This window comes from Quercus lobata, chromosome 9 (assembly GCF_001633185.2).
Source record: "Quercus lobata isolate SW786 chromosome 9, ValleyOak3.0 Primary Assembly, whole genome shotgun sequence".
NCBI classification, from domain to species: domain Eukaryota; kingdom Viridiplantae; phylum Streptophyta; class Magnoliopsida; order Fagales; family Fagaceae; genus Quercus; species Quercus lobata.
In genome coordinates this window covers 15,440,904-15,497,580 of record NC_044912.1, presented here as the reverse complement: position 1 = coordinate 15,497,580, position 56,677 = coordinate 15,440,904, and the positions used below count along the sequence as shown (strand labels likewise).

At 35.2% G+C, this 56,677-nt stretch overlaps 5 protein-coding genes across 8 annotated transcripts; 1 reads left to right on the top strand and 4 right to left on the bottom strand.

The window, feature by feature from the left end:
• Positions 1–7,712: 7,712 nt before the first annotated feature.
• On the bottom strand, positions 7,713–8,632 carry LOC115962111 (protein DMP4-like). Its single transcript, XM_031080984.1, has one exon. The coding sequence runs from the start codon at positions 8,578–8,580 to the stop codon at positions 7,954–7,956; it is 627 nt and encodes a 208-aa protein (XP_030936844.1). The 5' UTR covers positions 8,581–8,632; the 3' UTR covers positions 7,713–7,953.
• A 1,351-nt stretch (positions 8,633–9,983) lies between these two features.
• LOC115960242 (post-GPI attachment to proteins factor 3-like) lies at positions 9,984–15,213 on the bottom strand. The gene is made up of 5 exons (XM_031079037.1): positions 14,805–15,213; positions 13,440–13,701; positions 13,140–13,336; positions 12,058–12,245; positions 9,984–10,615 (listed from the first exon to the last, which is right to left on the bottom strand). Exons 1-5 carry the CDS (start codon positions 14,909–14,911, stop codon positions 10,329–10,331), a joined length of 1,041 nt encoding a protein of 346 aa, XP_030934897.1. The 5' UTR covers positions 14,912–15,213; the 3' UTR covers positions 9,984–10,328.
• Positions 15,214–26,128: 10,915 nt separating this feature from the next.
• On the top strand, positions 26,129–35,617 carry LOC115959184 (ABC transporter B family member 28). 4 transcript variants are annotated; one of them, XM_031077497.1, is made up of 17 exons: positions 26,129–26,616; positions 27,566–27,753; positions 28,127–28,150; positions 30,106–30,207; positions 30,490–30,580; positions 31,143–31,243; positions 31,359–31,409; positions 31,499–31,627; positions 32,393–32,455; positions 32,533–32,812; positions 33,228–33,376; positions 33,481–33,570; positions 34,320–34,454; positions 34,533–34,589; positions 34,660–34,716; positions 34,915–35,211; positions 35,312–35,617. In XM_031077497.1, the coding sequence occupies exons 1-16, from the start codon at positions 26,211–26,213 to the stop codon at positions 35,149–35,151; spliced, it is 2,160 nt and encodes a 719-aa protein (XP_030933357.1). In that variant the 5' UTR covers positions 26,129–26,210; the 3' UTR covers positions 35,152–35,211; positions 35,312–35,617. The 4 variants fall into 4 exon arrangements, with proteins under 4 accessions (XP_030933357.1, XP_030933358.1, XP_030933356.1 ...); XM_031077498.1 differs by having other exon boundaries at positions 34,915–35,226; positions 35,317–35,617; XM_031077496.1 differs by having other exon boundaries at positions 34,915–35,226.
• Positions 35,618–35,802: 185 nt separating this feature from the next.
• LOC115959185 lies at positions 35,803–36,903 on the bottom strand. The gene is made up of 2 exons (XM_031077500.1): positions 36,316–36,903; positions 35,803–36,184 (listed from the first exon to the last, which is right to left on the bottom strand). The coding sequence occupies exons 1-2, from the start codon at positions 36,769–36,771 to the stop codon at positions 35,909–35,911; spliced, it is 732 nt and encodes a 243-aa protein (XP_030933360.1). The 5' UTR covers positions 36,772–36,903; the 3' UTR covers positions 35,803–35,908.
• A 6,612-nt stretch (positions 36,904–43,515) lies between these two features.
• On the bottom strand, positions 43,516–47,628 carry LOC115960135 (calcium-dependent protein kinase 26). The gene is made up of 5 exons (XM_031078865.1): positions 47,133–47,628; positions 45,634–46,574; positions 45,217–45,513; positions 44,187–44,591; positions 43,516–44,103 (listed from the first exon to the last, which is right to left on the bottom strand). Exons 2-5 carry the CDS (start codon positions 46,220–46,222, stop codon positions 43,838–43,840), a joined length of 1,557 nt encoding a protein of 518 aa, XP_030934725.1. The 5' UTR covers positions 46,223–46,574; positions 47,133–47,628; the 3' UTR covers positions 43,516–43,837.
• Positions 47,629–56,677: the final 9,049 nt, after the last annotated feature.

Genomic DNA, 56,677 nt, shown 5'->3' with positions numbered 1-56,677 from the left:
TAGGTATTGCCTTCGACATGTTGCTAGCAAGTTCAACACACTACCCCAACTATACCAGACAACCACTACCCAAACTATACTGTGACGGATCACGAAGGTTCCACAGGAACTCTAAGAACATCAGATGCACCCTATCTCCTAACTTGTCCATGAAAATCTTATCCCCTAGTAGCGCTAAAATATAGCACCGGGCATACTGATGTATTTGAATCTCCGTTGTGTCATGAGGTAGTGGCTCTACAATGTGATCAACGAGGTGGTTGATGAGAATTCTTTGCCCCACCAAAATTTTGTTGTCATTCGCTGGAACTCCAAAACCAAGCAACTCCTCGCACAGTTGCCTCCAATTCCCATCCACCACAGCAGTCGACCCAACCAAGAACTCACCGTCTATAGGAAGTCCGAAAATGACCTCCACATTTTCTAGGCTGATTGACATCTCACCATGTGGAAAATGGAACGTATGAGTCTCCGGCCGCCATCGCTCAACTAGGGCCGATATTAGGCAATGATCTATCTCTCTAGAAAGGGCCCTAAACAATCCTTCTAGCCCCCAACTTGATAATGTCAATCACTCGATTATTTTGCATCATTATGTTTGCCATCTCCTTAGCGCGACCATGGCATGTAAGTTGGCCCGGGTCCTGTAAAATCGATAAAAATTATAGCGGTTGTTATAACTAAATATTTCACCTCGTCATTCCAAATGTCCTCTGATCGATGATTTCGTTGTTATGTCAACAATGAAGGATCTTCTGGACCAGGGCGCACGATCTCTGGCTCCTCATCGATCCGAGACTCCATACTACAATGTGTGCTACTGTGAGATTATACATAGTGGTAGACATACATTATTTGGTGTGTAAGTCATCACAAATCAGGCATTACCACAACACACAATGATTTCACATGAAGATATAAAAAATAATTCACTGCATAAAAGATTTGAAATATTACAGCTGAACCACCTTTGATGATCTAAATGAAAGGATTTTATATTTGCATAAAAATTGGGATAGCCATTTGAATAAGCACGAAGCACACTATACATACATACAAACTTCTATATGTGCTGCATGTTTTTCCACAAAATTAAGTCTTCATAAATAACTCTAATGCCCACAAACAATTATATTAAGCCTAATTACACAACCTCAACATACAAGATATGAAGAACATATATCCCAAGTCAAAATTTTGACAAATAACATAGTTCAACACACCTCATTAAAAAGACCTCCTGCCTAAACTCTCTCTACATATCTGAATTTACACGCTCAGACTCAAGGACTTTAACAGCTACTTCTACACCAAAAAATTATATTAAAACAATACCAAATAACTCAGCGGCTTGGTAAAATATTAATAAGTTGTGCAACTGAGTTAAATAGATGGAAGCATATCAGAAGAATGAAAAATCCAGCAAACTACCAAGACTCTGTAAACAATACTAATTACAAAGACTCAATTGAAAGTTTAGAAAAAGATCCCCTAGTAGAGAAGCCTAAGAGTTAAGACATTGTAATCATTATTGATTAGCATTCTCCAATTTCCTCATCATATAGTCTGACATAGATTGTCAACACCAAACTGGCAACACATGTGATATACAAATGCAGTCACGCAAAGTAAATAGAACAGCTAGAATCCCAAAGATACATGGGTTCATTCGATTAAGAGAGAGATTTACAATAATTACTAAAAAAAAATAGTAAGATCAACAGTTATTTAGAGAAAAATAGGAAGATCAATCCAATGCAATTGCAGAAAACATGGACTAGACATCCAAACATAGTGTATAATCAGAACTCTTCTAGCAGGAAATATAAAAAATACAATGAAATAAAAAGAAGAAGAAGGCATAATAAGAAACAGCAGCCACACCAAACATCCAACCAAAATTTTATTCTAGTACCATCAGCTACCTCAAATTAATCATGATGCATCAAATAAGATAACAAAATTCAATCATAAGTCAACAATAATCTACCTATCTTGACAAATGCCAGTCATATAAAGGCTTGTTTCCCGCTATTTAGCTGATTTTCATTTTAATAATTTACCTATCTTGCAAATCGCTCTATGCTACATGACATTTTAATTTCTTACTATAACATCTAAATTCTCTTACTCTACCCCAACAGCTATTCTTGAGGTCAGATTCCTTCTAAACAACAACAACAATTTCCACCATTAATCAAACCAATCCATCTAAGGCCTTAACATGAATCTTGTCCCTCCTGCTCATATAGTGTCACGACCCAAATCCATGGAACATGAATTTAGATACATGACTAACTTGCTGAACTTATATCACTCAATAAACATGATTAATTTAAACATAATTCAAAACTCCAAATACACAATGCTATTGATAAATCTCTTACAATAACTAAAATCCACAAATTTAGAATAATCTCCAAAATACTATGAAATCTAAAGCGGAATAAAAAAATACTAATAATCTTTAAGACTTCAAGTATTATTGACTTCGCCTAAACTCCCACGCTCTGCCTTGCACCTTACGAAGCAATCCAAAGGTTCTGTTCCCCAACTAAACTTTAATCTGAAAATTGTAATTGATGGGGTGAGCCACACATCCAGTAAGTAATTATACAGAATACACAACGGAATAGAGTCAAGTAAAGCACGAGTATTTTGATTTTTCACAAACTCATTCAATGATATCAAAATAATTATTTCAAAACATATAATGAATCACTTAATACATATGTAATCGCATCTTAAAGTCATTTGAAATCACATACATATAATTGATCAGAGCACAGTGTCACATATACACATCACATATTCTCACATACAATCCTGTGAGCGAATACCAACATCTGACCCCTGCTGGTGAGGGATCAACACATATTCTCACATACAATCCTGTGAGCGGATTTACACATATATCTGATATATCTGATCAATTCTAAAAACAACTATTTTGAGTCACATATCACAAAGCAAAGTTTATACAAAATATAATAATTTACTTGATATTAACAATTTCTTTTCAAATACAGAGGTATATCAAAGATCACAATATCGAATAGAACATAAATCAAAGGATGCTTGACTTTCTTAGAAAGTGAATAAGAACTGAAGAGTTTATATAAATATTATATAATTCTTGAGTAAGTCTAAAAGCTCAATTTTCTAAAAGAAAAGTTTCAAACACCATTTGGAGAATAGGAATATGACTTTGAAATCACCTGGTTTTACACAATTTAAAGAACAATAACCTTTTTCGAAAACTTTCTTTGAAACTCAATTATTTTTAGAAAATAGTTTAGTTTAGAAATCATCTTTTAAATGAGATTGGGACATTCAAAACGTGATTTAAAATTCGAAGTTTCTCTTTAAAACATTGTCTAAAAGTCGAAGTTTCTCTTTCAATGATATAAAAATAATGCTTTCCATAAACTTTAGAAAACGTAAGCTTTAGAAACATAACTTTTGAAAACCTTTGACTTCTAAGAACCTAAAGAATAAAACTTGTGCATATTATACATAATTATTTACCTCTCTTGCTAATATATCTGAACAAAGCGGAGCACTTTTAGTCTTCCGTAAGCTTTAAACAGAAAATTACTTTAATCAATAAGCATGAAAATTCATTATCATAAACTACTTCCTAAAAACACTATAATCCTCCATAACCTCCTCTTTTTCCTAGAGTCATAATATAGGCAGAATTATTTCCCATACGTAGAAACATCTAATCCGAATATACCTATTAGTTATTCTATAACAATCGACCAATATATCAAATATCATATTAAACCAACTACAAGACTTCATGTTATTATTGAACACCACCTTCTCTTTAGGGTCAATCCTAAACTAGTAATATAATCGAAGTATTCAAAGTCTAGTCTAGTCCTTCATACCAAATCTTTCACACACTAAAGTATAATAACTGAATTAATCATGGCAGCAATACACTTGAACGGATATTCTATTCATCTTTAATCACAGGCCAAAATACTATATGACAATAGTTCTAATAAAAACTATAGATCTGCCCCTGCCAAGACTAGGGAATGATTACCTGATGAGAGATCAATCTTTGAGCGCTAACTATAGTCTATAGATGATGCCTCCAACTGTCCATGCTCTTTTCTTTTTTTTTCTTTTTTTGGTTAATGCGTATAATGAAGAAACCCTAGAGCCTTCCAAGATTTTATAGCTTCTAATAAACCTCAATTTAAGGTATTATTAACAACTAACCTATTTAGGTTAGCTAGAACTCCAAGGGATTCCAATAACTCTTAGACTTGTTATCCAAAAAGGTTTTTATTCTCTCAACCTTTTCCTTAACTGATAAGGAGAATAATGCTTTAATTCCTTAATCTTTCTATAACTGAAACAAAATAATTGAGGACTACACGTTACCTAATTGTGCAGTCTATTGTTTCATCTCTTACTTTGGGTAATAATCTTTGTTGGCCACAAAATTACACCTCACATTTAGCATATCCAAAAACTAACTATGTAAATAATCCTATCATGACACTACATGTTTATCCACATCACTTGTCAAAGCTAAAATAATAATATTAATAATGATGATAAAATCGGGGTATTACATATAGTAACTATTTATACTTGCATTTTGACAATTACTGTCAGTTTTTACTAGACACGTGTATTTGAGTAACCTTAATCCTTAGGACAACTTTCATTATGCAATGTCAAGCTCTCCCTGATTTTTGGAGTGACTGCCTAATTGTACAGAAATCCCTACAGTTCTCGATTTTTAAATTATTATAATTGCTTTCTCAATTAATAGCTTATTACCAAGTAGTGAGCATTTGTTTTAGATTTCCCAAGCTTCTCAACTACTTTATGACTAATGATTCACTCACTATTAAACTTGCTGACTTTTGCCATCAAAAGAATCAAAACTAAAACACCAGTGGACATTTTGGAGTGGACATGGACATTACATGAACTTGGTAATGTTAACAAAAAGTTAAAATTTTATATAGTGAGTGAATGAACTTGGTAATGTTATGAATCAAAACTAAAAGAATCAATATGTACCTATTTATTTATTCATGTACATGTTCATTTAAAATTTTGACTCTTTGTTAATAAGTTATGCAGAGTTTTCCTAGCATGATGGAGCTTTTATTTCTATGGCCTTAGTTACAATTATAGTTCCTAATTCAGGACCGGTTGGTATTATCAACATTACTCAAATTCTTTGTCTTGCTAAGGAATTCTAGACATGATAGGAACTGCAAATTTGTTATAGCCTAGAGTGAATCAAAACTAATCTTTTTGGAGTGGTAATATAATTTTAGGATAAACAAATTCCCTACAAACTCAAAAAAAAAAAAGCATATATATTTTTCAAGTTTTGAGCATATTGCCCACCTAGTTAGTTCGTGGGCAGCTCTATTCATCTCTCTAGGAACCCAATTGAAGGAGGGTGCTCTGCACTTGGTCACCGTGTTCCTAATACCATCAATAATTGCCTTAATCACCAACTAGGATATGGATTTGGTATCATACTTACCTCCACATAGGTTTTTACATCTCCTTGAATCAACATAAGCCATGCTTTATTGGGAAATTTCACATACTAACTATGGTGAATATCCTCTTATTTCACCTTTTTCTTATTCCTATATGGCCATCCAACAACACACATAGTAAGGAATACCCATTAAGCTTTTTATCACTAAAGAAAATTAAAATTTGAATTTTTATTAAAAGCCCATAAACACAATCTTGATTCTTGAATGACAAACAAAATAAAGAAAACTCCTTTATCCATTTATTCTCAATTCCACCAAAAAAAAAAAAAAAAAAAACAACAACAACAACAACAAAATTCTAATTTCAATGACATCTATGTCTACAAATATAAAGCAATTTTAAACAAAACCCAAATGGGCACATATCAAAAGCAACTGAAAACCCAAGTAAATCCACAACCCAAAAACAAAAACATCAGCAGCAACAAGTCCTTCAGTCAAAATAAGTTCTAACATTTAGATTTCTAACAATGTGTAACCCACCATGCAAAAAGCCCAAATCTATAACATAAATTCAACAAAAGAGAAACGGAGAATTGTTACCTAGCAAGTGAGATGAAGAACGAAGACCATAAACAAAGCAAAAGAGAGCCCGTGGAGACTGAGAGAACAGGGTAGCTGATTTGGGTGTGAGAGTGAGTGAGTGAGCAAGTTTGAGAGGGTGGAGTGTCTGAGAGTGAGAATGTGGAGTGTCTGAGAGGGCAAAATTTGCTATTTAGACTGAATTTAGAAATTTTTTTGAAGAACAGCATGCGCGTCAAACTAATTAGTTAGTTGGACTGTTTTTGGAACTCGAGTTTGCCAAACTCGATTTTGGGCTGGAAAGCAAACCCTATAGTGGCGTTTTTTTAGTTCCTATAGCAGCGTTTATAGAAAACGCCACTATAGGGTACACATAGTGGCGTTTGTCAACGCCACTATAGTTTGAATTTTGGGCCGGAACTCGAGTTTGCCAAACTCGAGTTCCAAAATCAGTCCAACTAACTGAATAGTTTGACGCGCATGCTGTTCACAAATTTTTTTTCTAGAAACAGTCTAAATACCAAATTTTGCCGTCTGAGAGTGCAGATTTTAGGTTTTAAGTGGTCAAAAACTTATTTTTGAAACTCGGTTTTAGAAGGGAGTTTAATAAAAAAACGTTAAAGAGAAATCGAATTTTTAAAACTCGATTTTGTAAAGCGAGTTTTATAAACTCGAAATCCTCGTGGAAAACTCTGTCCATGTCATTATATGAAAAAACCCCAAAAACGAGTATTAAAAAGTCGAGTTTTAGATTGATTTCGAGTTTGTTAAACTCGAGATGCTAGTTTCTCATTATCTTTTAAAACCAGGCAACTAACGAAATTGTTAGCATAGTAAGGTTATTTGGAAAGGGTGTTCGTACATATATATATATATATATATATATATATAAATTGATCCACTTCACACAAATACTGAAATACATATTGTGCAAATTTTATTATATAAAAACATAAAATTATGACATATAATGAAAATAATTTAAATTTATTTTAAATTACTTGAAAATTGAAGTTGATTTTTAATTTTTTGGAATATCGTAATAAAATTTTATATAGAGTAATATATTAGTGAATGATTTAATCTATAGTAAATTATCTTAATAATCAACAATGAGACTTGAAATTTTTGGAGACATATATGCATGCAGTGAAATGAGTTTCATACTCTCATATGCCATATGGCATATAATTCTCTCTGTCAAAAAAATGGTTATTTATTTTTATTTTTAGAACTAATGTTAAAAAAGTGTATGCAGCAATAAATCGTTCCAGTGGACTTTAGCAAATTGCTACTTCAAGCAATCTTTTGCATTTATCTCGTTCAAGTCATTGACAGAAATTAGCTAATCACAATCTCCGTTGAGTAATAGGCTCTAGTGCACATAGGATATATAGAACAGTCCAACTGAGAGTATGTTTGCAATTGCATTTAAATTTTGATTTACACAATCTTATTATATAGATTAAAATTTTGTATCTTCTTCGGTGTATGGTTCAATGATTTACTCAAGATTTTGATAAATTGCAATAATAGTTCAGTTAAAGATGATTGATGTTCAAACTCACTAAGTAACCACACGTATAAATACCCATTATTTGCATTGGAACAGTGATTCTAATATTGTAAAACCCTACACCAACACTTTTGTCACAAATTGTAAGTATATCAATTCCTGTAATTTGAGTCATTTGACAAGCATGAGCAGGCAATTTCTAACTAAGATAATGGTCAAATTGCAGAGAATCATCATGTGAATTTAAACTTTAAAGAGAGAATAATGTAATAGTGCCTGCAACCAGATGATCCCACTGATTTTGTAAACATGTAAAAGGCATGGAGGTTGGTATATTGCACGCAAACATAAAAAGAGACTTTTTTAATTTGCAGAGAGAGGGAAGCCAATTCCATGGCGCTTGGTCGGAAAAACAACAAAGAACATACTGCAAATGACACCAATTCCGACAGGCAATCTTGTAAGAATCTCTTGGATCTCATCTGATGGCATTGGGAAGAAGCAACTTAACACATTCTTATCAAAGAGTGCAACTGCTATGAATACAAGTACTGACATGAAAGCGTGCATGAAATCTATGAATCTTAGCCGATAATTTGCAGCGAGTTCGGGTGAAAGGGTGGCTGAACCATCAATGACCCACAAGCCCTTGATGGTGGCAAACCCATAACAGATTTCTCCCTTTTTGTTCCTGAAGCTGTCAGTGAAGCTTAGCAGGAAACATGAGACGCCACAAAGGGTCACAAGTGCAGAAGTCATGAACTTGCTGATCGAGTCACAGCTACCTTGATTTGTGAAAATGGGTGATAGAAGTTGGAAAGTAAGGACTGATCCAGTTGGTAAAAGACTGGCCAAATGAGCTGTGCTCTGAAATGTTTGGCTAATGGCTTTTTGTATCAGTGTTTTCTCTTCTGTTTCATCCTTGTCTTGCAAGAGGGGATGTTTTGATATATCTGGGTGTTTGGAATTAGATTGAACCTTAATCTCCATGGCACAGAACCGTTTCGCTTCTCTTTCCCTTTGTTTTGATCTCCTGGTAATTTGTGTTAACATGTTTCGGTGAGAAGTAGTGTTTTATTAGTAGTAGAAAGACACAGAAATTGAGTGGAGGTAAAGGTCGGTTAGGCATGCCTTGCACGTAAACAATGAGGTAATGATAAAGGCTACTTTCTCCAGATTTCGGGGAGGAGAATTTTGGGTTCATGTCAATGTAGAAAAATTGTTGGACCCAAAAAAGAAAAAGAAAAAAGAGTTTCCAAAGGTTGCTTAATGTTTACAAAGCTTTCACAACCGTTAAGAAACTTGTAGACTTTCATAACCGTTATGAAACTTGTAAGCTTTTTCAAAGTCGCTGGAGAGAGAAAGATAAGCATAGCGGTTTTGTTGCTTGAGACATGTCATTTGTTTTGCTGAGACGCAATTGGCTACAACCTGGGCTTATACGATAGATCTCACGACCAAGTGAACCTTTTTTATTCCTCCAATTATTGAAGCCAGGGGGTACCTCTTGAAAACTTGGATGCTGAATGGCACTTCAACTTGGTTTTTTCTCTTTTGTTTATTCCACACACACAAAATATGTTAGTCCAGTTTGCGGTATCTTCTTGAAGCTTGCAAGATAAATGAAGATCATCTATGAGTCTATGAGGCAAACAAACAAGAAATTGTAGTACCTAATCCAAAACCCAATGCCTAAAAATGAAAAATTCGCCTGTTTGGTAAGTTAGTTTGAGTAATGTTGTTTGAGTATTTTTGATATACGTGTGAGTAAAAAAGTGTGTTGAAAAGTATGTAAGATTATTTAAAATGTGATCGCTGATTTGAATATGCCAACCTTCAATGATTGTGTAAGTTTTGTTCTATAGAGATCGCCATGTAATCAATGTCATATGTTGTGCTTGCATGTATGTTGTAAGATTGAAAATATTCAATTACAAAGGAGTCACAACCCACACAAGTAAAAACCCTTATTAAAAGATTTCAATAGACATATGTCGTGTACATGACCAATGTGGTCTACGTTTATGTGCCTTTTTAACACATTCACCATACTCCATCTACGTGAAGCGATCATGCATAATGGATTTTTTTACCACAAAAAAAACAAATAATGAGATTCAGAAATTGAAAGCACTTTTAAGTAGTAATCAATTATTCAATTCAACGACAAATCAAACGTGGTCTAATCCAAGCCATGGGACTTTGGACTGGATCATGTTCAAATTGTACTTCCCTTACGGACTACCAAGGTCTGCTGACTCTGCCCTACTATATAAGGACAGAAGTAATAGCAAGGGCTCTCCTTACAGATTCTCTTATTGTTTCAGCAGCACGAATTGCTGAACCATCATTCCAGCGTAAACTTAATCAGTGATACTAGGTAAACATAAAACTAACAAACTAATGAGCTGGCTACTACACAAAATTTTTACAGTAAAATATAGTTGAATGGTTTGTTTGATTCTTACATCTAAGAGCTATTTATTTTCTAAGAGGAGAAAAAACGAAGAGGAAATTTGGATTCCAATACAGAAAAGTATCCCACTTAATATATGGAAACAATTTGAATGTTACAAAACAAAATGCAAGACAAGGAGACCTATCATGGTAAGCAATTTCAAAGAAATGCATACCCGGTAGGAAAAAGTGAACATGTTTCGATGTAATTACAGGAGTGAGCATGTCATGTATTGATGCAATCGACCATCTGAAACACTCAAGCATTAGATTTAGATTCGCTATTTTATCTTCTTGAGGAGAATCAATGTCCTGAACTCCGCATCATCCCTGATAAAACTCCACCACAAATATGATAGAGGGATAGTGGTTGCATGCCAAAGAGCATGAGCATCAACAAATCCTTGGTAGGGTGGGAAGTCATATATCTCCAACAGCATAGCAAGGCCTACCCCTAACACCACAAACCATAACTTCCAGCGGGACGGATGGCGAGTGATACCAGCCCAGATTGCCCATACAAGGAGCTTAACCACACCCATGGCCACACACACTTTCATATTCAAACCTGCAAAATGATGTTGTGTAAGATCACTAAATAAATAGCGCATTTGACTATGTCATATGAAGTAGGTATTCAAACTAAAACAAATTAATTTCCAGCATAACTCCTCTCCTGTTTTAGGTAAGTAATTAGGCATGTTGCATTGATCTCTTAAGATATTTTTATTTCTACACTTTGTTGATAGGTGAATACTAGTTCTTCAAAAGAGGCAGATACAGTAAATTTTTGTAGAATTTCGATAGAAATTAGTTCATTGCGGAACTCAAAGCAGTCAGTTACATATAATTACTCATCTCAAAAACCTATTCCTAACTCTATTTCAACTATTACTGATAGACACTCGGAATTTGCTTCTATATCATTTAACACTAGTGGTATGTGCCACCGGCGACATGAATTTGAATATGTGAGAACTGTCAGTTTTCAATTCCTGATAATCAAATAAGACAATTTCTGGGAAGTTTGACTCATTCAATTCCTTGGTGAGCTACCAAGCAATATGTTTGTATTGGTCAAATGTTATTAGTGTCTATTACAGAGTTAATGTCTATTACACAGTCAATTGTCCAAAGATTGAATTTTCGGTGAATTTTGCATGGATATAGTCATATAAGTAAAGAATGAGATAATTTTTGTGAGTAGAAGGATTAAATAACACGAGCAAAAGATATTTTGACAATTCACAGTTATAATATCCTAGCATAAGAGTATTACAGATCCAATTCACAGGGAACTCCAAGATATAGAAACATATTTTAAACATTTCAAAAATAAAAAGTCATACTAAGAAATCTGTTTTGACTATTCAATTTCCAGAATCATTTATCTTGAGATTACGAATATAATTACGTAGGTAGCCTCATGAAGAAAATTATTGATTGTGTTCTGTAGGGTGTCTCTATTGAAGAAAGTTAAACAACACATTTCCTCACATAGGTAGCTTGCAATATCAGAATTAGTTTAAGCTAGGCAATTGATATGGATGATGAGAGACATGACAATATAAATCCACTCATGAGTAGTTAGGGGTATCTCAGTAATTCAGGAAAAGTTGAGACAGCCAAACAAAGTAGTGTGAATTGTGTAATAAAAGAGCAACAACAGCACCAGAAAGGACAAAAACAATGCCTACAATAGAAGAAATTATTTTGCAGGAAAAATAGACCGAGATAGAGGAGCAGTAACAAAAGTAAGCAGCACCAATCCCAAATGGTTGAAATAAGGCTTCGTTAGATCAAACTGTGCGTTAAAATATCCAGTATAGCAATTTCCAAAGATGCAATCTCCACTGAATAGAAACTCTAAAACTGTGGGTAGAGTAACCAAGCCATATGCAATGAATATTTAAAAAACATATTTTACATAACTGTACCAATAGTTTTCCATATTAATAATGTCACCGGAACATCATTCAATAGAGGGAGACTATTTGGAAAATACTTTACCGTAATCAAGTTTATAGAAGTTCAGATACAAGATATGTGTTGTCACAAATGCAATCAGTGGAGCAGCAACCATGACTCTTGCAGCCTCATCTCTCACATTAAAAGCTCGGAGTATTGATAGAATGAGGCTGAACCCAAGTAGGGCCACAGCAGATGAATAATCCAGCTTCTCTGTCAACTCCACATCTCTATAAATAATAAAATTAACAAACAGTTAACAGCGTAGTGCAATAAAAATAATTTCTTTCTTACCATAAATAGCTTTGTAAGCTTAAAACAAAAGCAGTGACAAAGAAAAGGACCATATATGCTTTTCCCTCTAACATGAAAGGTTCCGGGCCTTTCATGTATGAAAACAAATTGTGGACAAGACCATCTCCATTTTAGAACTCTTGTACCGTGAAACATAACCAACTTCATTTCATAGAGCATCAAGAAAGCTGTACAGTGAATAATAAACTGAGTTCAACTATAATCTTTTTTTTTTTATAGGTAAAATATGGTAAGTAACTGAGTTCAACTATAATCTAACCATTGTGCAAAGCAACTAGATTTATCCTTATTTCCTGAATGATTTTAGGCACAAACATACATCATCATGTAAAAATAGCAGTTTTTTTTTTTTTTTTTTTGGATAGGCAAATTAGAATGTAAATCTAGCAGTGACATTAAGAAGAAACCTAGAGCCCACTTCAAGAGCTTTTCTCTGAAAATTATAATGCAAGTCATATGCTTCAGATGATAACAACAACAACAATAACAAAGCCTTAGTCCCAAAATTTTGCAATCAGCTATGATTCCTTGATAGAGTTACCGTAGTTGGCTACATGTATCTTCTCCAATATTCTATCATATTCAAAGTCAAGCTCATGTTATTTGTTATTTCCCAACATTCAAGAACAAAGAGCATTTTTTTTTTTTTTGGGATAAATATTCAGTACCCTAGAGCATAGTTGGTCTTATATGAGTTTTATAAAAAAAACTTAATTTTAACTTAATAGGGATCTATGATCACACTTCAAATAATAAATGGACTTCTTTTTAATAAGTACATGTAAGGATATTTGGTAGGGGCTGCTTACCGACTGTGAAAAACAGCACTCCAGAACCAGGAATTCATTGATAAAATCCCATAGATATGCCACAAGCCAGTATACTCATAATATGTCCTCTTATCAGACCTCAAAGGCAACTTGTAGTATAAGAGGATGAAAAAGGATAGCCAACCATGAAATTGCATAGAAAGATTGAGGGCAGACAGGGCAACAGCAACAGGTTCCTGAAAAATAGAATGGCTTTAATTTTACAGAAAACATAAGTAACTATAGTCAAGGTAACCATTTCACAACTAAACTGTGCTCCTCAAACACAATTGTAAAAACCTGGATCCCATAAACACGCCGAAATGGCCATTTCCCATGATATTTGATAGGCTTATGACCGAGTTGTTCTCTCTCTTCCTCCCTAGCTAGCATGCAGTTGTATCTACAGTCGCTGCGGCAGTCCCATTGTTTCCACCTCAGATAAAGTGGTTCTTGCAGATACCATGGACCATCAATAGATTTTCCATCAGATGAGAATTTACAATGTTGGAAGCAATTTTTCCCCACACATCCAGTTTTCTCACACTGGTCCACGCAAGCCCTAGAAAACCAGCGACAATAACAACGATTGTAATACTAAAAAATTATAACCATAATAAATCTAAGATGCTGAAAAAAAAGGTACACATAAGCAAATTACCCGAACCCCATTAGCAAATTAAACCATGTAGATGCTAATTCTTCCAACTTGTAGAGTACATCGGTACTTCTTAGGTCCCAAGAAATGGTCAGGGGAAATTTTTATTACATGTTTTGCTTCTGTTTGTCTCATTACCTTCCCAACTCTCTCTCTCTCTCTCTCTATAACTCCATTAGAATCACTTAATTTAAAAAACTGCTAAAGCCTCTATTTACAATTAAACTTCAAAAGACTAAACAAGCTAACAATGAGAAGACAACAATCCATAAAATGCCAACACTTAATAAGCACCAGCAAGGGCGGAACTACATACAAGCGTTTTAGTTCCACATTGGCCCCCCTCATTCTTGAAATTTTAGTTCCACCCCAAAGCACCAAATGACTAATTGAAGGGGAAAAATTACTCAATCTAACAAACAGCGACACGCTCACACTAAGCATTAGAAAAAACACCAAATTGCATGTTGAATTATCACAACACAGACGACAAAAATTATCATTCTAATAACACTCGGAGACTATAGGATACAAGGATCCCCTATATCTCGTTCGTCTTTCGATACCTTAAGTCAAGTTTATTATGTGCCACTAATGAAAAAAAAAAAAAAAACCGCAATCTAAAATCGTTACATAGTAGGAAATATCATATCTTAAATCATCAAAAATAGATCAATTTCACATCGCCTTATAACATATCAAACAAAATTTAGCTAAACCATATGTTAATGCAGCTACAGTCATATTCATACTCATACTCGTACTGAAGCTTCTTCTAGATACCACACCAGCAGTTATCAACTATCTCAGAAACCAAACCAAATGTACCTTTTGGTTTACTGTGACGGTAAAAGAAATCCATTATAACTTTTTTACCACAGCTACTACACAAACTATAAAATCACCAAACCTAGCTTCCTTATCAAACAGTGAAAGTAACTTAGAATTCAACCATTAAAAGTTACTGAAACCATGGAAAATTGGACAGTGAAAACGAAGAAACTTGCCTGTAAATCGGATCAGAGTCACCGGTGCTAGCGTGGAGAAGAGGAAGGAGACAGAGGAGGAGGAGGAGTGAGGAGGAGGGGAACAGAGTCCAATGAAGCTGAGCCATCCGATTCGTCGAAAAATGGGAAAAAGTCAACAGAGAAAAAGGTTTTTTTTTCTTCGGTGGAGATTTTTCTAGAGAATCAACGGAGTGTGATGAGGGTTGCAATGAGAGTGTGAGTTGTTGAGCTCCATGGAATCAGAGATAGAGGGTTTCGGATTTGGAAGCGAGTTGGAGGGAGTGAATGAGTGAGTGAGTTGGGGTTGGAGGGAGCGAGTTGAGAAGTTAATAGTATGGGGTGTTTGTTTTGGTAGAGAGTGAATGGTAGTAGTGGTGGTGTGGGTTGGTTGTTGATTTTGTATCATAAATTCAATTCAATTAGAGAGAGAGAGAGCAGAATCTCGTGAGGTGCTGATCTTAGAGGCGATTCACGAGGTGACGCGTGGACATCTGATGCTGTTCGTCATTTTACTTTTTTGGCCTAAAAATATATTGTAAAACGTTATCTTTATATATATATATATATATATGGTTTCTCAAAAAATATATATATCCCTTCAAAAAATATATATATAGATAATGTGTGTTACTTATTAGGTGTAACTTATCTGGTGTTGTTGACGAATGCCATTAGGTTAGTTGTTAATAAACCCTTTTAAGAAATTTTTTATATCATTTTTATTGAAAGTATAAAAAACTGTTAAATTAATGTAATCGAGACATTCATTAACTTTTTCTTAATTTATTTAGTATATAAATAATCTTGTTTGGATGAACTTTAACTAAGTAAATAATATAATTTTGAGAAACAATAGTAAATAACATCATTTCTATTTTGTTATTTTAAATTCTACACTTTCATTGCCATCGCAATCAATAACTCACGTTTCAATACATTAAATTATACACGAAAATCAAATGACAAAGCGCATAAAAAATTACATTGTTTTTTTTCCGTTTAAAATACCACACCTTTGACAAAACTATGAACTCTCTCTCTCTCTCAAAAACACTATCATTGTCTACTTTTCTATAGAAAAAGGAAAAAAATGTTTATCTTCAAACCAATTTGGAGGAAAACTCCTCCATCCCATTGAATGACAATTGATATACTTATTTATGTGTACTTTTACTAACATGACACATTTAATGAGTTATGTGACTTGTGACTTGTTTAAATAATACATATATAGTATTATCAATTGTTATGTAATGTATAACTTCTCTCACCTTCTCTTAAAAGTTACTATGACTTTTGAATGGAGTTGTGGTGTGTTTTTTTATTAGAACTCTTTTCTCTCTGTCTTGTGTGTGTATGTCTGTGTGTTTGTTTCTCAAAAAAAAAAAGAAAAAAAAAGTTATGTAATGAATTGGAGAAGATTCCTTCAAATTGTGTCTTACGAGAAAACAATGCAATTTTTGTGTGCATTGATGCCACCATTTTTTATAGTCAAAAAAGTGAGATGGAGGGTTTTAGTTGGCATACTAATGAAAGTGTAGGTTTATTTTTGGCAAAGTCAAAAGTATATGGTTTGAGTGAACACAAATAAAAAAAATATAGGATTTAATTTGTTACATATATAAAGTTATGACAAAATGTGGTTACAAATTTGGTTGTAATCTAAGACTATAATTTCATTTAAAAAATTAACACAGCTACATATTTGAAAATCTAACCATTGAATTGTATGTTCTTTACGCTCTTAACACACATGTCAAATTTTGTGTCAATCGAATGTTATTTACTATATGATCCATAAAATTATTTTTTTATACATAATTTTAAACAATAAAAACTTGTAATTTAAAAAATTGATTGATAACACAATTATTGATCTTTGATCTTCTATAAATTTTGCAAGTATGGAAGGTATAAAAAGAAAATGTAATCTAATGATGAATTTGTCAAAATTCACATCTAACAAAAAGATATTGAGTGAAGTTGTAATTTTAGGCTATAACCAAGTTTGTAGTCAAATTTTGTCCATAAAGTTATAAGGACAAAATTTAGCTATAAAATTGGTTATAGCCTAAGGCTACAACCTTATTAAGTATCTTTTTATTGGAGATAAATTTTGATAAATCTACCATTGAATTACATCTTCTTCTTATAATCTCTATGCTTGCAAAATTTCTAGAAAATTAAATATCAATAGCTATGTCATCAATAAATTGTTTAAAGTTTTTGTAATTTAAATTATGCATAAAATATAAACTTATAAATCATATGGTAAATAATATCCGATTGACACAAAATTTGACATGTATATTAAGAGAGTAAAGAACATACAATTCAACATTTAGATTTTAAATATATAGTAAATTTTATTTTATTGAGTAAAGTTATAGTTTAAAGTTACAACTAAATTCGTAACTAAATTTTGTTCAAGTTATAAACTACAGTTTTTTTTCCTCACTTAAGAAATGTTACCAAACAAAACATGATAACATTGGTTTTCTTAGGAAAAAAATTTACCTTCACACCAATTGAAGGAAATTTCCTTCAACCCACTATATGGTGGTTAAAAATACCATTTGTCTTCTTTTTACCTTTAGTTATAAGAAATTTTTAATAAGTTATATAACTCGCTTAAATAATACATATGAACAATAATATAAACCGTCATATAATGAGTTGAGCTCCAAGCTATTTTTGAGGAAACCTTGCCCTGTTTTTAATCTTCTACATATTTTTTTTGGGAGAAGATTCTACATATCTATTTAATCTTAAAAAACACGATTTTTTTTAATTAGTTCATTTCCTTTTATAATGAATTATGGATGCTTTATTTTAGCTCCAGTTATGAAAGGTCAACATCGTTAATATGCATTCTCAAAAAAAAAAAAAAACATCGTTAATATACTGAATGCATGGAATCCGATAAACAAATATTTGTAGGTAAAACTGAATCAATTGATTATATTATTGGGTAAAATCAAAGACACAAAGACATAAAGAGAGAGAGAGAGAAACAGGTTTTGTATAGTATGTTTTTATAATTTTTTAAAAAAAATTTAAGAGTGAATATTAGTATATTCCCAAATAAAGTTGATAAGTACGGGTAGCTCATAAATAATGTCCTTAGATTTTATCCTTCCAACCCTTTTATGCAAGTGACAACAAAATGAGATGGAGTCTAATCGAGGGTGTCCCCTTTATGTTTTGTCCTCTCTCACTCTTTGAGATAGACAAAAACTGCATGGGGGTGGGAGTGGACAGGTAGGTGGTCTAGCCGGTTGGGGTTGTTTTATTATAAGCGCATTTACACCAAAAGCCTCAATAAAATTTAGTTTTTACTTTTTACCAACTTAAAAAGTCATTTGATATTTTAACCATTTACTTTTCAATATACCCATGCTTTATTTTAACATACATCACATTATAATTATATAAACAATACAATCAAATAATATATCCTACAAAAAAAAGCCACATCTAGTGGTACGAACAGCAACCAACCCCAGCAACCTACAACCAGCCATTGCCAACCACCACCACCGGAGGAAAAGAAAAAAACCCACAAAAATTCAACCATTGTGAACCCTCTGTGAACCATTCCAAAATCAACTCAACCATAAACCCATGAGAGTGAGAGAAGAGAGAAGATTTGAGATTGAAGGGACCCACGGTCTTGCTATCAAGCACGGCCAAACCCACCACCGTACCCATGAACCTATAACACCAACCTAGAACGCCAACACCGCACACCGATGGGAACACCATCGAGCATGGCCAAACCCACGAATCTGACTACCACAAAGTTCAAACCCATATCATAACTAATAAAAACCCATACACCATACCAAGACTTAGCAAGCCACAAAACACAAAACCACGAATCCGATCTCACTTCACAAATCACAAAATCGGCAACCCAAACCCATGAATTTGATCCCACCTCAACACCAATGTCCACAATCCGATTTCACATGGGCTAGAGCCAGAGCCGAGAGGAGAGAGTAGAGGAGAAGTGAGATAGGAGAAAGAAAAGAAAAGAGAGAAAAGAAAAAATATGTGTGTGGGAGTGAGAAGTGAGCTTGTGGGGAATAAAAAAATATTTGTTGTTTATACCATTCAGCTACAATGAGCTACTATCTCTAGCAGCTCACTATAGCTATCACTCAAAATTTTTTAGCTTTAACATCTTAGCTATATAGTGTGTTTTAGTGTTTTGGTTACTAAAATGATTAAATAGTCATTTTAGCAACCTTATTGTGAATGGTCTAATGTGGTAGCTTCAACATTAACCAAAAAAAAAAAAAAAAAAACTAAAGATATGTAATTTGTGAGAATGCTAAGAGAAAGAGAAAGCAACTTTTTGTTAGATGATAATCTAATATATATATATATATATATAATATATATATATATAGATAATTGAGCTTCTTTTTTTTTTGATAAACTACATATTCATTCAAAGAAAACTAAGGAGGAAAACATGCAGTGGTATCTCCTTACAAGCTGCCTCAATGGCTGGGGGGAGATTACCATTAGAAAAACAAAACGGGTGCATGAAGTTCAATGCATATCTCGCAGCTTCATGGGTTGCAGAGTTGCAGTCCCTTCAAACCCAGTAGAACAGACATGATGAAAAACCAGAAGAAAGGCTACGAATGTTGCTGATGATTGTGTTTAGATTCCAGCTAGGGACAAGTTCAGGATGGTTGAGAGTGACGAAGCAGATTTTTGCATCTCCCTCAAAAATTATAGAGCACCAACGATTTTGGATGGTGATTTGGACTACCCATAGGAAAGCCAAAGCTTTTGCTTACAAGGGGTGGCAGAGGTGGTGACCTTTACCCCCACACAAAGAGCACCTCACCTAGGTGATTCTGAGCTACAACGGCCTTAGTAGACTTAGAGGAGCTTAAAGCCGCATCCACATTAATTTTGATGTGATCTGGAGGCAAAGGAGTCTAGAATGTAGCTCCAGACCTCGGAGTGTGGTGGATGATTGGGGAGAATACCTTGGAAATTTCCTGATACCTTGCTTGCACGTTTAGTTTGGCCTTTGTTAGATTGGCTTGATCTTATTGAAAGAGCTTGAAGTTTCTTGATTTCCAAATCTCATAAAGGCACTTGGAGGGTTAATGATCAGTTTCAAGAAGTCCTCGCTAGATGCAAGCAATGCATAATCAATCCTAAGATCCCATCCTACAGTTGCCCATAAAGCTCTTGCAAAATGACAGTAAAAGAAAAGGTGTATGCTGCTCTCAATATCTTCATCACAAAGAATGTAGGACGGGTCTATATGCTGGACTTTTCTATAGAGGTTCTCCCTTGTAGGGATGGCATTGGCTCCAATCCTCCATAATGGCATTTTCAGCCATTCTGGAAGCCTTGCTTTGCACATATTTTTCCAATGAGAAATATCTTGATTGTCGTCACTGGATTGGGGAAAGCCACTCGATGCACAAACCTTACAAAGAAGGATCCTTTGGAGTCGGGCAGCTAGATGAGTCTATCTTGCCTGGGGGTGTTTAGGATTGGGATGGTAAGGATGGCTTGCGCAGCTTCTGATGAGAAGATTTCTATCACCATATCTTCATCCCATGCTTTTGATGCGTGGTCTAAGAGATGATGCACCTTGATTGGGAGTTGAAGATAGTCATCAGTCCTAGGTTTCGGCCTAAAACCTTTAATCCAAGGCACCCAAGGATCATCCCATACATTGATAGATTTGCCATCTCCCAAAAGGAAACACGCTCCTTTTTCAATTGCTCTCCAAGTGGGCGAGGCAGATTTCAAGGTTCTGCTCTAAGCCAATCCTCTTTGACATTATACTTCGATCGCAAAACTTCCATAAAAAGGCTTTGTTTGCCAGAAGCTACCATCTAGACTATCTTGGCTAGAATTGCAGCATTTACTTTTTGGATTTTTTGAAGCCGAGGCCTCCTACACATTTAGACCAACAAAGTTTATCCCATTTTTTCCAGGCAATGAAACTTCCTTCTTTCTCTTTGGGTTTCTACCAAAACCTTCTAGAGATTGAATCCAATTTGTCACAATTTTTGGTAGGGATGTTGAAAGACAATAGAGTGTAGGTGGGTATGGCTTGAGATACAGAATTTATGAGTGTACATCTACCTGCCCAAGAGAGGCATTTGCTTCTCCAACCCGATAGCTTAGCTTCCACTTTGTCTTGATGAAATTTAAAGTATTTTGAAGGCAATCTGGACATGAACATTGGTGCTCCAAGATACACTGCATCTTTATTAAGCCTTTTTATATGGAGATGTTGCTTTATGGCTTGTCTGCTATTAGGGTCTATGTGCTTTGAAAAGAAAATCCCAGATTTGTCCTTGTTTATGCTCTGCCCTGACCATGTATAGTATTTTTCTAGGCAATCAACTAGCCTTTTTGTATCATTCCTTGTTGCTTTCGATAAGAGGACAATGTCATCCGCATACATAACATGCGTAATTGCAGGCCCTCTTGCACTTGGTTTAGCGCCACTAACGTTACCAGCTCTAAGTTCATTATCCAACATTCTTGATAAGACTTTTTGGGCCAGAATAAAAAGATATAGCGATAGTGGGTCACTTTGCCTTAGTCCTCTGGTTCGCTTAGATTGGTCTGACTTGCCTCCATTAACCAAGACTTCGAAGGATACCGATGAAATACAGATTCAAATCCAATTGGTGAAGACAAAATTGAACCCAAGGTTAGTGAGCACAGCCTGGATGAATTTCCAGTTGCACCTATCATAAACTTTCTGGAGGCCGAGCTTGAAGGCCATAAAACCATATTTGACTTTCCTTACTTTAAAACTCTGGAGGAGCTCATGGACAACTACCTGATTTTTTGCAATCCATCTACCTGGTATAAAAGCCGACTGACAAGGGGAGATGATCTTATGAAGTAAAGGTCTTAACTTTGTAACAAGCAACTTGGATATGATCTTGTATATGACATTGCAGAGGCTTATAGGAGGGAAGCTATTTATTGATGTTGGGTTGGTAGTTTTTGGGGTAAGAACAATCAGTGAGTTGTTTGCTTCTCCAGGCAAGCTTCTATGTGTGAAGAAAGATATGACAGCATTTGTTACTGCATCCCCCACAGTGGGCCAGAATTCTTTATAGGACAAGGCAGGGAAACCATCGAGGCCAGGGACTTTTAGGTCTTGCATTTGAAACAAAGTTTCTTTGATCTCGTCTCGAGTTGGTATTTTCTTCAAAACAGCATTCTCCTCCTCAGTAATACAGCTTGTCATAAGGTTGTCAAGGTTTTCAGGAAAGGACACATTTTCCTTAGTGAACAAATTCTTAAAAGATGAGAAAAAAAGATGCTTTATATGGTTTGAGCTAGTAACCCATCTGCCCTCCTTTGTTTTGATTGCATCGATATTGTTCCTCCTTCTCCTTATAATGGTGGAGAGGTGGAAAAATTTTGTGTTTCTATCTCCATCTTTCAGCCATAGCTCATGGGACTTTTGCTTCTATAGGATTTCGCTTCTAAGGAGCCATTCTGACAGCTCTAATTGGAGTTCTTGCTCAATTCTGCCATTATCCTCAAATGGGAGCCTCTTTTGAACTTCAGTAATTCCTATCCATAAGAAGGTTAATCATGACTTGGCAGTGCCCAACACCTCTTTATTCCACTTTCGGAGTGTTTCCTTTGTTTTAGCTTGCTTTTTGTAAAGCTTTATGAAAGCTAGACCACAAACTTCCTCGTTCCAAGCCTTTTCCACAACAAAGTTGCACTCATTGTCTCTTATCCAAGCAGCTTCAAACCAAAATGGTCTATGGGTAAAGCTATCCTTTAAGTTGGTATCTAATAGAATTGGGGTGTGATTGGACTTGAGAGTGCCCAAATGAGTTACTGCAGCCTTTGGGAATGCTAGGTGCCACGATATACTAGCAATTGCTTTGTCCAATCTTCTCCTGATGGTGAAGCTTCCCCATCTTTCTCTAGCCCACGTGAAAGTGTTACCAAAGAAACCCAGATCAATAGCTCCGAACTCAAAGATCAACTCTTTCATAAAATTTGTGGTTGAGGAGTCCTCACGTCTGTTCCTTCTGAGAATTTTGTTATCATTAATGGTGAAATTAAAGTCACCAATGCAGACCTAAGGGCTTTAACAGGAGTTTAGAAGGGCCATCAGATTCTCCCAGGCTTTTTGTTTCTTGGCTGGGTAGGAAGGGCCATAGAACCCCATCATAAGCCATTTGTAGAGAGTATCAAACACTTTGATTGCAATGAGATTTTTTTCATACTCCACTTGGTTGGTTGAGAGCCCAGATTTCCTTATGACACAAATACCACCTGCAGCACCTTTGACCTTAACAACGCACATATCAAAAAAATTTATTGATCTCAGCACTTCCTTCATCCTATTTATAGAAGCTTTAGTTTCACTAAGAAAAACAATATCTAGGCTATTCCCTTTTATATGAGCCTTAAAGGCTACTGATTATTGCGGCATTGCATATACAGCGATAGTTCCAGCCTAGGATTTTCATGGGGAGGTTGGGGGCTTGATAAGGCCCGCCTCCTCGGCCATGACAGTAGAAACAGAGCATGAGGTAAAAACAAAGCATGATTTGATTTTGAAGGGAGCAGCAGAAAAGGCAAAATTAGACTTGACGAGCTCACCTTGAGGAGCTAGGATGCATTGATCTAATGGGTTAGGCTCATCTAGCAGCCTTTCTTCTAGAGTAAAATGGTCCATTCTTAATTTGGGGGTGAAGATGACTATCTTGGGATTGAGACATACCGCTTTAAGGTCGTGGTCGTCAAACCTGACTCTTTTGGCAAAAACTTCGAGCCCTAGACGTGTCACCTTTCTTTTGTGTGTGGGATTTGGGTTAGAGCTTTCTTCTTGAGGTTGTTGTGGCGGAGGGGATTAGGGTAGTTGAGGGACATTTAGGTTCTCAGATTGCTTTTGCGGTGAAATTGATTGGGATGATACTATTTGGGGGAGAAAGGGCGTTGTCTTGGGATAGGGAAGTATTATTTTCAGGTTGTATTTCAGCTTGGGGTGATGGGCTTTGGTTTGGGCTAAAAATGGTTGGGTCGAATCCTAGGGGGAATAGTGGGCTTGGGTTGTCTATCTAGGTGGGGTGGGTTGGTGATATTTGGTTATTGTGATGGGATTGGTGTGGACCTTGCTAGGGTTAGTGATTGGCTCAAAGGGGATAAAGGAAGGCTTGTATATGTGTGTGGGTGGACACACTAGTTGTTGAGTGCTGGTCCCCTCAGATGTACCTTCCTACGGGTTAGTGGTCTAGTACAGCTCTGCCTCGCTAGTGCTACACACCTGAGGTACACTGCTTTGGTTGGGAATGTGTGCTTTGTCCTAGCTTGCTGATGTGGCATGATGTACTGGCAAGGCTGCTTGAGGTTCTGTTGCATCAGGGCTAGCTCTGTTGGGTGACACAGGTCGAGCGAGGCAGTTGGGTTTGTGGAATAACTCCAATGGTGTGGTATAATTCTCTGCTTTCAACCATGGCCCTTAGTTAATGAACTCATGTCCGAAAGGGTTTTGGATGAAGAACACTTTTCCTTGGCATGTATGAGCCTTGTGACCAATAATCCCACAACGGTAGTAGACGTCGGCCAACTTTCATATCTCAAGCTAATCTAGAGATGGGGTAGGTTATGTCGGGGTAGAAAAATACTTAGTATTAGAGGTTAATTGAGTTTGATTTTGACTTAGATGCGTATAAACCTCTTCTAGGATCCACCGCCCTCTCCGGCAAGGTCAACCTTAATAACGTTCCTGGCTTTTTCTTCGAGTAGTCGGAGATCTCCACAGCTTTGGAAGGCCATGCACTTGTACCCAAAATGTTGATGATGTGAAGGGTATCTCTTGCCATTTGAGAGAAGGATTCCATGGCTTTAAGACCAAGTGTCCTCCTCGGATGGACCAGGGCCTCCTGTGATAAGCATTGTTCATATCTGCTTCATGATAGGAATGGAACATGAAGGTATTGTTCTTTAGTCGACTCACTTGGATCGGGAAAACTGGTCTCCATGCTTTATTCACCACATCCGAGACTGTGGATGTGCCTACGACTTTATAGGTAATGAGCTTTCCTAGTAGCACCCAGGATGTGTGTGTGTGTGTGTGTGTGTGTTTTTTTTTGTTTTTTTTTTTGTGTCATATTGGTTTGGAAGGAGCTCAAGGCATGCATCTATCCATGTATTCTCTGTTCGAGTAATGAGGTCCGAGACCTTCATTGTATCACAACTAGACAAGAGCTCAGGCTTGGGGAAAACAGGATAAGATTTTGTTAAAAAGGTAGGATAGGGACAGTCAGAGGGGAAGGGTGCTACAGAAAAGAGCACGGAGAAAAAAAATTTACCTCTATATCTAATTGAGCTATATATTATATATATTCGTTGAAAAAGCGAGCAAAACCAATTACTGATCTTTGCCCCATCACTCATTTGGGGGGTAGATACACAATTGGGTAAAACAAGTCAAGCGGGGCAAGTAAACTTTTTGCCATCCCTACTTTTTGGCAATACGAAAATCATTGGTCAATCACAAGAAAAGCATGAAACGTTACAAAATGAAATGTCGTTTTTATATATTTATTTTGATGAAAACAAAATGTTGTTCGATGTACTTTCACATGAACCTCTTAAAATTGAGACAAACTTCTTTAGCGTCTAGGTATATTATAAATTTGGACCTAGTTAGGTGGGATATTTTGCTTTCTACATTTCTTTAATCACATGCAAATTGTATGGCATCACTTCAACAAATGTTGAAATTCGAGTAGTATATTTCATGTTTCTAGCTCAATTAAAATTAAGGAAAAAATTAACAAATTTTTTTAAAGTATTGATTTAAGAAATATTTTTAAAAATATTTGTATGAGAAAAGAAAAAAATAATTATCATTTTTTATTTTTTTTTAATTTCATAATTTTTTTCTTCTAAAATAGTCAATTAACAAATGTGCTAAGTCCTTTTACTAGAACCTAAAATTAAAAATAAAAACTTTAGACTAAATAAATACCTTCAAAGTTCAAACTTTTCCCTTTAAAAAAAAAAAAAAAAAATTGAAAATCCCGATACACATAAGGATATCAAATGGACAAGTGCCAGGTGCCAACCAAACCTGCACTGTCAACGTAGAATATACACAATAGACTCAACGTATAACAAAATATTTTTCAATCAAATACCATTTTATTTTTTCCTAAGATAAAAATACCATTAAAAAAGAAAAAGAAAAAGGAAAGATGCAATTTTGTTTCCCTTTCGCATTTAAGCGCGTGAAGTTCAAACTCTTTGGACAACAAAGAAAGAAAAAGAATAGAGAAAAAGCGCCTTTATCTGATTATCTCTCTCTCCCTCCCTTTTTTATTGTTCAGTATCTTTTAGCAGTTGAACTCACACAAACGCACTTCCATGGCCTCTGCAACTCTCTCCTTCTCCCCCACTCGCACTCCCACTCGCGTCCGCACACGCGCAACCGCACTCAATCCCAAACTCTCCTTTACTTTTCTCCACCAATCACACCCTTTCCCGCCATTCCCACTCACAACAACCACAACACTACTGCCCAAGAAGAAGACGAGCTCAATTTCGTTTGCTTACGTGTCCGCACCCGCTTCCGACCCGGGTGTCAGCGAGCCCGAGCCCAGAATCGACGGGTCGGGTCCACTGACCGAAAAAGACCGGGCACCGGCGCCGAATCCGATAAGCTGGGGGCTATTGTGGACTCTGTTGAGTAGGCACAAGCTGAGGCTCGCGATTTCGGTTTTCGCTCTCGTTGGCTGCACCACTTGTACTCTCTCTATGCCCATATTTTCAGGTAAGCAAATTCTGAAATTTTCATCTTCGCCGTTTATTTAGTTTATACTCTTTTCTGTTTGGATGGAAAGAAAAGAAAATCTGACTACTTGTAATATGTTTGGTTGAAGAGAAAGAGCGAGCTGATACAAGTTAACACTTAACACAAGTAAAAGTAAGGGAGTAAAAAAGAATACACGTGTTATAATTTCAACGGAACAGTGTAACTGAAGACTTGGTGTTGTTGTTTGGTTGTTAGAAAATTGAGGGTAAAAATGGAAAACGAATTTTTGTATGAGAATATGATTGGATTATTTATTGATTTTGAGGCTAGTCACAACTTTTTAAAGCCTAATTAAAAAAGAAAAAGAAAAAGGAAATTCCCTTAAATACAACTAATGTAACTCTACTTTTTCAAAACAATAAAGTTTATTATTTATGACAAATGGTTCATACAAACACAACAATGTTATGGACGCTTTTTTTTCTCCTACCAGAGATTTTCACAATTGCTGAATTGGTCAAAGTGATGGAGAGAAAAATAAATAAATAAAATGATGGGTTTATGAGTGTCAGTTGTGTCCACCAATCACAATCAACTACTTCAGTCATTGTGAAATTTTTTGTGAAAAATGTTGTATCCTCACAATCAACCACTTCAGCAGTTGTGAAAAAGGTTGTATTCGTAGCATTACTGATGCAAAAATAATGGTTTCATTGATTAAGGAAAAAAGTTGCAAAAAAATATTTATGGAGGTGAAGCATTTTTTGCTTAATTGGGTACTAACAAGTATATTCAAAATTTGCAAGTTGTTATAATCTAAATAAGGGCTAGGGCATCATTTTAATTGTATTTTGAATTCAATAAACTTTTTTAGCATTTAATCTCAATAGCCAACTATTAATATAAGAGTGACAATTCATTTGTGTTAGAGAATAGAGCTTAGTGTCTACGTCAATGATTTTTGTAGGTAGATTCTTTGAAGTACTTATCGGAGCTAGACCAGAGCCATTGTGGAGGCTGCTCAGTAAAGTGGGAGTTTTGTATGCACTGGAGCCAATTCTAACCGTTATTTTTGTTATAAACTTGAATACTGTATGGGAGAAGGTTATGTCAAAACTGAGAGCCCATATTTTCAGAAGGGTGTTGATTCAGAAGGTAACATTAAATTTCCAATTTAACTCTTAAAAAATATTGTTTTGGGGGTGGGGGGTATAGTACTGCTTGATTATGCTTAAACTTATCTGGTTCTTGCAAAGTAATCAATTGTGCAGTAGTGTTGCTCAAAACATAAAACATGTCATGTTTTGGCTGATATGCATTGGTATGACACGCATGTCATGCAAGAGGTGTGCCATTTCTACTTTGATTTATAGAAAATCCATTTTTGGATAATGATATAGATGCTTAATTATAAACTTGTATTTTCCTTTTGTGCTTGTTATCTATTTATTGTGTTTGAAACTTGCAAGAAAAAGTTATTACTTGTATACTTGGTCTTCTAATATTTTTTCTGTTATTTTCTATACAGGTCGAGTTTTTTGACCGATACAAGGTATATTTATGAAACCCTTTAATTCATTTTACAACATCTTTTTCAAGTGCATTCATATGGTTCTTCATGATTCATGAATGGAATTATGAGATAATCTGTCAATGAATTCTTTTGTTCCTGACTTACTCAAGAAACTATTAGTGTCTAAGAGATGTCTAGCTTGTCCTGGCAATTATAACCTCTGGTCTTTGCAAGTTTATGTTATGCTGATAATGGTATGATAATGTTTTTCAAAATGCGATTGTGTATCACCTTTAGTTAGGACTATTGACTTACTAGACAGACACTTTCAAAAACCCCGAAGTAAGAATCCCAAAAAGCGCCTCATGCTTCAGCAACAAATATTCGATTTTGTCTCAGAACATTCTTCTTTTGTTAAATCATGGCAAGGGCTGCACTCTTGCATCATAATCAAAGTTGGTAGACACTTAACTCTGACTGTTGTCATGGTATTTTTAAATTATATATTTGTCCAGTAAACCATATGTTTCTAGAAAAAAAAATCTTCTAATTCTAGATCAAGTATTTTATTGTATTCTTTAGTAGAATTTTGAATGGATTCATTCATTAGCTTCTGTCAAGACTTTTAAGCCTTCTATTAAAGTTATGGAAGGTTTGTGGTGTGCCTTTGGGTTAGAACCCCATCCCCTCTCCCCTGTGTGTGTTTCTCAAAAAAAGTTATGGAAGATTTTGGTAGTTTAAAAATTCACATGCTGATTTTATTAAGCCGATGAGCCATAAATTGCTTAATATGCAACCTAATATGTTCAGTGTGCAGGCATATCATCCTCATCATGCATAATGGTGCTTCTGTTTCAATTTCAGCTTGTGCAATTTACTGTATGCTTCACCCTGTCTGTAGAATGCTGGAATTTACTGCCTATACTCCTTAGATGCCATTTAGATCCTGAGCATTTTGTCATCTCTTATTCAATTTACTAGATATTTTTCTCTCATAAGTTTTCGATAAATTCTTGTGTTCAAGTTATTTAAATAATTTGCGTATTTGAATGAATTAAATGTTATTATTCGTATTTTATTAAATAGAAATAAAATAGCAATAAGCCCACATCTCCAACGAATTGGCCAGGTTTGAACCTTGCACTTGCTTTCTTGTTTTTCATATGTGGAAACTGGGGAAAAAATTAGAATTTTGGTCCAATTGCGGTTTGCATTGTTTAAATTTGTCGAATTCGCAAATTGACTGCATTTTACCCCCAATGGAGCAATTTGCTGTTTGGAATGCAGTTTGCCAACTGGTATCCTAGGCTACAAATTGCTTCACTTGGAAAACTGTATAAAAAACTTACGTATGTAGCTATTATTCTGTGTTGTTTAGTTCATTATAGGATTGTAATGTTTAAGGAATAGGTCACTGATAGTCTATTGTTGCATGCCTATATTTTAAACTGACACTGGTCACACCTCACTTTCTGACAATCTGGTACATATTTGTAACATTTGATAGAAAAGAAGTCACTCAGCTTATTGCCCATCGCCAATCTACTCATACTGGTTTCAAACTAATATAAAACTTTGGAAGATTGCAATTGATACACGTGAGATTAGGGAAACATAATGACCTATTATCGTACCGAAAATTAAGAAAAATATATTGAGAAATAGGCTGATCGGCATGGTAAAAAAAGAAAAAGAGAGAGAGAGAGAGAGAGCAAGAACAATTTGTTGTGGAAAGGATAACTGGTACTGCCCACATTCTCTTACCATTTTTACTCTTATGTCTCATTTAGTTTTACAAATTTTCTGTTAGCTGCTGGTGAATTTATTTTCCTCTCTTCTTATTTTATTTTTTAAAATAAATTTTCAGAGTGGTTACTCACATCAACATCTATCTGTCCCTTTTTTTGGTCTGTCATTCATTTCACCTAATTTACATTTTCCACTGTCCCAGCAATTTCCTTTTACTGGATTAACTTGGGCTTTGCACCTTATAGGTAGGTGAACTTACTGGGTTGCTAACATCTGATTTGGGTTCTCTTAAAGATGTTGTGAGTGAGAACATTTCAAGGGATCGTGGATTCAGGGCACTTTCTGAGGCAAGCAACTCTACACCATGCACAAGTGAGCTTTGTGTTGTCTACATTTAAGCAAGTACATAATTACTTATGATTCAAAAGTAACATAAATTTTCTGTTTTAATACTACAATTTGAATGTTGTTTCAGAATGCTTTAGAGGCTAATTAATAATTACCCTCCTCAAATATAGAATTCACCTTATCACTTTTCTTTTATAATTTCCTATCTGTGTTTCAGTTTTCAATTTATTACCTATTTTCACTAAGGGTCATCATATCTCTTGTTTTCTTTCTTCTTGTAGGTCACTGGGACAATATGCATACTATTTACGTTGTCCCCTCAACTTGCACCTATTTTGGGCCTTCTGATGCTTACTGTGTCTGTTTCAGTTGGTAAATATTTATCTTGGATGTTTTAGCTTGTGTAGCTTGTTTGATGTTAGAAGTTTTTGTTCTGTTCTTATCCATAAGGCTGATAAAAGTATGGTTGACACCTCCCTCTCCCCCATCCCCCTCTCATGAAACAAATAAACAAAGGAATCTGTTTTTAAATGTGATTCTTGATATGTGCTTAATGTATCTTAGAGGTAGATCATCTCCATTACATTTTCATGATCACATGAGCTTCAATGTTGACCTGCGGAGTGCCAATATTGCAAGTTGGCTTGGGGTTAGGAATTCTTTCTACATCATCTTGGTGCTTTTTTTGCAATCAGTTTCACATTTTTGTCTTTGGAAATTTCATAAGCTCGTCTTTTTATTCATCCCCTATATTTTAGATCACTCAAATGTATCTTATTGTCAGTTAATCACTCCTCTTTTCTATTTTCTTCTCTCTCCCCTTGTGGATTTTGTTACCTCTTGCTCTGTGTGTGGTAATTTGGAAAAAAATTTGCTTATCATTGTTTGTTTAATCTTTCTTTTCCTTCTGTTGACTGCTATTAATATTCTGAAGCTGTGTACAAGCGATCAACTGTGCCCGTTTTTAAAGCTCATGGGTTGGCCCAGGCATTGATATCTGATTGTGTGACAGAAACATTTTCTGCTATTCGTACTGTAAGTTCTTAATCAATACTTTGCTACACTTTTTTCTTTTTCACCTCTATAGATGACATAGTAATTAAAGCTGGATATACATTCGATGATTGAAATTGTAACATAATTATTACAGGTAAGATCCTTTGGTGGTGAAAAGCATCAAATGTCAATGTTTGGTAGACAAGTAAGATAATTCAAGCATTAATAGCTATTGTCATGGAGATGTGAAAAGTTCATCATTATGCTTAGCATTTATTTAATGGAGCTTGGCAGGTTCTTTCTTATCAAGCTACTGGCATAAAGCTTGGGACTTTTAAATCCATAAATGAATCTTTGACAAGAATTGCTGTTTATATTTCTCTAATGGCCTTATATTGTCTTGGAGGAAGCAAAGTGAAAGCGGTAAGCACATTTGGCTTGTGAATCTGTGCTGACTATTGTCTTAGACCTTGAAATGTCGTATGCAATTCAAATTCAGTGCATCAACTACTATGCTCCCCTATATTTAACAATATCACCTTTGAATATCAATAGCTATGTTATAAAGTTTTCCAAAATATTCAATTTAGGATTCTCATTGTTTCTTAGTAAAGTAGTTTTCTGCCTTGTATAAGAACTCCAATTAGAAAGGGAAGAGATGTTTTTCAATTTCCCAAAGTATATGTACCCCATTGATGTTTTACAGTTTCTATGGCTGAAGAATCATGGTTTCTCTGTTTGAGGCACTCTCATGGTCCTTTTGTCTTGTAGCTTCCCTTCATGGTAGATTTCATGTTCCTAGCTATTTTTATGCTTGTTTCTTTCTGTAATCATAATGTTACACAATATTGCATATGTTTTTTAAGCCACTTTTGAATTAATCTTGCATTGAATGAAGTGTTTGAGTTTGACTACTTTACCAAACTAGTATTTCTTATTGAAGGATTATTTAGATTATTAAACCATCATATTTTTGAGGTATGTATGATGGCTATGGTGTACTGTTGTCTGTGGCACAACTTAGGGCTTTTATCTTTGTGAGTGCTAATTTTAATGCATGCATCCTTGTGAAAAATTGTCATACTCATTCACTTACCAGCATACCTATTTGGCACAGTCAAATGTGATTTTATCAGTACCAAAGTCTAAGGTTTTTCTTTTTCAATCATTCACATTTTTTGCTTACAGGGTGAGCTCTCTGTTGGAATTGTGGCTTCTTTTATTGGGTATACTTTCACATTAACATTCGCTGTGAGTTCTTCTGTGCTGCTTGTGTACTCATGCTATTTCCATCATCTTCCTCCGGTCTGATTTGATACATCTTTTAGGTTCAAGGGCTCGTGAACACATTTGGAGATCTTCGTGGAACTTTTGCTGCTGTTGAGAGAATCAACTCTGTTTTATCTGAGATTGAAGTTGATGAAGCCCTTGCATATGGTGTAGAAAGAGAAATGCAGCAAAAAGAATTGCATGGTGACAATTATAAATTGTTCTTCATCAACGATTACGATGAGAAAATCCTCTCTAGGAATATGCATTATATGTCAGCCTTGAAATCAGCTAGCAACGTGTGTAGCTTAGCTTGGTCTGGTGATGTTTGTCTTGAAGGTATCAATCATGCAGTTTTATTCATTTTGTTTACATTATCGATTTTATACACACATGTCTAAGTATTATCCTTTTAAGAAGTCCTAGTCCATTTTATGAAATTTTCTATTAAGTTTCTGCTTGTTATAAAGTGTAACATAAAGATTCTAAATGGTTGTGTGTCTATGGAAAATTGACTTTCTGAGTGTAGTTTTCTTATGTGCTATGTTGTTCTGCTATATCTAACTGCTTGTGAATCTCAAGCTTCTCCTTAAGTGTCTCTCTTTTCCCCCTCTTTTTGTTAAGAACAAGCTTGCATAAATCCTTTCTTAGTTGGCTATAGAATAGGATGTCATAATAAATCTTCTTGTTTTTGCACAATAAATTTATTGCCATTTGTTCCACTGTAAATGAGTGTCCTCATTTTGATGGCCAGATGTGCACTTCTCTTATCCTTTGAGACCTGATGTGGAAATCCTAAATGGTCTAAATTTAACTCTCAAATGTGGAACCGTAACAGCTCTAGTGGGCCCCAGTGGTGCAGGAAAAAGTACAATAGTACAGCTATTGGCACGTTTTTATGAGGTTTTCTCTTTTTGTTGTTTTTCTTAAAAGTTCTATTTGTTAAATGGAAGTTTCATTTAGTTGTCTTGGATGGTGAAGAATCAATTGATGCATCCCTTTTGCAGCCAACCAGAGGTCGTATTACAGTTGCAGAAGATGATCTTCGAACATTTGACAAGAGTGAATGGGCACGGGTTGTCTCTATAGTGAATCAGGTCTATTCTTGGATCTCCATAAATCTGCTACAAGCATGTCATGCACAGATGTATTGTATATATGGATTCATTATCATTTCATCTCAGCATAGCATAATTCTGTTTTCTAGTAAATCTGAGATATAGCTTGACTAGCCAATTACTGTGGAGATACAACTTGGTCCAACTCTATACCAGATTCTAGGTTCCCAGGTTACATTGGATTGGTTTCAGATTGACAATATAGTATCCTAAAAGCAACATATGTTCTGTACTTGTGTATTTGAGTATTCAAATAAAATTCTTATTAACTTAAGGTTTCGTGAGTATTTTTTATTTCCGAAAGAATTTGAAAATTGGGTAGGTTGGTTTTAGGATCAAGGAATATAAAGTTTAGTCAGGTTTGTATTGACACTGTCCGCACTGGTTGAGTTGGGTGTTGGATTGATGCTCTAGATACGGGAAAATTACACTTACCCCCTTTATTTTAGAATGAGACACTCACCTCCCCTAAAGTGCAAACTATTTAGACTAACCACCCCTGAATGTCTCATTCTAAAATTGAGGGGAGGTAAGTGTACTAACAAAAAACCTCAGGGGAGGTCAGTACAATTTTCCCCTCTAGATTCTTGGTTTTGTTTGTGCTTTGTGGTCAAACCAAACCAACCCAACCTGAAACCAAGTTGCACATGTGCTGATCAGTGGTAACAAGTGTAATTATATCACATTTATTGTTGTTCTTCTCCTAAGTTTATAAATATATGATGCAGGAGCCTGTTCTTTTTTCGGTATCTGTTGGAGAAAATATTGCATATGGGCTTCCAGATGATAATGTATCCAAGGATGATGTGATAAAGGCAGCCAAAGCAGCAAATGCTCATGAATTCATAATTTCACTGCCACAGGTTTGTTGTCTTCTCAATACGCAAGTCTTCCACACCTGTTAGTTTGTGTTGTCTCTGAATGTTTATTTTTCTCAAAAGGGTTATGACACACTTGTTGGCGAGCGTGGAGGCCTACTGAGTGGAGGCCAGAGACAGGTATGGTTATAAAGTTGAGAGAGAGAGAGAGAGAGAGAGGTGCTTGATTCTTCCTGTTTTTGATCTGCAGAGAGTTGCTATTGCTAGAGCTCTGCTAAAGAATGCCCCAATCCTGATACTTGATGAGGTAAGCTCTTTATTTGCTTCTCAGTGCATCTACATTTCTTCTCCAAGTCAACATAACAAAATGAGATTGGAATTATCACAAATCCCAGTTCTACATGCTTTTTCTGAAAGCTCTCTCCACTTGGCATGAGACTGTGTTGGCCCCATAGGCCCATAACAGTTTTGGACTTAATAATATATATAATGTCCTTTTCCGCAGGCTACTAGTGCCTTGGATGCAGTCAGTGAGCGTTTGGTCCAGGATGCTCTGAACCATCTGATGAAAAGCAGGACAACATTGGTGATTGCTCACCGATTAAGCACAGTTCAAAATGCCCATCAAATTGCACTCTGTTCTGATGGGAGGATTGCAGAACTTGGTACCCACTTCGAATTATTGGCAAAGGGGGGTCAATACGCTTCATTGGTTGGCACTCAAAGGCTGGCATTTGAGTGACCTTGACATTGCTTGAACTTACAGTTGTTCTAAATGAACATGTGTTGGTGTACGTGTGAGGTGCAGAATTGGATGGTATTGCTTGACATTTACTTCTTTTTTTTTTTTAAATGCCTCACTCACATTTACTTCTGTTTTAAATTCCTTTTCTTTCATGCAGAGAAGTTTGATTATGCCATTCTGAAAGCAGATAATGTCTAGAAATTGCCAAAGGATTACAGTACAGCTGGTGACTCCAAAAAACAACAGAAAAGCCTCTGTAAATTTACTGATATAATAAGACACTTATACAGGTTGATAGATTTCTTAAGCTACAACTTATTATATAGTAGTCATACGACTCATACCACAACTCCATTAAGCCTGATGTCTATAGACTGAAGGCATCATGTTGTAAAACAATGTGATACTCGAGAATAATTGGGTTTTTTCACAATGCAGCAAATGCTGAGTGTTCAAAGCTGTAGTTCACGTTTGGTGTATTCTTAGGTTTTTGTTTTTCTTTGTTTGTACTTGAGAAAATTGCATACAAACTTTCTTATGAGCCACTATATCTCATAAACAAGTCTAAGGTGTTGATGAGAACAGTACAAGTTTACTTCCTAAACAATTTGGTGCCTTTCTGTCCGCAATTTGAATCTTAAACTGTAATTGGTTGGAAAGAAAAAACTTATCAATTACTCCATTTCATTTAGGATGATTTTGGCACTGCATGAAAAACAGATTTCACAATCGGAAAAATTGTGGTTTTGAAATCTTAAGAAGAATTAGAAATGGAGATTACAGCATTCAGGTTGGCAAGACATTCAGTAGGAAGGCCAAGGAATGTATTCATTAGGAAATCATCAATAGGATCAACAGTTGCCACCCCAACTAATCTGCACTTGCCTTCTTTGTCTAACCTCTTTCCTCTTCCACTTCTTATAGTTCCATTTGACTCCTCAGATGTCAAAACTGTCTTAACCAGCAGTGGTGGAGCTCTATATATACTCCCAGCAGAAAACCAGAAATTAGCCAAGAATTCAAGATCAACCTGCATGAACAATGGCTGCAATATTAAGTGGGGTTGTCATGCAATCAAACTTAAGAGAAACTACCTTATGACAACGCTAGAACAATCTTGCAGAAGGCAAACACACCTGCTCATTTAAATGGTGAAATTACCTTGCCAGATTCTCGGTCAATGCTCCCTTGAAAGGATTCTGGGACAATATCAATCTTTAGAAATGGTGGCAATGGTAAACCCAAGAACTTAGTTGTTTTACTTGTCAATGGTGGTATGTAAAGTGTTTTGATGGCAAATGAAACTGAAATTACATCATTTAACTCACTATCTGGGACCTTTGTACCGGACCCAGTTCCTGAACCACCTTCAGCATCATACTCAAAATCAGGATACCTTGAAATGCCAAGCTTGCAACCTCCAAGAGTCTTGAACTTAACACTGTAATCATTACTTTCTGGGACTTGGGCTAGAGTAACTGCAGTGGTGGAACCAAGTTCTTGTTGTTTTTGGTTGTTAGAAGAGGAAGAGAAGGTGATAATTTTTGGTCCAAGCTTTGGTTTTTGTGTGGGAAATTTCCAAAGAACTGGAGGGTTTGAGTTTATTTTACACCACATTTGGTGCGTAGTTTGTTTTGAATCTATGAAGTAAAAGAAGGAACTGGGATCCTATACATGGAGTTTTGTGATAAGGAAGTCCATGTGGAATAACCAAAAGCACAAGTCTATTTTGTTAGTGAAATTGTGTGCCTACCAAAATATTAGGCTAGTTAAGACCTTATCTCTTTTTTCCTTTTTCTTTTTCGCTGAATAAATACGTTAAGACCTTATCTCTTAGTATTTAGGAAAATCTATCTATGATTAGTTGATTACCTACTAATTCATGAAATTTTGTGTGCCACTGGTACCTAACAGCAAGAAAGGTGCTACGAAAAATACAGTAGTGGTGGACCCTAAGAACAGAAGAACTATGCTTTTAAAAAATTGACTGAACATGTACATGACTAGTGGGGGCTGTGGCCTGTGGGGGTGACACCTGTTTCGTGTATGGATAAGGTCCAGTTGGGAGACATGTAGCTACCGAAAATAACTTGCAGTGACACGGAATTAGGATTTCATTTTTAGAGCAAAACATTAATGATAAAAAAAAAAAAAAAATACACATTTTAGAAATGAAAATTATAATACAAAGATTTAAAACTGAATTAATACGTATATAAAATTAAAAAGAGAAAAACTATTTCACACCAGGTGTGTTTCAAGAAAAATTATTGTGTACTCTCAGAGTACCATAAATGCGTACTCTTTTTTTTTCACATAAATGGTAGGTCCCACTAACTAAATTCATGGTGAGACCCACCATTTATGTGAAAGTGGAAAATATACATTTATGGGTTGTGTTAACGGGCACCGCACGGTGCCCATTAAGCACACCTTTTACTGACATTATTTTTGTCTTTTTTTTTTTCAATTTATGTTACTTTTTCAATGGTATAGGTACTATTTCAGATTTTTTTTTTTTTACTTTTTTTGACAAATGTTTTTGGTTTTTTTGCCCTTAACCAGTTGGTGCTGGTTAACATTCTCCTACATTTATAATATTCTAGGAGTACCTAATAATTTTCCGTATTTTAGTGTTTCTATACTAAACTAAAAAAACATATGATGTGTAAAATAATTACTGCCAAAAATAAAACTAAAGTCGTTAGATACTTGGGAGTTTTGTTTCAATATGCATTTAAGAAGTTAGAAGAGAGTAATAACAGGGACACAAAACTTTTCACTACTTATTAATTAAGTTGATAAACTTTGATTCACACGTCATCATTTTCTAATAAATTCATTATTAACATAACTAGTCGCGGACCCGCGCATTGCGCGTGATTATTTTTTTTAAGGGAGGTCTTATTGTTATCATTATTTTGTAATTTGAACTAACTTAATGAAGAGAAATGCATTTCATAATCATGTTCATCGCAAAATAATTTTTTATTATTGTAGAATTGTTTTATTTAAATTTTGAAACCTTAATTCTACCATAGTTGGTTGACTAATTTGTACATCTCTAAGTCAATTATACACATTTTACATGCTACATGTAAACCCTATTTTCCATAAGGTTGAAATAATGTGGGAAACATTTGATTCTATGGAAGTTAAAAACTAAAATTCTTATATCTTGTCTTAATGTTGCCTCAATAATGTTAAATTAAATGTCAAAAATAGGATTTTGAAAATTTCCATCTTTATTTTTTATATATTTCTATTATTATTGAATAATATCTTCTTTTTAGTTTTGATAAGAAATATGGTTTTCCATATTAGAGTTTGATTAGTTTTAAATTTAAATTTTGTATGATTGTATTTAATTTTATGATTTAATTAAGTGAATGTAACAATTGATTTTATTGACATTCGTAAGATTATCTTTAATTAATTTTTTACTCCTATCAAGCTCTTTGTTTTCCAAGTAACGGTTACTAATTGACATTTGATTTCTTGATGATAATTCTAATGTACTAAATATGCATTGTAATGTTTATTTTTATTTTATTTTTTTCATTCCAATTTACTGCCATTAACTTAGTGTATCCATAACTATTCGTTTGTTAATGATATGTTTGGTATGATGTTCTATTGTTGCTGTTGTTGTTGTTGTTGTTGTTATTATTATTATTATAAATTTAGTGTTTCTAAAATAGCATGTGTTTTTTATTCCATTCTTCTATTGATGCATTGTAGCATTTCATGGGAAGACATTATGAGAACAATTTTTATTTATTTGAATTTAAGTAAAATATTTTATGTTTAATTTTTTTAAATAAAAAAATGATAGAAAATATAAATAATTTAATAATATGAAGGATATGGCTGAATTTAATTTTTGAATAAAATAAGATGAAAATAAAAATAGTAAAAATGAAATGTATATCAATAAACACCAAATTATTCGAAAGAATACAAAAAAAGATAACAACTTGAAACACAAAAATAAATTGTATCAACCCCTTAGAATTCTGAAAAATACAAAAATCCATTAACCTAAAGTAGATATGCAAGAAAAAAAATCCACAAAAACTCAAAAAAAAAAAAAATATATATATATATATATTTATGTGTGTGTGTGTGGGGGGGGGGAGAGAGAGAGAGAGAGAGATAATTATGCATAGAATGGGAGAGGGAATAAAAACAAAAGCAAAATAAATGTAGATAAATGGCAAGATGAATAGTGATATTAAGGTAGAGAATAGTGGAGAGATGAAAAAGTAAAATGAATGAGAAAGGTTAGAGAAAGTGTAAAAATAAGTTTAGAATTTAATAATAAGAAGAATAGTTTAAAAAAAGAAAAATATGATATTTTGATTGTAATATAATAGATTTTTTGATTCGCTTTAAAAATTAAAAAAATTATAGGAAAATTTGGAAAGAAAAAGGATAATATATAACATGGTCGCGTGACTACAATGGAGCATAGTAAAAATAAATGTTACAATTAATTTTATTACACTATAAAGTTTTTAATGTCCTCCGCAAGGTCATCTCTATTTTTTTTTTTTTTTTACTCCTCCCATCACGTACTCGTTGGCCTCTTTATTTTCTAACTAAGAGTTACAAATTGACGTTTAATTTCTTTTATTTTTCTTTCTCTCTCTACACTTTATTACCTATAAATCTCTCTCTTGTTGTTTATTCATTGGCATCCTATTGTTTTCCCAAATTTGATAATAATTCTAATGTACTAAGTATGCGTTGTAATGTTTATTTTTATTTTTATTTTCATTCCATTTTGCTGCCATTAAATTAGTATAGCCATCACTCTTAGTTTTTTCAGTTATGTTTGGTTTGAAATTCTATTATTATTATTATTTTTTTTAATTTAGTGTTTCTAAATTGGTATTTTTCCATTGTAAGATTTCATGAGAAGACTTTATAAGAACAATTTTTATTTATTTGAATTTAAGTAAAATATTATATGTTTAATTTTTTTTAAATGAGACAAAATATAAATGATTTAATGATATGGACTATGGAGGATGTTGCTGAATTTAAATGTTGAATAAAATAAAATGAAAGAGATAATGACTCTCTATCTCCACTATCTCTCTCTCCTAATTTGATTGTGGGTTTTAAACTTTCAATTTGGATGATAATTTGTTGCTCACGATTTAATTTATTAGGAATTGATTGCAACCGACAGTTTTAGTGTTTTCCTTCCTTTGGGTGAGCTTCCAAACTGGCTTGAGTAGAGTAAGGGATCAATTTTATATTTTGTTGTGCCCACGCTAGTAAAGCAAAAGATTCGAGGATGGTCTTTATGTGCGATATTTGCAAGAAGCTTTCATGATATGAATGGATTCACTATAATCTATGAATTAAAAAATTATACCAAGAAAATCACATGGCAATATCAACAAAAGAATTGTCGTGTAATACCATGTTAGGAATATCTGTGGTTGCACTCTATTGGAAGCCGGAGATGAAATGGAGTATCCAATAATACATAATAAGCCGTGGTTTCCAAGTGAAGAAGTTTGGGGTCAACCTGATTTATGACAATGATGAAAAGAATTACCTATCCTATTTTGAACCAATAATCAAAAATGCATGTCTTCCTTGCATTGGAATGATTACAATCAAATAAGAATTAAAAAGATAACAGCAGAAAACACAAAACTAATTCATATCAATTCAAAGTAGAATTGTAAAGAATACAAAAGTTCAAAATTAAAAAATACACCAAAAACTAAGAGAGAGAGAGAGAGAGAGAGAGAGAGAGAGAGAACTTTTTGTGTGTGGAAAAATAGAAAATCATGCATGGAATGATTGAGAGAACAACAAATTTATAGTAAGAGGTTAAGAATAAGAAGAGTCAAAAATAAAAGAAGATAAAGGGGTAGGGGAATAGTGATATTAAGTTAGAGAGTAGTGGGGATATGAAAAGTTAAAATGGAATGAGAAAAGTTGAAGAAAGTATTATAATAAATAAGAATAATTAAAAATAAGATTAATATGATATTTTGATTTTAATATAATGGAGTTATTAATTCACTTTAAATGTTAAACAATTATATGAAAAATTGAAAAGAACGAAGATGATGACATGGCTGCTGATGTGGCTCAACGGGAGTGTAGCAACATTAAATGCTACGCTTCAACTTTTAGTAATATATAGATTTTTATTATGTACTAATCTCCAAAAAAAAAAAGAAAAAAAGAAAAAAAAAAGAGAGCAGGGGACTGTTAGAATGAGCCCCATACCTCTGCTAAATACAATTAACATTACTATGCTCCCCCAGAATTTCAAGAAAACACAACACCATATTAATGTCCTTTCCAGTTTGTTTTGTATATAACGTTTAGCTCACCCTGGAGGACAATCTAATGTACTTGCTTTACTCGGTAACTTTTTTTTTTTTTTTTGGGGGGTACATTCTCTGTAACTTAAATTCGAACTGGTCAACAATTTATGGTAGAAGTTGGTGGTCAACCTTTTTGAAAAATTCTGATAGTCAAATATGTATTCAGTACCTCCTAGTCAAAAATTCTGATAGGTATATATTCACTTCATTCATTAAAAAGGCAAAAAAAGAGTATATATTCACTTCAACATTCCAAACATCAATATTCTCTTCCAATTGCAAAACAATAGCATCCATTTGTCATTTCCATTTTTTGGGGGGTCCTGATGCAAACATTGAAAGACATAATGATGATCAAATTCTCTAGGAGCAGACATCAAAATGCATTGGTGGGGGTTTGTGTGTCTCTTAAAATGGGGATACTAGAACATAGAGAGGTGGTAAGTGTTTTTTTGCCTAGTCAACTTTTTAGCTCTTTACTTCAGCACAAGGATAATAATGTGACCATCTTTTTTTTGTAAGCCTCTGACCAATGAACTTGAAGTCTTTGTTGTACCTCATTTCCAATAAGAGTGAGAGTGACTGTGAGACCCTTTTACTCTAATGAATAGCTCCTTTATCTAGTTGTCTATAAAACAAAGCATATATATAATATAAAGAACTTGGAATCTTGCAACTCTTCATGTTGGCTAGTTATATATAAATAATATAATATTCATTTCTTTTCCAACATCTTAATGGCATTATGGCAATCACTAATATGGGATGTGGAGCAATCCTTAGCTTGTAATGAGTAGTTTTAGGAATACAAATTATTTTATAATTTTTTGTCACAATTTTGATATTGTGGGCTATAAACGACTGTTTATCACTTACACATGACCAATATTTTTTTCTCCACCACTTACACTTGCCACATATTACAGTTGTTGCAAAGAAGTGAAAAATATTGTGGTACTAAATTTTTTCTAGCTTGTAACACACCAAGTCACCAACACCAACTCTTTTGCCTTGGCCTGCTATCACTCTCTCTGCACTGTTTCTCTCTCTACAATTATGTAATGAGGATGTTTTGATCATTGAGATATATAGTGGGATTTTGGTGAGGAATGAGTGAGAGTGGGCCACCAATGGCCGTACCCCACATCTATAGGAATACCCACCAATGTCCAAAGGGTTTTTGAGCATCTTAACTGATTTAATTAATCCCAGATTTATATTTATATATTTCTTCTTTTATTTTTTGATAATTACATTTTTTCTTTCTAATTGAGAATGGATGCGTAACACTATTTGAGCATCCAACTAATTTAATTAATCCTGGAATATAATTCTTGCAAAACATGTATTAGTTGTGCAAATGAAGACATAGATTCTATAACTATTAACTTGATTGTGAATTTGTGACTCATCTAAAATGAAAATTATCATAATAAAAGTCTAAATTTATGGTGTCCATTCCATAACTATTTTTTGAACATAAACCTATGGTGTTCAACTCATAATTGGCGAATTCATAGGTTCAATTCCTACTGAATGAATGCCAATAAGAACCTATTGGAAAAATTGGATACTATCTTATAACTTTGTATCAGTTAAGTTTAAGAGTTGGAGATAAGCGGATTCATAATTATTGTTTTATACTATAATGCCAAGATATCAATATATTTATTTTTGATATAGACAAGATTCGAACTCATGTTCCTTATTAGGCAACAAATGACTTCGGTAATTGAGCTAATTGAATCGCCAAATTTCTACAATACACTGAACCTCACATCTATTATGTAATAAACAACTGTGTTCATGAAAGCAATGTAAAACCTTTTCACCTAACGATGGAATGATATTTTGAATCTTTGATTAAAACAAATGGATCTTAAATTTTAAGCTGGAGAAGCAATCAAGCTGAAAGAGAACCGCATTGTGCTTAACTAAGAAAGTGAAAATGAAAGAAAGTTGCACAATTCCGAAGAAAAAAAGTTGCAATTCCAAAAGGCAATAATATGAAACTTGGAAAAATTCATATAGCAAAGAAGCAACTTTATACACAAGGTAAGAGTCCTTTAGCCACAAGTTACGCTAACTACCGGTGAAAAAAAGAACCTAACACTAACTCTTCAAACCAGAAAGACATCACTCATACCAACACTGATTAAAGCAAAACTCAAACTGGCACTAAATTACCGGGATTTAGCAACTAAGGCACAAATATAATACAACACACTAGCACGAAACTCCATCTTGGCATGCCATTCCCATAACACTTAAGACACTTCATCAGAACCACCAATTAGTTTAATGAGGTCAGCCAGTCCATACTTTCAACATACGAGAGAGGATCTAAGAGAAGTAGGAAGATGTGTGCATGACGACCATCGAATGACTGATTCAGACACCATGAGATCAAGTTGCTCGTGCTCACCAAGTCCAATTGTATGGTTCCTCTTGCTACCGATGCCCAACATCCTAGACCCAATCGTTCCTCCTGCCCTTCTAACTTCAGATGCCTTGTGTTCCACTTCTTTTGACTCATGCCCAAAGCAAAGAGTAGAATCCGGTAACATGAACAGCTTCCCCAAGCTTGCCTCTGCATAATAGGACGCAAAATAGGATTTTCAGATATAGTTTATGAGATGGTGTAAAGAATTGGAAAATGTAAAACCCAAATACCTCCTTGAATTGCATCCACTCTAGGTATGTTGGTTGAAAACTCTAATGCACAACTCCCTTGTTCAATTGCAGAACCAGGACTAAAGAATGCAAAACTTGGCATTGAAGGAATGGGGGAAGAGAATTCCAAGTCATTAGAATCACCAATGCTACGGAAAGAAAATCCACCAGATGCAGTGAGTGGTGTTGATGGTTCTGCCATGAAAGTGGAAAAGGATGATCTGCATGTGAATGTAGGTGATTCTACGTCACATGTAACAGGTGATCCAGCGCCAAAGCTGATATCTTCATTCCTGGACATAAATGAGTTAGAGAAAGAGCCACTGCCTATTCCCAATTCTCCACAACTATGGTTTTCACGTGCACTTGGATCTTCGGGACTGCTGTCCTTCATCCAGGAGTGATCTACAAAAGACGAGTCACATAATTTATGTTTTCTAGCCGTGGAGGATATAGAAAGTCTTCAAACAAGGGAGAAAAGGACACCAATTAATAAGTCAGAAGGAAAACAAAATCCCCGGGTCTACCCATACTAGTTAACCGACCCATAATTGCAACAACAGCAAGACCACATCTATGTGATTAGGTTTCTAACGCTGGCTAAAGACCATTAACAACACAGTATGGAATAATGGTATTTGTTGATACTTTAAAGACATCCTTCAAAACATACATTACTGCCTCATGAAAAACAATATATTTAAAAGATGGAATGCAAGGAGAGGCATACTTGAATGAAAATAATCTTTTTCCATTTTGTAACGCAACAGCGATAGGATTGGGATGTGCTCAAGATATAAATGTCTGGATCCTCTACCTCAGTTCTAGATGCTTCAAATAAAGACTTTTTGGCCTTTAAGAAATAATGATGTTCTTAAAGAAACTTTATAACTATAATGGTATCACCCTCTGCATTCCTAATGTCACCAGAATCCAAAACAATGTGCCTGAATTAGAACGTTCAGATAGTAAAGTGAACACTACACCACTACCCTTAAACAAACAATGACTTGGTGAGTATCCAACCTACCTAAGACCTGCTGAGCAGTAAGCCTTTGAGAAGTATCTGTACAAAGCATTCCCCTGATGAGATTCTTAGCAGATTCTGATACGCGATTCCAGGGATCAGATGGGAACCTCAGATCAGCTGCCCTGACGGCATCAAATATTCGTGACTTTGTCTTTCCCCAAAATGGTGGCATCGCACTAAGAAGAATGTAAAGAATAACCCCAGCACTCCAAACATCAGCAGTCTGGTTATAGCCCCCAGCAAGTACCTCTGGAGCAATATAAAATGGACTCCCTACTAGCCCATGCAAACTCTGCCCTGCTTCAATGAACCCAAATGCTTAGAATACGGAATATCTCAGATTCTAAGGGGAAGACTGACTAATATAAAATAAAAACCAGTAATCTGCAAAGAAAACAATAATAAAAATGAGAGTACCAGGTTTTATGTAGGTTGCAAGACCAAAATCTGCCAATTTGATTGGAGAAGATGAGGCTTTTGTGGCCAATAGGATATTCTCAGGCTTCAAATCTCTATGAACAACCCCATTCTCATGACAATATAACACCACTTGCATCAGATGCCTAAAGAGAACCCTGGCCTCAAACTCAGTGAATCGTCCATGCTTTTCTAACTGGTGAAAAAGCTCCCCTCCAGCACAAAGTTCCATAACCAAATGAACATAGTGTTCCTCCTCATACACTGCCTTGAGATCTACAACATTCGGGTGCCCAGATAGTTTTGCCATTATTTCAATCTCAAGCTTCACGCTCCGCACATCATCCGATGTAACCAATCTATCTTTTGCAATGGATTTGCATGCTAATAACTCTCCAGTCCATTTATCAGAGCACACTCTGATAACACCAAACTGCCCCCAACCCAATTGCTCCCCAAGAGTGTACCGATCTTTCAAATTCGAGGTCTGATTTGCATCCAAAATGGTTTCAGTCAAGCTCTCTACTTTATAACAATTACATGGATGTGTGAATGGTCTGCTACTGCTGTTGGTCTTGCCAATAGTCATTGCAATTTCTTGCTCCCCCCAACCAAATCCAAAGATACCAATCAGAAGACCAGCTTATGCTTCTATGGTTATGGGTTCTGATCCCAATGACCTTTTCAGAATCTCAGCTAAGCTTCAAATCAAATATTGGCTTTTTCTCTTTTTTCTTCTCTTTGCTTAAAAATACATTTACCAAACCCACATTTACAGGTCAAAATTGAAAGAAGTTTCCAAAAGCTAGTTGTTGAATTTGACAGTAACCCTTACCGTGAAGAATACGACACCACATGGTACTAGAAGTAAAGCTAAAAAAAACAAAATCTTGAACCCTTAGCTGAGAATTTTTTTTCAACCCCAACTGGATCACCCGGATCTGGAACACAATGCAAAAATGTTCAGATTCACATCATCTACTTTTTCAGATTAAATTACAAGCCAACAAAAATAAAACAAAGACAAAACCCAATTAGGCAAATTTGCTGATATAACATTAAATTCATTGAAAATATCAATTTGAACTTGTAAAGCTGCAAGTGAAGCTCATAACAGAATTGAAGATTTCAAATTTTTACCATATCAACAAGGAACAAAAAAAAAAATCCCATTTTTGGTTAAAAGTAGCCAAAAAAAGCTGTCAATTTTGTAAACCTTTTTAATCTGCAAAAAGCCGTGAAAAGAACCAAAATCACCACCAAATGACAAAAGCACCAAAACCCATCACCTAAAAAACCCTAAACCAACAAAAACACCAAAAGTAAGCACAAACCCATCACAAATTCCCTGGAAACAAGCCACCCCAGATCCAAAAGTTCCAATATTTTTTTACCAAATAGCCAAGTATAAACCAGACCCCACATTCCAAAATTCAAAAACAAAGCACAAAAAAGGCAGAGAGACAGAGTCACAGAGCTAGAGAGAGAAAGAGCAAGACCTGGTTGGAGAGAGAGGCAGAGGAAGAGGACCACTGAAGAAGAAGAAGAAGAAGTCCGTTGGAGCAGTGGGATTGACAAACTCTCAGCTGCCTTAATCAAAAAGCCCCTAACCCCAAGACAGACAGACAGAAATACCTCTCTCTCTCTCTGTCTTGTGGCTTTTGGTATGGTTTTTAGGCTCTGTGGCTTTGGTTTTTGGCCAATACACACCTACTTTTGTTGCTCCTTGTTGTATTTATCTGGTTTCAGATTTTTTTTTTTTAGTGTGTGTGCGTTTTTTTATTTTTTGAAATTCATAGGAATGGTAGGGCTGGGCTTTTCTTTCTTTCTCGGATGTCAAGGACAACTCTATTTTTTTCCTCAAAAAAAAAAGAAAAGGACAACTCTATTTTTGTTTAGTTTATCATATTACTGGGTACTGTGATTTGTACCAGAGGATTGTTTTTCCGCTTTTTGCTCTACTCGCTTCTTGTACACAATTCACGCACACTCGCTCTATTTAACCCTCTTTCCCTTTTCAGAAAGTAGTACTTATTTTTTGCCTTTTCTTTTATGTAACGGCGGAACCTTGTATAGGGTGTTTTTTTTTGGCTAAATACTACTTTGTATACTTGTATTAAATTTCTTTTCTTCCATTGATTTTTAGCTATAAATGAAAAAAAAAAAAAAAAATCCCCAACCAATTATTTAATGATTCATATATTCATAAAAAATCAACATTACTAAACCCCAATTACAACTTGGCAACTGGGTTTGGATTCTAAAAAGAAAAGAAAAGAAAAAAACCCCAATTACATGTTTTTTTTTAGATGGTTTAAAAATATTTACATACTAAATATGTTGTCATTGCAGCTTGAATTTGCATTCATCCCTTACTTCAAGAATTTAGAACTTGGGGAGGTACTACTATCTTTGCCCAAATGATGCGTGACACATGACTTATTAAATATATCATATGATTACAAGCTAGGTAGACATTGTTGGTTGTTTGAGTTGTTATATGGTGAATTGAATGAATTTTTCTTCCAAATAATTTGAAGATAAACTCTAATTTTGAATTACAACTAAAACTTTACTATTATAAAAAGTTATTTTGCCATCTAAAGAATAAAGAAATAATGCCTTGTCAAATTTCAAATTAAGGGGGGAAATTATAAAACTTTTAAATATGGTATATTATTTAACTTCTTGTTTCAAATCAATAATTTTGGATAAAATTTAATATTTTGAAAGGTGTAATTAATAATTTACAAATCAAGAGTTTTGTAAACTCTCTGGTACTATTAAGTTCTCGAGAATTTAGCTTTGCATCTTCCCCTCCGGCTTGTTAAAAGTATAAATAAATAAAAATAATAAATTCATGATTTTTTCTAAAGGAGCAACTTGATTAGTAATTTTATATTAGTTAATGAAGTCAACTAATTTTGCCAATATTTAAACAATATAATATGTAAGAAATTAATTCTCTAAAACAATTAATAAAAGCCCTAAAACAAACAACCTCGTTTTTTATAATAAATTAGTAAGTGTCATCGAACTAAATAAATTATGAAAGGAAAACATTAAATTATTATATTATACTAATCAGTATAAATTAAAATTTTAAAAAATTCAATATAAATTAATAATTCAATCGTCATGAACATGCATTTTTTAAGTCAAACAGTCAAGAAACATAATCAAGCATAATTTTTGATGTTAGAAACCCAAGAGAAACTAAAAAAAATATGACAAACCCTAATATTGGAGGAAGCGTGATTGGCAAATCGAGAGACCCAATGGGACTTTCATCCCTAATTGGAGACTTGATTGGCACTCCCTTATGCAGTTACTCCCAAATTTCTGTGGCAGCTTCCTCTCACTCCCATGCATGTTTTTTTTGGATTATATTACAATACTTGCAATGTTATGGTTAGTTACAAGTTGTTTACTAGTAGATAGACTTTATTAAGTTAGGGTTCAAACACATGTAGATGTAGTACATTAATCAGATGTGTACATTGTTGTAAGCGCATGCGTAACCAATTATAACACTAACCCAAAATTACGTCCTTATTTTAAGGTTTAAAATGAAAAAATGTTTCTCTCTCCCTCCTTCCCTCGTCATCAAGGTGAAGAGGACTTAGAAGAGGAAAAAAAGAGCCATGGGAGGAAGGTTGTTTTTTGGGACCACATTAAAAAAAAATGCAATATTCTTTATTACTTATTAGTTAAGCTATCTATAAAATTTATTAAAAAAAAAAAAAAGACTTCTTACTTTTTTCGTACTCTCTAATAATCTAACCTTACAATTGGTGTAATTGCAGGAGAGTTTTAAAATACTCTAAACTTGCAGTCTCTACTATCAGTACAGATGAAATTGTGTTGGGTTAAAGCCAATAGAAAAATTATTCACATATGAATTCAAAATAATATTAAAAATTTTAATAATTTATACATAACTTTGACATACCAAGCCAATAGATGAATTATTAATATAATAACAACCCAATTTAAAGTGTAGATTTCTTATGTTTAATTATTTATTTATTTTTTGGGTACTGTCTTCATATATTGAATTAAAGCTATGATGTTTGGCTGTACATCACTTGAATACGTCTTCTTACATCAACAAGTAGTCCGTGCCTACTACGTGTCCACAATACTAGAATTTAAAGTCTTTGTTCTTGTATCATGATTCATGCATGTCTTTGTCAGAAACTATGTTTAAAAAAAACCTTGTTCTTTGGAGTCATAAGGGCTGTTGACAAAACATACTAGCAAATTTTTTTCAAATAGTCAAACTTTTTTTTGTTTGGTTTTTTGTTTTAACTCTATCTCTCTCTCTCTCTTTCTTTTTTCTTCTTCTTCTTCTTCTTCTTCTTTTTTTTTCATGCGTTGACAATAATATGCTGTAACATTGGCAGTGCATGTGGCCCTACGCAATACATATATACTAATATATACGGTCTCTATTTATCCATTTTAAAATGTTGGTCTTGTTTAAAAATTTTAATTTTTTAAGAGAACATCATTTAATGTATTTTTTTAAAATTATAAAAAATATATATTTACTTTTTAAATAAATTAAAGAATAAGATTGAAATTTTATTTTTTAATTATAAAAAAAACTTTATTTTGAGACAAAGGACCAATAAACTATCTAAGTATCTAGTGCTCCATGATAATTTCTAGTAATAAATAATCACAAACAAAGTTGGATAAAGTTGTAAAATTATTATTATTATTATTATTTGCTTAAAATAAATTAAAGTTGGAATACATATGATGTAGAAGAATAATACACACAAACACAAGCGCGCGCGGGCGCACACACACACACATATATATATCTTATGTTTAAGGATATCTAAGATCACCACTATGTCGTCTTGTGCATTCTTGACATAATAATCATTTTATAAATACAAATTTTTATGTGTTAAAAATAAGGGTAGAGAAAACTTCAAATATATAAAATATATTTAGATCAGACTATGTTACAAATTCGCGACGGTTTTCTGTCAGGGAGCCAGCTGTTACCAATATCACAGTGACGGCGGATGGTGACAAGTTTGGCCTTTGTGTGGCTACAGCCCACGTGTTACAATGTGACGTGGCATGGCAAGCTTAATGTTCTTACGAGCCAACCTTTCTTTTGATTTGTCCTTTGCTGGTGGTGCCACATTGATGGAGGCCTCATTGGACGGTGTTGGTGTTAGGGCCGTAAACAAACTATGTGTCCTTATCAAAAAAAAAAAAAAAAACTGTGTCTATGTCAAGCCCATCATTACAAGTTTAGGTTTTTCATTTAATTTTATTTTAAATATAACACCAAACAATATTATACATTCAAATTTGAGTTTATTTATAAGCTATTTATTTAATTTTTTTCTCATATATAATACCATGACTAAATATTTTCCCTTTTCATAAATCTATGGATTTTCAGTACGAGTGAACTATATATATTATTAATAAATTAAAAATAATAATTTGATATCATATAAATCTATTTACAAACTTAAATAATTCAATCTTAAGTTTATATAAGTACATTTTTAGAGAAGTATGTATACATACAAAAATATAATATTATACATTTGCATACTCAATTTTCCACTAAAGGGCTAACCTAGTAATTGGGTTCACAATTTACTTGTTTTTGTGGATTTTTGAGTATCCTACAATGGGTAGCTTCTAGGCGAATTCACTTAAGTGCCTGGTAGAGTAGCTAGCCTCTCTCACTGGAAGCCTTCCCTTGTATACTGGACTATTCTCCCAATCCCACCTCTCAAGTGTCTAACCCTTTTTCCCCTTTTCTTCTTTGTATATTTATAGCTTGATAATAATGGGTTGAACAATGATTGCCCTTTGGCACCATTCGCGTGGGTGGAGCCCAAATTTAATTATTCCTGACAAGAATATGCTCTGTGTTGGGAATAAGAGCTGTGACGTTGGAATTGGTGCTGGCCGCCAAAAATCGCTCGGCAGCGGGGTTTCCCAAGGCACTTCCAACATGCCGAGGTATAACCAAGCAATAGCGATGCGCCCACTACTGCTTACGAAGATTGTCTTGCCGTGCATTAAACTCCCAAATGATGGGTTGATGCCTGTGGGCCGCTTAGGGCAAACCATGAGGAATGGTGGGCCCATGGCCGGGTACTGTTCATTGGCCAATTTGGATTTGGGTCGGGGGGAAATGGGCCTCTTGTTGTATGTTGTACAATATGCCTCCTTTGATTCCTTCTCGATGTTCGGGGACGAATCAAGGACCTACATCACCTTGTTAACTATTCCTCGAGGATGTGAATCGTCAGTCATTAATGGAAGAAAAGACGGCAGTTAATTTTTTGGAATAAACGTAATGACAACCTGTCACATTCGACGGTAATTATGACCTAATGGTTCGCGTACCGAGGCCACGTGTGTTAAGGTTACAAAAAGTGATTTGAAAAGGTTTTCCCACCCCAACATTCATTAATCATTTCTCTCTTATAAATAATAACCCTCCTCTTACCAAACCATCTTTTCACTTACTCATCTTTCTGAGTTCATCATCACCAAACATGTATTCTCCCAACGAGAGCACATTTCCTAGAGCCTACTGTAAGTCCCTTTGCTCACTCCCTGACCTTTATTTAGTTACCTTTTCTATATTATCGTTAGAAATGGGTTTTTCTCATCTTCTTAGAACTGAGGCTGCCCTAGCCAATTTTAGGGCTACGTTTGCCATCCCTCCAGATGTAAATGTAGCATACTGTTATGAAGATATTATCGCCCTTGAGCGGCATCCTCAAGTAGTGTTTTTCCCTTTAATGTCTATTTTAGAGGGTGGGGTTAGGTTTCCCGTAGATCCCTTGATACTTAGGAAATTTAGATTTTTTGGATTGTGTCTCAACCATTTATACAGGCTGCACTTAGACTAGCATGATATAAACTACATGTACAGCTTGGGCGGTAAAGAAAGGTCGGGGTACTATTTAAAGTTTAGGGATACTCGAGTGCGGTTAATATCATGCCTCCCTGAATCTAACAGAAACTTGGCTAGAGAATTTGTTCGGGTGAGCGGTAATTGGCATGCTAATGAGCTCACTAGCCCGACCTCACCCCAAGATATTGGTCGGTACTGTTCATGTTAGACTTGTTTTTATTATGCAGTGTTTTACCATCTATTTATGATTACTTCTATATTTATCTGTGCTTATAACTCTTGTTTACTGTGATGCAGACAGTAAAAAGTTTAAACTGGACATCAACGCAATGCATGTGCGAGACTTGAAATTTATGCTCAAGTCAGAAATTTTCGTACATTACGACAGCCAGTTACAGGCTTCCCACCTCATCTTCGGTTGCACTCCAGTTTACACAAGCTACTAGGATCTTGGATAGGCTTTGACTGTAGATAGTCCTCTATTATCATACATTGACGTCTGACACCGAGGGTTTTTGCCACCAGGGTTAATAGTAGGTGAAGCCCAAGATCTCAGTACTCGGCTAATCAGAGTGGGATCGTTACTACCTGTGAGGGACAGATCAGCAAATAATGTCTTTCAAGGTCATGTCGAGCATATACCAATCGAGCAACCCCTCGAAGGAGTTCAGGCTACTAAGTAAGTAGAAGTTGAATCAGTTGACTCTTCAGAGGCTGAAGCCAAGGACCCAGGTGAAGAAATGGTGGTACGTTGAAACCATGACCATTGATCAGTTCCTGCTCCATGGGCTACCCAATGCGCAACAACAGGTTTCTCCCCCTCTTGCCTCTCGAGGTCGGAAAAGACCTCTTAATGCTAGTCAACCTTCTGAGAGGCTAGAGGATGCACCCCTGAGAACTCCTCCTACACCGACCATAGTTACTGTGACTATTCAAGAGCTTGTCTCAAATGCCCTTCCACCCATGCAGGTGGGGTCTAACGTAGCTTATTCTTTAGCTCCCTGTTACTAGGTGGCAGAGCATTTTAATGCTTGGGGACAAACCTTTTCCCGTGACCTCTAGCATAAGGAATTGGTTTGTCGAAGAGGGTGGTTGGATTGCTCGGAGTCTCAGGCAAGCTTTGCAACTACCAAATGATGTGCGCTATTTCGCAGACGGTAATGACGAGGTAATAGCGATCAGACTTCAATGGCACACCATTGCGGTAATGTTTAACCTTCACTTGTTGAACTGTTGCTTTAGTATTTTATGGTTTTTTTCTCTTCATTTTTTTTAACACATCTTTGTTACCTTGTTAGGCAGCACAACTGGCATACATGGTGGAAGATTGGCTGAAAAGTGTAGCGGAGGAGGCTGACAATGAAAAAGCCTTAAAAGAAGTTGCCAAGGCCACAATGAGGGAGAAGAATGTAGCCATTGAGAATGCTGAGGAGAGGGTGAAAGCAGTTGAGGGAGCCTGAATACTAGCTGAACAAAAGGTGGCAGAGATGGTAGCCAAGTTGGAGGAGGTTGAGCTCAGATTGGCTAGGGCCGAGAGCATAAATTCGACCAAAGACAAGGAAATTGTTGAGTTAAAGGCCACCCTGGAGAAGAGTGAGAACAAATGGTACAACGTGGGTTTTGCAGACGTCGAGATCTCAGTCGAGCTAGTTGTGTTCCAATCTCAATGGTACGGGTTTGGTGAGGGATGGATGGCAGCAGTATTGGCCATGGGAGTGCCTGAAGATTCACCTTTCAGAAATCCTGATAAGATTCCTTACCTGAAACCCCCTCCTCTAGTTCAAAATCCCACAGATGCTGAAGAAGAATAAGATATCCCAAGTATGAGGGAGTTGGTGTAGGAGATTGACTCCCATGCTAACTTGGTCAATCTTGAGATCACTAGTGACCCGAATGTTGTGCCAAGTTCAGTTTAACCTCAGCTCCCAAACCCTGATGCCCAACCTGCCGTGGACGTTACTCCAGCTCAGCCAGATCAACCATGCGATCCCAACACTTGAAAAAAGAAAACTTTTATTTAGTTCCATTGTTATTTCTCTCTATTTGCTTTACTTTTAATTGCCTATGGTCACCAGGATGTGGTGACAAGAAAGGATTATCTTAGTTTGGAAAACTAATACTTCTACTATTTGATAAATACTGGATGCTACCATGGCTTGTTAAACTTGAATTATTTTAGATTATTTCCTTTTCTTTATTCCATGTACATGGCCTGTAGTGCTCGGTATTTTATACTTCATGAGATTTTCTTAGCTAGATTCCTGTCTTAAGAAAGGGAATACGGCTTCCACCTAGTCGGTGACCAAGGCAGAATCGAATCTAGGTTTCGAACCTTAGGAAAATTTTGATTAAGGTTTTATCTGACCGATGACGAGGATCGAACCGAGCTAAAGTTTCTATTTTTAGAAAATTTTATGTATAAGACTTCCACCTAGTCGGTGACCGGGATCGAACTGAGCTTACGTTTCTATCCTTAGAAAATTTTATGTATAAAGTTTCCACCTGGTCGGCGACCTAGATCGAACCAAACCTAGGCTTTTGTCCTTAGATAATTTTCAAGTATAAGGTTTTCACTTGGTCGGTGACTTGGATCGAATCGAGCCTAGATTTCTGTCCTTAGATAATTTTCAAGTATAAGGTTTCCACTTGGTCAGTGACCGGGATCGAACCAAGCTAAGGCTTCTGTCCTTAAAATATTTCGTGATAAGTAGTTACAAGCAGCAAATTCCAAACATTACATACACATACATTATCGTTCACATGTCAGTTCATACACAGTCTAAATCCTTATGCCTTACACAGTTAGTGATAAAACTTTCTTAAATTTTGAACATTCCACGGCCGGGGAAGCGATATCTCCTCCATGTCCTTAAGATAGTATGCTTTTGCTCCTACTCCTGCTATAGCGGTGACTCAGTATTGACCTTCCCAATTCGGAGCTAACTTCCTGGCATTGATATCCTGTGCACTCCCCATTGCTTTCTGTAACACAACCAGCACCAAACTCCCTTGTCTTCATATACCTGTTATACTATCGATCCAACTTCCGCTGATAATTTGCGGATAGTTGCTGCTTCTCGACGCTCCTTTAATGAATCCAATTGCTGCAACATTAATTCTTCACTCTTGACCGAGGAAAAATCCGAGAACCTGGTGCTACACAAACTTATTTCCATTGGTATAACTACCTCCAACCTGTATGTTGAATAAGGGGTCTCACCTGTTGACCTCCACAACGTTGTTTGGTACGCCCACAATACGTTTGGCAACTCCTCAGTCCACCGTCCTTTAGTCCCTTTCAACCTTTTCTTTAAACCATTAACAATTACTTTGTTCATCGCTTCGGCTTGACTGTTGCTTTGAGGATATGCCGGGGTTGAATATCTATTCTTGATGTCGAGGTCGTTACAGTATTTATGGAAAACTTTACTATCAAATTGCACCCTGTTATTTGACACTAGGGATTCCGATACTCCAAACCTTGTCACTATGTTTTTCCACACGAACTTCTTGACATCCACATCCCGAATATTAGCTAATGCTTCAACCTCGACCCACTTAGTGAAATAATCCATTGCCACCAAGACAAACCTTCTGTTCTCTGTAGCTTGGGGAAATGGGCCAATGATGTCTAGCCCCCACTATGCAAACAGCCATGGATTACTAATGGGATTCAAACTTCCTGTAGGCTGATGTATCAACGGGGCGTGCTTTTAACACTACTCGTATTTTCGGACAAGTCGGCAGCGTTTCTTTGCATTTTGGGCCACCAAAAATCGTAGATCATTGCTTGATGAGCCAACGACCGTCCTCCAACATGATTGCCACAGACTCCTTCATGGAGCTCGGTTAAAAGCTCATTAACTTTATTGGGATGGAGGCACAACAGGTAGGGTCCTCAGAAAGATCTCTAGTACAATCTACAATCTTTAGATAGCCAGAATCGAGCAGAAACTCTATGCATCCTTTCAACTTCTTTCCTTTCACTTGGTAAATGGTTTTCAGCCAGAAATTCAATAATCGAGTCCATCCAACATGGCTCAGATACCGCAATGGCCTAGACATTCACTTTTATGTCAATACTGTGCTCCTTCACCACCTCCACTTTGATCAACCGCGGCACCTCCTTGG

Bases quoted from the DNA above. Each gene is read 5' to 3' on its own strand.
- LOC115960135 (XM_031078865.1), bottom strand. From the start codon at position 46,222: ATGACTATTGGCAAGACCAACAGCAGTAGCAGACCATTCACACATCCA. The intron at 45,514-45,633 runs GTACTCTCATTT...TCATTGAAGCAG, and splicing joins TGCAACCTACATAAAACCTG to GGCAGAGTTTGCATGGGCTA. The intron at 44,104-44,186 runs GTATTTGGGTTT...CCTATTATGCAG, and splicing joins AGTGGATGCAATTCAAGGAG to AGGCAAGCTTGGGGAAGCTG.
- LOC115960242 (XM_031079037.1), bottom strand. From the start codon at position 14,911: ATGGCTCAGCTTCATTGGACTCTGTTCCCCTCCTCCTCACTCCTCCTC. The intron at 13,702-14,804 runs GCAAGTTTCTTC...CTGGTTTTCTAG, and splicing joins GACTCTGATCCGATTTACAG to GGCTTGCGTGGACCAGTGTG. The intron at 13,337-13,439 runs GTTTTTACAATT...TCTATTTTTCAG, and splicing joins GGCGTGTTTATGGGATCCAG to GAACCTGTTGCTGTTGCCCT.
- LOC115962111 (XM_031080984.1), bottom strand. From the start codon at position 8,580: ATGGAGATTAAGGTTCAATCTAATTCCAAACACCCAGATATATCAAAA.
- LOC115959185 (XM_031077500.1), bottom strand. From the start codon at position 36,771: ATGTGGTGTAAAATAAACTCAAACCCTCCAGTTCTTTGGAAATTTCCC. The intron at 36,185-36,315 runs GTAATTTCACCA...TTGTTCATGCAG, and splicing joins TTGACCGAGAATCTGGCAAG to GTTGATCTTGAATTCTTGGC.
- LOC115959184 (XM_031077497.1), top strand. From the start codon at position 26,211: ATGGCCTCTGCAACTCTCTCCTTCTCCCCCACTCGCACTCCCACTCGC. The intron at 32,456-32,532 runs GTGAGTTCTTCT...TACATCTTTTAG, and splicing joins CTTTCACATTAACATTCGCT to GTTCAAGGGCTCGTGAACAC. The intron at 34,717-34,914 runs GTAAGCTCTTTA...CCTTTTCCGCAG, and splicing joins CAATCCTGATACTTGATGAG to GCTACTAGTGCCTTGGATGC.